This window comes from Nicotiana tomentosiformis, chromosome 6 (genome assembly GCF_000390325.3).
Source record: "Nicotiana tomentosiformis chromosome 6, ASM39032v3, whole genome shotgun sequence".
Taxonomy (NCBI): domain Eukaryota; kingdom Viridiplantae; phylum Streptophyta; class Magnoliopsida; order Solanales; family Solanaceae; genus Nicotiana; species Nicotiana tomentosiformis.
In genome coordinates, this window is record NC_090817.1 from 46,139,979 (window position 1) to 46,212,067 (window position 72,089).

Here is a 72,089-nt window from a genome sequence, read left to right on the forward strand (position 1 = left end):
ACACCATTACTGTCTCCTTGGTTTCCAGAGGGAGTAGTGCCGGACTGAAATTGGTCACGAAGTCAGCCAAGACTTGTGATTGAATTGTAGTCCTTGGTTTATATTCTATGTCGAACTCACTCATTTTGACATCCCATTTGGCCAATCTACCTGAGAGCTCGGGTTTATGGAGGATGTTCCGCAAAGAGAAAGTAGTCACCATAATTATCGGGTGTCATTGGAAGTAGGGCCTCAGCTTCCGAGCGGCGACTACGAGAGCTAAGGCCAGTTTTTCCAAATGTGGGTAGTGTGTTTCTGCTCCCGTTACAATTTTGCTAACGTAATAAATGGGAAATTGCGTACCTTCGTCCTCCCGGACTAAAATTAGACTTACCGCAACTTCTGAAACTGCGAGGTAGACTAGCAATGTTTCACCTTCTTTTGGTTTTGAGAATAATGGATGTCTTGATAAGTACTTCTTCAGGTCCCTCAGAGCCTGCTGGCACTCTGGTGTCCATTCGAAATTATTTTTTTTTTAGTAGTGTGAAGAAGCGATGACATTTTTTCGATGACTGGAAAATGAACCTGATCAAAGCTGCTACTCTTCCTGTGAGCCTTTGGACTTCTTTTAAGTTCAAAAATTACTCCGGGATATCCTCTATGGCCTTGATTTTGTCGGAGTTTACCTCTGTTCCCTTTTGTGAAATTATAAATCCCAGAAACTTACCAGAACTGACCCTGAACGCGCATTTCTCGGGATTAAGTTTCATGTTATGCTTCCTAGGATGTCGAATGTTTCTTGCAAATGCTTAAGGTGGTCACCTACATTCAAAGACTTAACGAGCATATCGTCTATATAAACTTCCATAGTCTTTCCTATTTGATTTTCAAACATCTTATTTACGAGCCGTTGATAAGTGGCTCCGTTATTTTTCAACTCGAATGGCATCACATTGTAACAATATGTACTGAAATTTGTTATAAACGAAGTCTTTTCCTGATCTTCTAGGTTCATCTTGATTTGGTTGTACCCGAAATAAGCATCGAGGAAACTCATTAACTCATGCCCGGCCATGGCATCAATCATTTGATCGATATTTGGCAGTGGGAACGAGTCTTTCGGGCATGCCTTATTAAGGTCTTTATAGTCTACACACATGCGAAATTTATTGTTCTTCTTCGGAACTACTACTACATTGGCTAGCCAGTCCGGATACCTTATCTCTCGGATTGAACCGACATTAAGCAAGCGGGTTACCTCTTCTTTGACAAATTTATTCTTGGCCTCGGCAATAGGGCATTTATTTTGTCTTACCGTAGGTACGTTAGGATCCAAACTCAGCTTGTGCACGGCTACTTCCATCAGGATACCTTTCATATCCTCGTGTGACCATGCAAAACAATCGACATTAAATTTAAGGAATTCAATAAAACCAAACCTGAGCTCCGGGTGCAGTCCTGTACCCAAATGGAATTTTCTTTCTAGGAATTCTTCTTACAATGCAACTTGCTCCAGTTCCTCCGTTGTGGACTTTGTTGCATTCGTCTCTTCTTGAACTTGGAAATATCTCGGCACCTGACAATGTTCTAACGACTATTCTCCTGGGCTAACTTCTTCTAGCTCGGGAATAGGTACCGGTTCCTGTAATTGATATGACGTGTATTCTTTCCGTTTGATACTGGAAACCTAAATTGCATTCATCTCTCTTGCTGCCGGTTGATTACCTCTTATAAGCTTGATTCCTTCGGACGTTGGAAACTTTAGCAATTGGTGATATGTTGAGGGCACAACTTTCATCTCGTATAACTATGGCCTTCCCATAATGATATTGTTTCCCATGTCACCATCTTCTACTTCGAAGAGAGTTGTTTTCATTACTCCTTCAGCGTTCGTGAGTAGCAAAATCTCTCCCCGGGTCATCACGCTCGCAAGTTTGAATCCAGCGAGGAGCTTTGTTCCCGGAATAATGCTTTCGATGAGTTTAGCTTGCTCCAATACTCTCCATTGTATGATATTAGCCGAACTTCTCGGATCCACTAGAACACGCTTAATCTTAAAATCCAACACATTTAAAGAAATTATCAGTGCATCGTTGTGTGGTAACTGCAATCCGTCTGTGTCCTCCTCCGTGAAAGTGATATCATCTTCCCGGAGTCTTTTACTATGAGTTATTGATACTTTCGTCTTCTTTGCTATCGAAAAGGTGACCCCGTTAATCTCATTCCCTCCGAAGATCATATTGATCGTTTGGCATGGGGGTTTCTTCTCCTGCTTTTGTAGGTTCCGCGTTGTCTCTGTTATGACCATAATTGTTCTTAGCTCGGTCACTCAAGAATTCTCTGAGGTGATCATTTTTCAATAGTGTTGACACCTCTTCCCAAAGGTGTCATCAGTCCCCTGTTCGGTGTCCGTTCGTCCCATGGTATTCACACCATAAGTTGGGATCCCTCTGGCCGGAATCGGATCTCATAGGTCTCGAAAATCGTGCTTCTTTAATGTTTCTCATGGCTGATGCCAACTCCACTATAGTGACGTTGAAGTTATATTGCAATACCTTGGGGTAAGAAGGATCCCGAGACCCCGAAGTCTCTTTATCCTGAAGTGATCTATTATTTAGACCACGATCGGTCCCTCTGTCAACGGTGAACTTGTTTGCTGCCCGGAAGTTTCTGCCACAGCCTTCGGTCCGCTCGTAAGTCAAAAATCGGCCCCTCGAAGTATGTTTGTCTGCGTCGTAGTCATCCTTTGATTTTTCTCTGCTCTTCTCCCATCCCTTGGTCGATGATGTAGAGACGATCTAGTCATCTTCGATCCTTATCTTTGACTTGTACTGGTTGTGGACATCTGCCCAAGTTGTTGCTCGAAACTCAAGAAGGCTCTCCTTCAGCTTCCGGGAAGTTTTTGAGCTTCTCGAATTCAATCCTTTGGTAAATGCTTCAGCTGCCCATTCATCCGGGACAGTCGGGAGAAACATTCTTTCATTCTGGAATCGGGTAACGAACTCTCGTAATAATTCAGATTCTCTTTGTGCGATCCTGAATATGTCGGCCTTCCGGGCTTAATCTTTTCTGGCCCCGGCATGAGCCTTCATGAAAGAATCTACAAGCATCTCAAAGGAATCTATGGAATACTCGGGTAATACTGAATACCACGTTAGAGCTCCCCTCGTGATAGTTTCTCCAAATTTCTTTAACAACACAGATTCAATTTCGTGAGGAGCGAAATCGTTCCATTTTACCGCCGTTATGTAGGTGGTAATATACTCTTGTGGGTCTGAAGTCCCGTTATACTTTGGCATTTCAGGCATTTTGAACCGCTTTAGGATTAGTTCTGGTACCGCACTCAGCTTATACGACAATTGAGTATACTTCTTCTAGTCCGGGCCTTTCAATATTGGTGGCGCGCCCGGGATCTGGTCCATGCGGGTGTTTACTTCCCTCATAAACCGTAAAAGTTCAATCTTGAACGGGTCATTCTCGTTGTTGAGACCGGGTTCGTTCCCCCAGCCCCCTCGGAGCCAACTTTACCCTTGGGAGTGTTGTTGTCGACTCTCTGCGTTGTTTGATTTACGGGAACACCGGGAGGAATTGGATCTCGTCTGTTTACATTATTCGAAGCCCCTGATAGCGCCTGCTTCAGCTCCGTCATAACCTTATCCTGCTGCATGAGATGGTCTAGAATGATCGTCTGTTGCTCTTGCAGGACCCTCACCGCATCCACGACATGCTCCTCATCAGCATCATCGGGAGTTGTCTCTCGAACCTGTCGATGGTTCTGCCTGCCATGCACTGGCGGGGCGTCATTTCCCTCATTGCTGGTGTCGCTGATTGAATCCTCGAAATGAGGCTGATCCCCTCGAATTCCAGGGTTGTACATGTTGTTAGCAGAGTTATCTGTCATTTTTTATGATTTTTTCTAAGACAAAATAATCAAATCACGTTAGTAAAAAAGGCAAGGATCAATTTAATTGCATGGCTGTCTAGGCCCCACGGTGGGAGCCAAACTGTTTACCCGTAAAAAGATACAGTTAAATTTATACGTAGTTTCTAGACAAGTGAACTAATTTGATCTTGAAATAATACAATAATTGAAGAAATATACAATACTTAGCCTTAAAATATAGATGAAACAGCAGAGATGACAGTTCCGGGAATAAGGTTTCTGGGAACAACAATGATGAGATCAAAAAGTGGAAAAGTATGATTGTATTAAGCTTTATATAGAATGTGGTGTATGTTTTGCCAGAGAATTTCTGTCCTTTACAATGATAACTAAGCTCACTATTTATAGCTTTGTCTAGGGAATGAGGTCTTAGGATCGTGCCCTCCTTTAATGTTAATTATGAGGGTCATTGATGAAGATGTAACGGTGAATATAAATGTCAAATTCTCTGTAACGGGCCGTCGCTCTTAATGCTGCAAAATATTCCTTATTAAATGCTACCGGGCGCAGAGTATTTAGTACACCTTTATGAACATTATCCCTTCCGGTGACAAGCGGAATGGCTGTGTTCGGTTTTCGGCCATCCCCGTCTAAGGTTCCACGTGTCTTTCCTTTAGATGACAACGTGTCATATCATATTTCACCCTATACACGTACTTAGGTAGAGTATAAAAGTTTAGAAGGAAATTTTTGTGAGATGGATTCTCATAAACTTATCTCATATCCTTCCAAACTTAATATTAAAATGATAATCTTACTGAACCGAAATATTGTGTCAATTCCAATTAAGAATTGAACTCAGCTCCTTTCTAGGAAGCCTCTTGAAGTCTGACGAGGAAGGAAGGAATGATTTAATTATTAATTTAAAACATTTAATGACAGCAAATACCTAAGAATTAATGCAACATGAATATTTTCTTTATTAGCAATACTTTTGTCCCACTAATTTAAAAACTTATAACGTGGCAATAATGAACATGCACATAAGATTATGATAATACTGACTTTTCTTTTGTAAGGTGGAGAGATGAATTATGGACCACTATTTCCAACTTTTTTCCAATTTTCCAATTTTTTAATTTACATGTGCGTAATCCTTTCGTACTTGTATATAACAGCATACACCCATTTGTTATCAACTCCAAAATGATCAAACACCTAAAGGGTTAAATGGGAAAGTGTGAGTTGTTAATGGTGATATTGTTGATGGATATAATAGTGAGTTGTTATGGTCTTCGAATGGAATACTACATGATGAGTTGCCCATTTGCAGAGGGAATAGTGAAGAACACTGTGAATAGGCATTTGCAAGCTGATCCCACTCTTGCTGCTGCCCTTGTTAGGATGCACTTCCATGATTGCTTCATTCAGGTTACTTCTAATTCTCTCTCTTTCTATATTATCATATGTATGTCTTGTTTTTGGAGAATCACTTTCACTTTTATTTTAATAAATAGAGAAAACTAACTAATTTCTCACTTTACTGTACAATAATATATATACCGTTACGTCCATGCATGAGACGTGAGATTTCTGTTCAATCTATGTAGCTAATAACAACATTTTTTACACTACTTTATCATATTAGTATTATTTTACTTAGTTATTTTATCGATCACGTAGGCTAGGCATTATCCGAAATTATTTTTCTTCTGAACACCTTTTTTTGTTCTTACATAAATTGTTTTGGTGTTTGATGGAAAATAGGGATGTGATGCATCTGTGTTGATAGATTCAACTAAGGGTGGTAATACAGCAGAAAAGGACTCGCCAGCAAATTTGAGCTTGAGAGGCTATGAAATCATTGATGAAGCCAAGGAAGAGCTCGAAGATCAATGCCCCGGCGTTGTCTCTTGTGCTGATATTCTTGCCATGGCTGCCAGGGATGCTGTCTTCTTTGTAAGATAAATATAATATTCTTAGATCTCTTACAATTCTATTGGAATATTGAATATTGTTATGATAATAGGCTGGAGGTCCAGTGTATGACATACCAAAAGGAAGAAAGGATGGAACAAGGTCAAGAATAGAAGACACAATCAATCTGCCTTCCCCTACTCTCAATAGTTCTGAGCTTATCAGAATATTTGCCCAATATGGTTTCAGTGCTCAAGAAATGGTGGCCTTATCAGGTACAATAAAATATTCTTAATGCTTTCTTCACTAATGTCATATCAGAATTTGGACATGTGGAAGTCCACCAATTTTAATAAAGTTGATTATTTGTCATGTATAGGCGCACATACACTGGGAGTGGCAAGATGCTCATCATTCAAGCACAGATTGAGTAACTTTGACTCCACACATGATATGGATCCAACTTTGGACGCACAATTTGCAAAGACTCTGTCTAAAACATGCGGTGGTGGAGACAAGTCTGAGCAGACCTTTGACACCACAAAGAACGATTTTGACAACGACTACTATAATGCACTGCAAAGGAAGAGTGGTGTCCTTTTCTCTGATCAAACCCTTTACAATAGCCCAAGGACTAGGGGGATTGTCAATGGTTATGCCTTTAATCAAGCCATGTTCTTCCTTGATTTCCAACAAGCCATGCTCAAAATGGGTTTACTTGATGTCAAACAAGGGTCCAACGGGGAAGTACGCACCAACTGCCGTATCATCAATTGATATTATTATTGGTATACATGTTCTGTTTGGTCCATTATATGTATCTTCTGTTGTTAATGTAGACAACTGAAATTTCTCTCTGGTTTAACAATATGTGGGTTTCAAAAGGAAAATTGAGTTTGTATCTCAGAGAATAAAATTAATGTGAAAGTCTTAATTAAGGAAAAAGTTCCACTATGATCACAAAACAATCTTTTCACTTTTGCCGGAAAAATAAAAAAGAAAAAAAAAAGACCAATACATGAATTCATCTGGCTCTACCGTCAACCCGAGTCTAAGCCTTGCCACTAGCAAAGTCAAACGGGTTTTAAAATCACTACTAGAAAACTGCCAAAAATCGTTCACGAAAATCGATCGAAATCGATCGGAAACATTAAAAAACCGACCGATTTTCGATCGATTTTAATTCGTCGAAATAAGGTTGGTCGGTAAATGGAAACGACCACAGTCGGTCGAAATTTCCGACCGAAATCGGTCGGTCCGTTCAACCATGAGTTGACCACTTTATCTGACACATTTTATTGAAAAATTAAATATACCAACCGAAATCGGTCGGTAATTCTTAAATTATTTTTTATTTAATTTTACAAAAACGACGGATATCGGTCGGAAATTTTATAATCAGATAATTTTACATTTATTTTTAAATTTTACTATACCGATCGATATCGGTCAGAATTGTTAAAATATAAATAAAAAAATATTATTTCCGACCAAAGTCGGTCAAAAATTTCAAATTTCTACAGATTGCACATTGAATTTACCGACCGAAGTCGGTCGGTAATTATGAATTTCTAGGTTTTTAATATGAGCATTCCGACCGAAATCGGTCGGTTTTCTGAAAAAAAATCTGACAGAATATGGCTGCTTTTAAGCTACATCACCTGCTAATTACAACCAATAATCATCCTATAATGGCAGCATTACATTGTTGCCCTTCAACCACAATTAAACGATATAACAACGCCAACAATAACAATAATTAAACAACGCCAACAAAAATAATAACAACAACAACAACAACAATTAACCAACGACGCCAACAACAAAAATATAAATGTTCAATAACAAAAGAATATCAACAATACAAAGATCATTCAAAACTATTCCAACTAAATATTCACAAGTTCAAGTCTTTGTTTAGCAATACACACCATTCAAGGAGTGTTTTGTACTGCATCATCTCCATCTCCATTACTAGAAGCTTCATCGTCAGCATGGTTCGAAGGATCACGATGAGAAGGAGTAGCATCTGGGGAAGACTCACGAGACCGGGGAATCGGAAAAGTCCTACTAGCAAGAAGATTGGCCAGTTGACCTTGAAGGGTATTAAATTGTTGGTCTCTCTTTTCTAGCTGACCTTGAGGCTATTAAATTGTTGATCTCTCTTTTCTTCTCTAGCCTTTGCCTCTTCAAGCTTTGCTGACAGCTTTGCGATCTTCTTCTCCATAGCCGAGAGAGTCGACCTATCAAGTGTCTCGCCCTAGGTGGAAGTCCCTATACCTTGCATTCCATCCCTGTATCCCCTTTTTAGAACCACCGACAACATCCAACCAAATCTTCTACGCTTATTCGTCTGAAATAGAAGGTGGGTCACCCTGCTCATTCGGTGGCAATCTCTGACTGTACTCCTCCACAGTAGTCTTATGGAGACCCTTTATTTAGAATATAGTAGATTAATATTAACTCTATAATATTATAAACACTAATTTTTATTTATAGTAGTTATGAAACTTACATAGGTAATCTTCGCCCGGTCCTCGACCCATTTACTTGGATTTGTTTGTGCCTTCTTCTTCCGGATGTGAGTCTCCATGAAAAACTCATCGAGAATCACCTTCCTCCCATATTTTTTTCCTACAAATATAATAAAATATGTTAACTAATTAAAATAAATATAGTTTGATAAAAATAGATTTAAATGCTTTAAGGAATTATCAGTAGTCTCCTCGCAATCCCCATGCTCCTTGCACCCACACAGTGCAAGGAGCCATCCTTCTCAGATGCTCGGGTCTTCTTTCCCTGCTCACTCTTCTTCTCGAAATCCTCAGTGGCCCACTGCCTCAGTAGATCCTCCCATAAACGCGGTAGAACCCATGAATGCTTCTTGTTTTTCTTCCAAGCAGAACAGAAGTAATCGGTTGGTCTCTTACGACATTTAAACTAAAACTTTGTAAGAATTGCACTGTTATGCTGGTCCTCCCATGCACACTTAGTCTACAAATGAAGTATGTAACGTTGGATGAAAATGTTGTTAATATAATGCTTGAATAGATAAGAAATGTATTAAAACCTTAAATTGGTTGAAAATTTGCTCCACGAGCTCAAGTGAAATATCACTCCAAGTCGCATACGGTGCATCATATAACCGGACAAGAGCTTTATTGATTATTTTTGTAGTCTCATGAATAGGTATGAACCTACAATATAGCAATTATATTAAATAAACAAGAATAGCTATTATAATTCAGGATAGACAAAGAAGTAATAAATAAATATTACCCATTGCCCTTAGGCCTGATGCTCATCCTATGATAATGATCATACCGCACTTCATCTGGATCATCATCCTCATGTGTATCTAAAGCATGCATAGAAGGGGAGGCATCTAGCTCAGAGCTACTATCCTGACGGCGAAGTCTAGAAATGCTAGGAGACGCACTCCGTGGAGAGGGGGACGGGGTCGTTGAGGAAGATGGATGCGGTCTAGACCCCTGCTGCGATCTGGATGGATGTAATCTAGATGGATGCGATTCAGCTGGTGGTGAAGCAAATGAAGCAGATGATGGGAGTATCACCACATGACCCTGTGACTGCTAATAAGGTGTAGCAATGTGACTATATGTAGGATTACATGGAGAAAGATGGGTATAACCCTGTGGTGGAGAATGGTAAGAATACTGCTGGGGGGTGAATGGTAGGTAGTATGATGAGTATATGGATGTGGTGAAAAATATGTGTGCCTAGAAGATTATTGTCGGTCATCTGCAGCGGAGAGATGCAAGTGTGGAGTGGAAGAAAGCGAGGGTGTAGCACTATCCTCCTGATCAATACACATATTATCCTTCTTATACCTACCTCGACCCCTACCGGTCATCTGCATAAATTAAAGAAAATGTTAGAATTGAGAATATAAATCTATATAAGCTGAGAACCCTTGAAAAAACTAACATGCTAGTAGTCTTCAAAATATCCTTCCTCGTCCGAAATTTCTTCCTCTTCACTTATTTCCTTTTCATCAGCTCATTCTTCATCCTCATTTTCTATGGTTGTTATTTCCTCTGTATCAACTTTTTCTAATATGCGTTGAGGATGCTCCAAGTCATTTTCTAACTGATCGTCCACTATTTGGTTAACACTTGAGATATTATTTTGTTAAGTAACATTTAGTACATTCTCAACTTCCACCCTACCAACAGTCTTAGTTTTGATTATAACCAACCAATCATACTTATCCTTCCGCAATAGATATGGAGCATAATATACTTGCCTAATATTTTCTGTAATTATAAAAGGATCATAGCGATCATACTCCCTCTTTTTATTAACCTCAATTATGTTGTACTACGAGTGGACATTTGTATCTCTTCTAGGTGTTAGGTCAAACCACTTGCATCAGAAAAGTATGATCTTCTTATTTGGCCAACCTGAATATGATAATTCTAGAATCTCTTTGATCACACCATAATAATCATTATTCCCATCATGATTGCCTTCACCACCTTTAACGCACACCCCACTGTTATTGCTTTTTTATTCTTGGAGCATTCCTCGGTGTGAAATTTGTAACCATTCACAAAATACTTAGACATAGTTGTAACCGTAGGTGCAGGTCTCCAAGATATATTTTTCAAAAATTAATTAACATTATTGTTTGGATTATTGACCTACATATAGTGTTTAAAAAATCACAAGTGAGAAAGTATATTCATAAGTTACTGAGTATGCATATTCACATGTGAGCAAGTATGTAAGTTGCACTTACACACTCATTAAACCATGCCTCAAATGTAGAATATGCAGCATCATGGCCAAATTGACTCGTGAAGTCACTAAGCGACACATTGAATTTTTTGTTAGTTGAATCAATTGAATTTTTTGTTAGTTGAATCAACCTTATTAAATGATAGTTCATGTAAATTAATATTAAGTCAGCACTTACTTAAGAAAGGGTTGAACTTTCGGACAATTTAGCAATACATGCATTGAAGCTGATTTGTACTCCATACTACTTAGGCCTCTTTTTTATCGATCTTTAGAACCTCGGCCTGGTTGATTGAATATGGACAATGGTAGGTATAATGGATCATTCTCAATAACGACATTGTCCCGATTGGGCCTATTTCTAGAACATGGCACATGACTCTCAAAGTAGTAAGAACAAAAATGGGCAGTTTCCTTTGCAAGATAGGCTTCGCATATAGATCCTTCAATCTTGTTCCTCTACTTAATAATTCGTTTACACTTGACGATAGTCCTACATAGTGTCATATTAGACGATAATGTTAAAGAAAATTATAAGAATGAATCAACGTTTGATCATTACCTCTCGAATGGATACATCCACCTGCATTGAACCGGCCCTCCAAGTCATGCCTCGTGTACAAGGTGAATTAGAAGGTGGTCCATCACATCAAAGAAATCACATGAAAAAAACCTTTCCAAATTATTACTGATTACAGGAATGTTTCGATTCATTTGAAATAAATTTTCTTCCCTTAATATGATAGAATATAAGTCTTTGAAGAACAAACTTATCTCTGTGATGGGTTTCCAGATTTTTTCAGGCAAACCAAAAAATGCAATAGCGATTAAAGTTTCCATGAATATATGACAGTCATGACTTTTCATATGAGTCAACTTTCTTTAACCATATCAGCACGTTTTCCCAGGTTAGAAGTATAGCCCTCAGGCATCTTTAGGTTCGTAACCCACTCACAAATATGTCGTCTCTGTTCCAAAGTGAATGTGTAGTTAGCCTTGGGCTTGAACACCTTACCATTGTTTGCTGAATGTAATTGTAATTCAGGTCGCCTGCAATATTCTTGTAAGTCTAGTCTAGCCTTCAGGTTATCTTTTGTCTTATTCTTATCATCCATCATTGTGTTGAATAAATTGTCAAAATAGTTCTTCTCAATATGCATGACATCACGATTGTGTCGGAAAAGATTATCCATCCAATATGGCAACTCCCAAAATATGCTCTATTTTGTCTAGTTATGGGTAACACTATATCCAGGGAATCTAGAAGGTGGAGCCTTGGTAACTTTAGTGAAGTTCTGAACCCTCTCCCAAATTTTCTCACCGGACAAAATTGGAGGTGGAAAATCATGTTCAATTGTATTCTTTTTTAATGCATTCCTCATCCTTATGAACTCATGATCAACTGGCAAGAACTGACGATGACAATCAAACCATGACTGCTTTCGGTCATGTCTTAAAGTGAATGCTTTATCATTTTCCATGCAGCAAGGACAAGCTAACTTTCCAGCAGTCATCAACTCTGACAACATTCCATACATAGGAAAATTATTAATAGTCCACTTTAAATTAGCACGCTGATTGAAAATTTGCTTAGTTGATATGTCATATGTCTCAACTCCATCATACCACAACTGTTTTAGCTCATAAATCAGTGGTTGTAAATATACATCAATCAAACTCTTTAGATTGTTGGGACCGGGTATAACACAATTTAAAAAAATATATGGACTAGTCATACACATTTCAGGCAGAAAATTATACAGCATAATAAAGACTAGCCAGCATGAATATGGTGTTACAGAAATAGAAAATAGCGTGAAACTATCAGCACACAAACCCAACCGAACATTCCTCGATTCACTAGCAAAATCGGGATACGTCATATTAAAATGCTTCCAAGCTTCCCCATCTGAAGGATGACACATAATGTAAAGCCCCGACAATTTGTCTAACAAGATTAAGCTGAACTCTAGCTTAAGAGAATATTTTGCGAGACCTCGAAGTGCTTGCGAACCCACACGAGGGTATCAAGATCATTAAAATACTTGGACATGAATATTATGAGGGTTGAAGGTCACTAAGTTGCATGAATAAAGGCATAGCTTGGAATGGTGGAGAAAATATGGAAGAAGGAAACCCAGCAAGCCTGCTTAGCCTACGCAGGCTACGTAGGCAAAACCAACATGGAAGTGAAGGGGAGGGTTTAAGCTGCGTAGGCTACACAAGCCTACGTAGCCAATCTGCGTACAAGCCTGCATAGCCTACGCAGGCTGCGTAGGCAAAACCAGCATGGAAGTGAAGGGGAGGGTTTAAGCTGCGTAGGCTACACAAGCCTGCGTAGCCAATCTGCTTAGGCTACGCAACCAGCCTATGCAGCTCATTTTCTATAAAATAGGGGAGGTTCGGGGAGAGAGAAAAAGATAATATTTTTGGCCAAGTTTTGGATTCTAGAGAGAAGGTGGAGCATCCTCAACCAAATACACATCAAAGGTAAGTTTTATGATATTTTTATAATGGGTTAACACTAGTTAATGGTAGTATTAACATCTACATGAATTGAAATTCATAGGAATTTTTCTAATCTTCAAGAATCATTCAAAAGGGTTCAAGTTAAGGTTTGAGCTACAAGAGGTAAATTTTCTACCCTACACTTAAATACAACTATGGATTAAGTATTTGGAATGTATTGTGAAGTAGAAAGTACTAATTGGTTGAAGAATTATGCTAGTCCTTAAAATGGGTATTGTGAGTTAGGGTTCTTGATTGGAGAAGAAGATGAATAGTGAATTTTTGAATCTTGTTAGAATGGTTGGTGATTCTAGTACTTCAATAGCTTAATAATGATTAAGTATTGAATCATATAACCTAGATTGGGGCTCAAAGGCCAAGGATGAAATCTATTAAGGATAAAAGGGATATGTTTGGGTGAATTAGGCTTGTTGAAGACTTACAGTCAACTTGTTAACCTTAAATAGGTATCGACATATATATTTGGAAAAGTTTTGATATCTTGGGATGTCTAATGTAGATATTGGCTTGTTGGCGACATTTGAGAGTTCTAAATGAATTGGAGCATCGTACTATTATTTGAAGCTTGGACTTGAGGTAAGTTGATTAAAACTTACTCTTCTTGAGGGATTTTCTCTAAAATCATATTTGAGTTATTACATGAGTTTGTTTGTAAATGTGCATCCATACTTGTGGGGACAAGCGGGAAAGGATATCACCATGTATTTTGAGTTTTGTTGCATAAAGAATGTCTTGTTATTTTACAATTGAGAAATTCTATTTTTAAAGATTTAAAGGTAAATGACGCTTAAGGAAAATATTATAATTTTTATTTAAACTTATGTATTGTAAAGAATATAAAGCATTTGAGTGATAAAGATGTATTTTATGAAAAATATTTCTTTTGAAACTTGATTAATAGATAACACTCGTCGTATCTTTGAATTATGGATGTTAAATTGCTAAAGGCTTTAACATGAAAAAGATCATATAGTTGATTGTTTTATTCAAATGGTTTAGTTTGTCCATGAGCTATGATTTGACAAAAATAGATCCTTTGAGGCTACTATGCTATGAATCTATTTTAGAGATATCAAATATTTTGGGAGTTACTAGTGGAGACCACCGAGATTGGTTCGAATGTTGAGTTCGTTGTCATGGAACTACACGTGCCGGTGTAGGGACACATTCCAAGGCTAAGCCGAGATTTGTGGGATAAAGTCCCCCATTGAGAGGGCAAACGATCATTACTTAAAGTAATGAGGTTAAGTCGACTCGTACAGCACTACGGGAAGCCGCCCAGACAAGCAGGGTCAAATACTTGTTGCTAGGTCGATCACCTAGTAGTTTTTTATTATGTCGGTGTCGGTATAGTATTCTCGGTAAAAAGTTAAGAGATAATTTTGTTATGTTTAGGCCTAAGGAGCCGAAAGTGATTTCAATGACTTAATGAAGATGAAATGGTTTCGTGTGATTTTATTAGAATCACGCATTTATATAAATATTTTAAAAGTTTGTATCATGATTTATTTTGTCTTTTAATTTAAAATGATAAAGAGCATGAATTGATATAATTGTCATCATTTTATATTGAATGTTAGTTGCATTATTTTTGTTAAGCCTTGTCCCAGAAACTTGAGTTAGAGAGAGTCTATGACACTTATTGAGTACCGTTGTGGTGTACTCACCTCTCAGGGGGCCCTCTCCAGGGTCCCGCTTAGTTTATATGTTTCAATAGGAGGTATGGTACGTGATGAGCGGATGAGCCTAGGATGACTCTCTTTCCGAGGTGCATGGTGAGGCACCACTTCTATTTCGTGGTAGTTGTCATGTTGATTCTTTACTCTCTGTTGGTCGGGATTGTCCCAAATGTTTGATTCTCATGTCATAGAGATTCCATAGACTATCAGTATTCTTTTGGGGTTGTAATTGATGGTCATTCATATATCATGAAATGAAAGAGACATTGTTATCCTTATGTATTTTCAATTATTGAAAATGCTGTATTTAAAGATTATACTTCATGTATGGTTTTAATCATTTAAAATGATTATGTTTTCAAAAGGCTTCTGCATGCATCTGTTAGTCATATAGATGGATATTCTATTATGGGTTGGTTCGCCCGGGTTAGGTAGTGTGTCGGGTGCCAGTCACGTAGTCTTGGGTTGTGACACATAATACTGGGCTGCCTTTTATTTTCATAGTGCCATCTCATATGAGGAACGGAACTCATCGACGCGTACAACCTTTTTAATTTAGGAATAAGAAGTAAATAATGCATCGACTTCACAGCAACCTTCTTCCCGCTATAAACCAGCTTAAGATGAGATTTTTCACAAAATTTATAACTTTCTAAATCTGCATCACTCTTATAATACGACCATCTTCACAACAATTGATTCTCATAGACAAGAGTCCTAAACTAGAAACTAATCTTTTTGCCTTATAGAAATCATCAGGTATGTTGAACGTTGGATTAACTAGTTCACTCATAAGGTTAATGAGAGAATCCATACCCACTTAAGAAATATTAGTATCTAATTTGATACTTAATAGTCTAACCGCAATAGACAACTGAGAGCGCGTACTCCCTTCACATAGTGGACGACTAGCGGCCTCTAACTGTTCATAAAAATATTTTGCTTCTTCGTTAGGAGCTTGTTCAACACTTTCATGGGGTTCAAACTAGGAGTGTATCCTAAAAGCATCCGCAATCATTTTATGGTATCTTGGATGTTGAACGCTATTCTCAACCGACTTACTACTTTCACCAACAACTATGTTATGAACTATACCATCACTGCCATCAACCTCTCCATGACTAATCGACACAAAATAATTATCCATAAACCTCTTTCTATAAAGATGAGTCGTAACAACTCCAAACCCAAAAAATTTAAACACTAGCACTTCATACAAGGACACCTAATCATCACTCCAATCCGAAACGGTTCAAGTGACATTGCATGCCTAATAAATTCCTTAACCCCTTCTATAAATTCGTCCCTTAAAAATCGATGATTAGGATAATTTCTATTATACATCCAACTACGATATTCCATCTACACAAAGAACAAATAAATTATATGTTATATTAATTGACTATTCAAATTAATTTATAGTTTAAGTTACATAATAAACTTTTGTTACAAAGTAGTTAATTTAAATAATTTGAGTGCATATTAATTTTAAAGTTTTCATATATCCCTAAATAAGTTCTTTTCAAATTCAATTAGACCATTAACGGGCAATATAATTGAAAGACTTGTAAGATAGCTAACACTAGCATTAATCGTAATTAGACTAACTCATTTAATTATAATTTGTTAACACATAATTAGATTAACTCATTCAATTATAATTTGTTAACACATTCAATTAGACAAATACAATTAGTTAACCCTAATTTTCTAAAAGCAATAAACACTAATAGAACAATATTAGTGTCCCCTAAATTAATCAACCCTAAATTTCTAAAAGCAATAAACACTAATAGAACAATAAAGTAAACCCTAAATTTCTAAAAGCAATAAACACTAATAGAACAATAAATTAAACCCTAAATTTAAGAATCAAAGTAACTTAAAAAAATAGGTGATTAACCTTCAGGTGGTGGAAGCAATGGCGGCTGAGCAGTGGTGAGAAAGGAGGAAGGTGGTGGAAGTGGCGGCAGCGGAGAAGTGGTGGTGGAGAAGAAAGTGAGGCAGCGGCAGCAAGAAGGTGGAAGCAGCGACGGCAGGCGGGATGAGGATGATGGGGGGCTTTGATTTTTGGGGAGAAGGGAGGTAGGAATCGATTTTGGGTGGGATTTAGGTGAAATCGCCTTAGGGTGGAGGAGAGAATGAGAGATAGAGAAAATAGAGAAATGGGGAAGGAAGCCCGTCGCTGGGGCTCTAATTTATAGATTTCCATCCGAGTTCGGTCGAAAAATGCGGTCGGTATATTTAAGTGACTATTTGACCGTTTTGACCATAAACTAACCAACCGAAATCGGTCGGTAATCTGATTTTTAAATTTTTTTTATTAACATAACCAACCGAAATCGGTCGGTATTTAGTGAAATAGTCAAAATTAATTTTAATTAAGGACTATATATATCCTAAATATTTATATATATATATATATATATATATATATATATATGTGTGTGTGTATTCCCCAATCATGTGATTTTATCGAGTATATGTTGTTGTTGCTACAACTTAAGTTTTAATATAGCACTACATCTTATAGCACTACACATTTTGTTTTAAATGTGTTATAGCGTGTTGGATGCTGATACGTAGACTCGATCCCTCCCACATTAAAACTTAATATTTAATTTGCTAAGGCCGTCAGTATGCCCGAGTATCTTGCCAGTTAAAATCAAGAATGATGCATGTTCTAGGTTAAATAAAGTGATGAAAACCATATAATAGGTTAATCGAATATAATTGAATTTCCAATTGATCCACTTATCAAGTATCCGAGCAAAGTACTAATAAGGTGATCAAGAATAAAACATCCAAGCGCGCTTTACACTACATTATCTGAGGGCCTTACATACTTACATACTCTAAGTCATTTACGCTTTGATGTTTTATTCTCGATCACCTTATTAGTACTTTGCTCGGATACTTGATCAGTGGATCAATTGAAAATTCAATTATATTCGATTAACCTATGATATGTTTTTTATCACTTTATTTAACCTAGAACATGCATCATTCTTGAATTTAACTGGCAAGACGCCCGGGCATACTAACGGCCTTAGTAAATTAAATATTGAGTTTTAATGTGGGAGCGATCGAGTTTAAGTATCGGCATCTAACACGCTATAACATATTTAAAAACAAAATGTATAGTGCTATAAGATTTAGTACTATATTAAAACTTTAAGTTGTAGCAACAACAACATATACTCGGTCAAATCACACGATTGAGGAATATATATATGTGTGTGTGTGTGTGTGTGTAATTTAGAATGTTAAATATATGTAAATTGTAAATAACAATAATCTGTAAGTGGTTGACCATTTTTTACCATTAAATACCGACCGAAATCGGTAGGTAACTTCATAATTATTTTTAAAATAATTTTTTGTTACGGAAAAAAACAATTAACACTGGGCAAGAAAAAATAAATTAAATTTTTCGACCGATTTCAGTCGATATACTTGATTTTTTTTAATTAAACATTTTTTTAGTAGATAATATGCAAATCTAACCAGATTTTGGTCAAAGATTAACCATTTTCCGACCAACATCAGTCGGATTTTCATGTGTCAGACATAACTGTATTTCTTTATTGTAGGACCACTTTTTCCGACCGATGGTGGTCGGTATCTTTATATGACATTTTTTATTTGACTTTTCCGACCAATTTCGGTCGGTTTCCTCTATTTCGGTCGGTATGCCGTAGACGGTTGGTTTTTGGCAATTTTCTAGCAGTGAATGAAAAAGATCAACTGAAGCAAAATGAATAGTGATAACTGATAATTTATGTAATCGACCAAACTGACTCGAGACCATATTAGCTTAGCTGTTTACAAACGAGAAATCCTTGTTACCACAAACTTGAATAATACATATTCCATTAACTAGCGGAGACCCTGGGTATTGGTTCTCTAATTCAGCTGTTTTGACTGTTCTTTAGTACATCGAAATCATATTTTCTGAAACTGTAACACCATATTATAACAACAGAATTGCCTCAAATGTCCCAGGTGTAGCAATACTTAATGCCCAAAGCTAGTTCTCCTCATCATCCTCATGAAGTCTTCAACATTAACCTCTCCATCACCTGCAATATTTACAGCCAAGAGTTCCTCAACATATTCCGTAACATGCAGCAAGAGATTCAGGGGAAACGGAAAAAAAAATTAGAACATCCCCTCCCTCCCTCCCGACCAAGGGGAGAGACAGAGGCTGCACACTCGCCCTAAGAGAAGGAAAGAGAAAGAGGATCACACTTCCTAAAAGAATGAGGTGAGCTAAATTCTGATAGACTCTAATATGCCAGAGCGCAACGTCATATTCCACCAAAAATGAAGTGAGCTAAATTATGAAGGACTCCAATACTCTAGAGCTCAACGTCAAGAACATCATAAACGAGAAAAGGTTATAAAGAATAATGAAGGTTGAAAACATACAAAAGACAAAAGGCTGGAGTACTACGTATACATATAAGTCATGGCATGTCGATCAACAGTACAAGAGTTGTGAGGTTCACTAATCAGCCAGTAAGATTTTACCAAGTGGAACTGCCTGGAGATAAGTAGTCCTGCAATATATTTTCAAAAACATTGACCATGTTTACTGTTATCATATAGCTATGCTATTATTGAAACGTGTGCAGATCCCTCAATCGCATCACATGCAATAGTTTATGTGATCGAAGGCATAATATCCACTGGAACCCCCATGGATTTTATCATCAACTTGATGAGTTAATTTCAAGATAGTTCATGAAACATTACATCAATCAACAATTCAACAGCTAATGAATATTTATCTCGAAAAAAATAGAGTACAATGTCCTAAGATTAGAACTTTAATGGAAAAGGGACTCTCAAAAATTACAGCATCTGTTTCGGAGTTAGTAACAGTAACATATACAAACAATATAAGATCTTAATGTATTTGTAGCTAAGAGAAACTAAGGGGAAGACAAACATTAGACAAGGTCAACAACTAAGGTTTGGAACAGATACACTTTCTTCTTAGTACGTCTATTATATTATCCTAAACAACTGGTAATATATATTAAGATGTCAATTTTTGGAATTTGGGTATAGCAGTTTTTGGATTAGCTAGGTTGTTTCAGAAGCTCCACCAGTAAAATATCTTAAATACCAACATATATTGAAACAAGTAGAAGCACTAAAGCATAAAGAGGAAAACTAGATAATAAAGCCTAACTTACGATCTTGATCTGCCGCTTCTATCATTTCCTGTATTTCTCTGTCAGTAAATCGCTCGCCCAACTCATCGGCGATTCTTTGAATGTCTGCAAAAGAGATCTTCCCCTGCATTTAAATTATCTGATGATTAGTAACCAACCGAAAAGAACAACTGAACTGTCAGGAAGACAACCAAATAAGCAGAAAGCAGGAGGGCAAGAAAAAGCAGGCACATTTTTATCTTGATCAATAACGTCAAATGCTTTCTTGAGCTCCTCTTTAGTATCCCTTTCTCCAAACTTGGCAGTCATCATGTGCACAAATTCATCAAAATCAATTGCACCACTGCCATCCTTGTCAACTTCTGCAATCATTTGATTGATCTCCTGGAATAACAAACACAGAGATCATGAGTGCACTAACACATATGAGAAAACCTGACAAGGGCAGAAAAGAAGAAGAAAAACTAAAACCAAGTTTTTAAGCCAGAAATAGACAATATGACATGATGGAAAGGCTCCAAATTAACAAAATGCGCGCACACGCATGGGAGGGAGGGAGGGAGAGAGAGAGAGAGAGAGAGTAAAAGATGAACTTATTCGCAAAATGACGCGTCAAATAACAAGTGAATGAGTAATCAAATAATATTAGAAATGTTAAAATAGTGATACAGGCACCTATGGTCCAAATCTTCTCGATGCATCTTCGAGATTTTGCCAATGGGATCAGCCAACATGTTATAGGCTAGGAATACAGAGCAAACAAAAAAACAAAATGAAAAAGAAAAATAGAAAATCCTTTTCAATAATCTATAGATTCCTTTATTTCCCTGGATCAAAACAATAAGCTGCACATCCTTCAGTGCAACTAACTAAGGTTCTTTGGCATCACTTCAGCACAGATAAACACAAAATAATGCAACTCAATTTATGTTTCAAGATCAAAATCACTCTGAAATTTGTAACCAGGCTGTCTACTTTGACAATCATTATGTACAAAGTGGAAGAGCTGCTAAACAGTCACTAGTAATACATTATTTGATAGCCACACAAGACATATACTAAGAATCCGGCTTAGTGTAGCAATGGAAAGAGCACACCCTTAAAACAAGCTCAACGTGTCCAAACAGAAAAAAAATAATGAAAGATGAAAGAAATTTATGTTAATCATTGCAGGGTATGCAAATCTTTTTCGATAAGTAAAGAGTAGCTTTTACTGAAATATCAGCAAAAAGATAATGCTGGGGAAAGTTACAAATCAAAACATAGAGGCCACTACATGCAGGGTATAGGAGCGTCGACGGCAAAAGGGGAAACAAAAAAAACCTTGCATAAATCTGCAACTCAAATATGAAAAACCGAAAGAACCAAACACAAATTCCAAAATCAGAGAATCTTTCAGTCGGCAATCATAAAGCAAGGAAACTGCTATCTATAATAGGACGAAAAGTAAAGTATTGAATCTCATAAATTCAAACTATACGCTTCAGAAACAAGTACAGATATTGTTGTCATTCCATATCTTTTAGACTTCTACTGTATGAAATATGCTGTTAAACAGAACGATACAGTTGAATATAGAACTAGCATATAAATACCTCTTCAGTTGCTTCAAAACCCAGGGCCCTGTAAAAAAGAACATATTAGTTTTATTTATCAATAAAATGAAGCAGGAAAGATACCACAGACCGTGAGAATGTGGGAGAAAGTAGAATTATCAAAAAGTCAAAGAAGGTTATTTAATAGATATCGAGGATGTTGTAAGCAAAGCAAGAAATTATCACAAACCTCATAGCAACATTGAGCTCTTTGGCATCAATGGTTCCTAAATAAGTTGCAAAAGATTAACACAGTCAGAAAGAAATTTAAATATCAATAACCACATCTAGTATGGATCTCCTTGAGGTTTATTTTACTACCAGAGTTGTCTGTATCAAAAAGCTCAAAAGCCTCTCTTATTTCTTGCCTTTTCTGTTGAGTTAACCCCTGATTACGTCCTCTGGGTTTCTCTCTCCGTGATGCACCTCTGTAAAGGCTTGCCTGCAGGATGACATAATTCAGGTGAGTGATACAGACTAAGATCAGAGATGGAGTAGTATCAAGCACATATCCAATATCACAAAGTGTCCAGCCAGCCATCTTTCTATAGCATATTTCTTTCTCGATATATCTATTTAATTCTTTTCTTTTTGTGATGAAAGTGGTATCTGGGCTAGCTTGCGCATACCTCGACTATTCCATTAGGTACCTGCTACCTCCTACCATCACAATTACCAAGTAACTCTACCCGCAATGGCTCAGGTATGGGAAGAAAATCACCTAGTGTTTTTTGCCTCCATGAAAATCTGAACCCGAAATCTCATGACTTTCCTCTCAGACCACTAATCCACCCTTGGATGCAATTCAAATCTCTCATAGAATTAGGCCGATAGTGGTAAAGGATGACATAAAAAATATGAAGATTCGCAAAGCTTGTGGTCCAGATAGCATCTATATAGAATCTATATAGAGGTCTGGAAGTGCCTTGTAGAGGTCGGAGTAGAATGGCTCACATTCACAAAGCTATTTAATGCTATACTAAGAAGTAGTAGGATGCCCAAAAACTGGAGAAAGAGTAACATGATACCAATTTATAAGAATAAAGGAGATATTCAAAGTTGTGCGAACTATATGGCATTAAACTCATAACTCATATGATGAAAATCTGGGAAAGAGTGATAAAGCGTGGACTTATAAATACGACAAGAGTGACAGAGAACCAGTTTGGATTTATGCCCGGTAAATCTATAACGGAAGCCATATTCTTGCTAAGAAAATTGATGAAAATTTATCACGAAAGGAAGAAAGATCTACACTTGGTATTTATTGATCTAGAGAAAGCATATGATAAAGTACCACGGAAAGTCCTTTGGTGCGGGAAGGAGAAGAAAGGAATTCATATTAACCAAGTCAGTCCTTTACGAGGGGATTCGTTTGACATGTTTTAATTGAGGGAGAAGGGTCGGGCGGCTAAGTTGCTCGACTTCGGGTGCGGGTATCCGATACAGGGACGGATCCGAGTATTGGATTCGGCAAAATCTAAATTTTAAGATTCGGGGGTGCGGATCCGGATATGGAATACGGGTGCGGGAATTCGGCTAATAAAAAATAGAGTTATAAAAACATTGTAAATTTTGAGAGATATTCTGCGAAAACTTACATGAATATTGTAGAATTCAATTTTTCATTCTCCAAGATGGACATTATTCTTTCATTCTCCTAAATCTGTTATATTTTTGATTTTGAGAAATCAAAATCTCAATTTTTCTCCCAAATTTGTCGATGGACTCCGGTCAAAGTTTCCGAAGCCAGTTGACCGAATCCAGGACGTATCCCGCTCCCGCTCACGTCCCCGTCTCGTATCGGGACGGGGACGGCACCAAAATCGAAGAGCCCGCGCAACTTAGTCGAGCGGGTTATGGGCAGTGTTTAAAAAAGTGCCCGTTTCCTCGCTTTAAGCGAGAAGCTAGGCGAAGCGTGAAGGGCAGCGCTTCAGCAAGGTGAAGCGACTCAGGTCAGTAAAAGAGACCGCTTCTTTGTAAAAAGCGAGAAACAGGGAAAGCGAAGCGAAGCGAAGAAGCATCCGCTTCTCTGTTTTAAAATACCCAACCCTATTTTATTAAAAACGAGTTTTTTGGGTTAAACACTGGTCTGGACTTCTTCAACAGCAGCGACTAGGGTTCTTCAACTTCCAACAGCAACGACTTCTTCTTCTTCATCTACTTCTGATTTCTGAAAGAATCTCAAAGCATCAACTAGGGTTGTTCTTCTTCTTCTTCTTCTTCTTCAAGTTCAAGACTTCAAGACTTCAACAGGTATGTTCTGAACTTCTAAGATTTTCCTTCTTCTTTTTCTTCTTCTTCTTCTTCTTCTTTCTGAACGTCCAAAAAGCGGCGAAATGCTGGCGAATTTTTTCCAGAAAATTACTGCCCAATTTTTTCAGTTTTTAACAAAGAATTCCTCTAATTTTTTATATCCTTTATTCTTAGTTCTTATTGCCTTTCTTATGTGTTATGTAGTTGTTCTTTTAATGGCGCCAAAAGAAGATAGTAAAGACCCGGCTTGGGCTTACTTTGAAAGAGTTAGCTAGACCAACAAGATGGTCATTAGATGTCTTTTTTATGATAAGATTTCAAATGGGGGAATCTATCGTCAAAAAGCGCATCTAATCGGTGGTGATCCAAATGTCGCATCTTGTCCTAAAGTTTCGTCGCATGTAAAGGAAGAATTGAAAGCATTCCTTCAAAACAGTATTTATTTTAATTTTTTTTTTAAATTCCGCTTCACTTCAAAAAAGCGAGCGCTTCGCTTCTCGCTTCTCGTGAAATGGAGGTTGTCACTTTTCCTCGCTTTACGCTCTTCACAACACTGGTTATGGGTAACCGAGTCTGGATGGGTTTTCTTAATGATGGGTTGGTTCTTTCACTCAGACAACGACATGTGTCATGTCCTTTAAAACAGGGGCAAATGTAGAACTTTGATGGATGGTAGGGGTATATATGATCTGAAGTATAACGAGAGACACGATTGAACAATAAAAAAAGTAGAGGGGTATGTCCGACCCTTTTCTGTTATATAAATGTCATAAAGGATATGTATCAAAGAGCCATCACTAGCATGAGAACAGTAGTAGGAGATACAGAAGGTTCGGCATTGAGCCCCTACTTGTTTACCCTAGTTTTATGGATGAGCTAACCAACACAATACAAGATGAGGTCTCATAGTGTATCTTATTTGTTGATGACATTGTGTTAATTGACAAAACTAGTGAGGGTGTCAACCAAAAGCTTGAGATATGGAGAAGCGCCTCGGAGACTAAGCTATAGAATAAATAGAAGTAAGACTGAATACATGCACTGTAAGTTTAGTCAGCATGAGAAGAACGAAGTTAAGGTAAGACTAGATGGGATTGTGGTGCCAAAATTCAAATAATTTAAATACCTAGGTTCGTTGTTTCTAGAGAATGGAATGATAGATGAAGATGTTGCCTATAGGATGAAATGGAAAAGTACTAATAGAGTGTAGTGTGATAGAAGAATGCCTACCAAAGAGAAAGGTAAGTACTATAGAAGAGTTATAAAATCGGCAATTTGATATGATAGTGAATATTAGGCTGCTAAAGTCTAACATATTCATAAGATAGTGTTGCGGAGATACGAATGCTAAGATGGATGTACGACCATACAAGATTAGAAAAGATAAAAAATGACCACATTCGCCAAAAGGTTCAAGTATCACACATTGAGGATAAAATGAGAGAAAGTGGCTTGAGATGGTTTGATCATATCTTGCGCCGCCTTACAGAGGCACTGGTGCGTAGGTGTGAAACTATTGTAAGTGAAGGTATTAGAAAGGGACGAGGTAGACCTAAAATCACATGTAAGGAAGTTGTCAAGAAAGATCTACAAATCCTTGGAATTAGTACACACTTAGCTAAAGATTTGGCGAAAGAAAAAGATTCATATATGTAATACTTACTAGTTAGGAATAGGCTTAAATATTACAATGTTTCTTATTATTATTATTAATATATATATATATATATATATATAAAACTTATTTTCATTTTATTTTGGCATGATGATGATATGAGCTAAGCTTAAGGAAAAAAGTGAGGATTCATCTCGCCGACCCCAACATTGTTTGGGACTGAGGCGTAATTAATGTTGTTTGTATCATGTCGTTCTCCTGGAATACTAAGCTAGATATCTGAATTGTCTGCATTTAGACACCACATCCCATCTAACCACACTTTATTCTTTTTAGATCAGGTTGTTTTGTTTTTCAATCTCATTCTTCTAAAGAAAAGGTATAGAAAACTTACAGTTTTAATTTACTTTCCCAAGTATTTAACGCAATGCATAAGAAAACACAAGAGGAGAGGCTATATAAGTCGCAGCATTTAGAAATTGTTGGTTCAACAAAATGTTTTTTAGCACCATATACTGCCATCATAGAGGATTTTCTTTTTGACAAGGGTAAATTTTATAAATGGAAAGGCCAGCACTAAGAAAGTGACCATTTCATAGCCGACATTTGCTGTTAGAGAGGACAAAAGGGAGAGACATTTGGAGAAGGATGATGAAGATAAGGGATGAGAATCAGAGAGTTGGAAGCAAGTTCTTATGTGTCATCAGAGGATCATCGGCGGCTATGTTTGAAGTGCTAAGTGGAGATAAAAAGTGGAGTGCATTTAGAGCATCCAATGAGTTCAAATCTAAAGTACTTCAGTCAACTACTCAAAAGACTTGCTCCATGCTTAGATTAATGTGTTGTCAACAACTTATATTGCTCTCTAGACCATGGTGTTTGATTAATATTTAACACCCACTTGACTAGCTTTGCAGCACGTCATACTACAGATTTTTCGAAAAGAGAAATAACCAGATGGAGAGGCACGGCATCAGAGCTTGGGTTTTCTTGAGATATATGAAAATTTTCACATAGCACAAGATTCTCAAGAAAGAAGAAAGAAGAAAAAAGAGGTCTGAAGACCTATTGCAAAACTATCTGATTGAAACCTCAATGTAATAAGATAGCTTACTTTTTTTAAAGTACCCATACAACTTAGAGAGTAACAGCACGTCGAAAAACATAAACATGAAGGGAAACAAACACAAGAAAATGAAGTAGCTGAGTAAGACCACCTTCCAGCACAAACTATATTTCCCATTTTTAATCTTGTATTTTTGTTCCCTTTTAGTTGACAAATCATAAGTCGGACATGTTTCTTTTCCTAGTGACATAATTTGATTTTCCAATCAGATCAACAGCTCAAAAGAGCTCTATGCTTATATCACAAATGAAAAAAACCACAGGTCAGGATGTTTTCATATAGATTGCAGTTACGGGAGAAAGTAAAAAGGGAAATAACAGCAGCGTTTCACCCCTTGTGAAAGCTCTTCATGTATTTTCACCACATTATAAGCTGAAACAAACTTTCTTTTTCTTTTCTTCTCAAGTGCTAGACCACCCCCCCCCCCCCTCTCTTCCCACCTTCGTCTCCGGGTTCTTTCAGGGGAGGAGCTAGAAACCCGAACGAGTTCGACTGAACCCAGTAATTGTATTTTTGTGTTAAAAAATTCATTAAGGGTCTATTGAAAAGCCGTGCATAATTATTACTAGGGTCGTAATTGTACACCCCGGTAAATATGTACAAACATTAAATTTAGAACTCAATTACTAATACTTGAAGTTATCTTCTAAATTTCAGAAACTCATAAAGTTGAAATCATAGCTCAGCCTTTGGGTCCTTTCCAACAACAATCTATTTCCTTTTACCTCAAACAAAGAAAGCTACCAACAAAAGATCAACACCTTCACATAAACATAAATAAAAATATTTAAAGAAAAGGACATTCAAAAAGACTAGAATCATTACCGTTGATCTTTCTTCTAAATAAGTCTGCAAAAAAAATCAAAAGGAAGAAAAGAAGGATTAATAGCATCCAAGCAGTATTAAAGAACTCCAAAAGGGTATTAGCAGAAATTGTATTAAACAGGAAACTGAGGCAAGTTTCTCCATGCGTTATAGTAATTCTTGAACTTGTGAAAAAGGTAAAGCAAAACGAAGAGAATCTTATGAAATTGAAGAAAGAAGCTAGTACCATTTTGATAAAGACTTAGAATGATGAGAGGGAGATCTAGGAGATGGTCGTCTGGGTAGAGTTGTACTGCTTCTTCTAGGAGGAGGAAACGCGTTGGACTATTTCTGAAACTGCAAAGGATTTTCAATTTCAATTTCAATTTCAACTCACGGGTAATTTCACTTAGACCCGTGAAGTTTAGACTCTTACCTCTACTGGCTGCCCCAAGAGCAAGGCTGGAAAAAAAAAAAGATAAGCATAAAAGAGGGTATCTTTACTTGGACCCCTGAAGTTTTAAATTCTGAAAGTTTCACCTCAAATAGTAGTAGTAGTGACGACCTCAGTAACTATACCTGGGATTTCAGGTATTATTTGGAAGGATTTATGAATTATGATCCGGTAAATATTTGGATCAACAAATTTGGAAAAAAATTGATGAATAATGTGAAGACATTATATGAGAAATGGTACCATATGATGATATTGTAGATTTTGGAATTAATACAAGATTTTTTGGAAAAAGGTTTTGTTTACCCTTAAAACGGATAATAATTAAATTTGTACGCGATTTTAAAGATATGTGGATTGATTCAACACAAATAATCAAGAATATTAGATAAACGAGTTAAAGAGAAAATGAATAATCAAACCAATTGTAATATCACGGCCCAGCTCGAACTTAGGTTGAACAGTAGTTTTGCCCTCGATCGGACCCTTGGTTCGAATCCAATTGTGAATACAAATAGTAAAGTAAGAACTTTGCAATAGCTAGAAAGCAGAAAAATGAATTTGTATTGCCTTGGTTTGCGCATTAAAAATGTGTCTCTCAAAAGTAAAAGCCTCCCTTTTATATAGTAGGAGAGTTTCATCCCTAGTACAAGTCTAAAAAAGCTAAAACTCTTCCTTTCCTGTTAATTACTGATCCATAATCAACATCGAGCGAGATCCACGCCATGATATCCGGTCAAGTACGAATATCACGGCCCTCTATCCGTCGTATGTAACAGTTTACCGTATTTTTCGAGGTTTTAGAATTCGTTCTAGGTCCGGGGAGCGTCGCTTTAATGTGCCCGGTGATGAAGACATCGTTCTTCTTTCGTGGGTCTCGATATGAAAGGTTCCCGACCTCGATTTCAGTATCGTGCGTCTGTACCCTTCTTTCGTTTTCTTCACCAGGAAATCGGGATATGCTCAATCCCCGATTTTACCCGTATACAGATAGTCCCCTCATTTTTCGTAGAGTAGGTTTGCCGAAACGATGGGAAACGATAGATGAACCCCGGTTTCTTCCCTTGTACGCTATAACAGAGATGACATGTAAATCGAAACGTCCTATCAGTCATGTCGTTATGACTTCAGACACGTGTCAGTCATCGGCTGGCCGTCTTCGAATGTGAAACGTCGCGCATTGATTGCCTTCTCCCCTATAAAAGCTTTAACCCTCTTCACTTCTTTCACTTTCCGATTCTAGACTTCACCTTCGAACATTCTACCGGCTTTTAATCTTTTCATATCTTCATACATTGTTCATTGAGCATTCATATATTCATCTTCATACTTCTTCTTTGAACCTTTATCCCAGACCTTCTTACCTTCATTCCATCTTCAAATCTTCATATTTTTCATTCAGACTTATATTTTCCATATTATAATGGCTAAAACTTCCAAGTCAGTGCTTCAGCAGGCTGTCCTTTCATCTTCCCACTTGGTCGCAGATGCTGAGGTGGCTGTTCTTGAGGTGGCTTATGAGTCCCCCATGAAGAGCTTCATACCCAAGGTTTGCTCTATTGAGGATGACTTCAAGGTTGAGAAGGCTTCCAGCCAACAAGAGTGAGGTGAGGGGGCATGGAAATATATATGCTCCATCATCGAAGAAACCCTACCCATAGTCTGAGCGGACTGTAAATTGAAGGGTAAGGACGTTGTCGTTCCCAGGCCCAATGATGATATTACTACTCACGTGAAGGGGTATCTAATTGTTTACACTTATCCCTTCACGCTCTCCCCTGTGGACCCCATAATTCTTGCTTTCTATAAGAGTTACGAGGTGTGCCTTGGGCAAATCCACACGTCCTTCTGGAGGATTGTGATCCTCTTGTGCCATTTTGTGAATTACACCGAATCTCCTCGGTTCACCCTCGACCACCTAATCCGCCTATACAGTCCCCGAATCTTTTGAGGGGGACTGATCAAGCTTGTTCATCGAGCAATCAAGGCTTCTTTCTCGAGCATTGACGAGGACCGAGACTGAGGCTGGCATGGGAGGTTCGTTCGATTAAAAACTAAAAACCTGATCCCCCCAATTTTCTGTCATTCCCTGCGGAGTGGAACGCATCCCGTAAGTATTGTCTTTCTTGGGTATTTCTTTCTTTTTATTCTTTCTCTCATCGCCTATGTTTTTGGTTGTACAACTATTGCCCAAGTTCCCGATGCAATCCCCCGATGTCGTACTCCAAGCGCGCATGACGCAATCTTTCGAAGGAAAATGGGAGGCTCGTTCTCATGGTGAGGTTCTTCCCTGAGTAGTTACCATCATGCTCTTAACTTACATTGCTAACCCTTTCTTTTTTCTTACAAGTCTGCCTAAGACCACTGAACTTAGGTCGTTGGATAGGGACAAGGATCTGTCCTTGCTTGCCGACCCCTCAATTTCGGGACAGCCCAGGGCTATCGCGAAGAAGGAGAAGAAGAAGAAAAAGAGAAAAGTCCTCGGGTTCCTCGGATCCCTAGGCGAAGAGGAAGAAGAGGGCGACAACCCGGGTTCGGAAGCCCAAGAAGAAAACCAAGTCAAGGGTACCGGACCCTGACTTTCTCTGTCGGCTTAGGGATGAGCCCGAAGAAGACGACATCTTCATCGCTCATGGGTCGACCCCTACCGAGGAGCATGTGACGACCAAGAAAGAGGACCACGAGGTCGATCCCCTTCTGACTCAGGAACCTGAGGGGGAGATAGAGGCTGCGGCCTCCCAGGAAGAGGCCCAAGCGGGTAAAGAAAAGTTAAGTGAGGGAGCGCGGGGTTTAGATGATCCCCTCAACTCCTTTTTTGACGGCATGGACATGGCCACATTAGAGGATTTTTCCGGGCTGGGTCACCTGGAGATCCCGAAGAAGGACGTGCCCTCGGGAGCTGGCGGGCCGAGTTCGAGCACAAAACTAGTGAAGGAATTTCCCGCGCTGAGTGTGGACCCCGGGCGCAAGAGAATGGTTGAGTGTGGACCCCGGGCGCAACATCTCAAAGGGACCAATGAACCTGGAGGATGTTCGGGTCCTGTCTACTCCGGTGGGTGTAGCCAGCTACCTCCGATACCTGGTGACCGAAGAGGACGAGACAAAGATGAACGAGGTAGGCACGTCAAGTCTTTTCAATAAGGCACAGTAGGCGCTGAACCTGGTAAGGCGTTAACACTTTTGTACGCCTTCATGAATCCTACTTAGGTTTCTCTATGATGTCTCTTACTAATTTTATCATTTTACAGGGTTCAGTGCTTCACCATGAAAGCTTCCTCCGGTACCACTTGGAAATTAGCCAGCTCGAGTTCGAGCTCAAAGAGCAGGTCCGAAAGAAGGACATGTACAAGGCTCTTAGTGAGCAACAGGACGAGGCCCTTAAAGACCTCCCAATTCTCCAGGCCGAGCTGGAAAATTCTCAGAAGGAAGCCTCGACCCTGAAGCGGGAATACGCCGACTTGGTTGAGAAGGTAAAGATCTTTGAAGCTAAAAAAGAGCAGCTAGTTGTGGTGACTAATAACACAACTTCGCAGGTCCAATAGAAAGATAGACTTGATCGACCAGTTGCGAGCCGAGATGGACGAGGTCAAGGCCACGACCAAAGTGTGGAAGGGCAGGATGGACCGGCTAGCCTCGGAGAAAGAAGTCGCGAAGGTGGAGCTGGCATCGATCGAGAACCAACTTCGCATAGCGAAGGACAAAGCCGATAAGTGGTCTCGATTGAAAGATGATCCCCGGACACAACTGAGCTCGATCGTCATAGAACGGGATTCTCTCGGAAGAGAATATGCGGCACTGAGGTCCAAATTGGATACAACCTCTGCTAATGCCGAGGAAATAGTGGCCCAGTACAAGGCCGATATGGAGGCAGCCGAGACTCGCTTAAAGAAAAAGACTGAATACATAAAGCGGTTGTCCCAAAGAGAGACCCTCGAAGAGATCCACGCCCGAGGTTTTGACCTATCGGCCGAGATCGAGAAATCTAGGAGGCTCGAGGCCGAGGCAAAGGAGCTATACGAACCTGAGGGTGCCAAAGGCTCCGAGGGCTTCGACGATTCTGGCGATGAGTCGGGCCCTGGTGAGTCGTTCTATCGGGCCATGTAAATATATTTTGGAATGTATATAAAAATCTTCCCTTTATGGCAATATCGTGTCTTTACTTTTCCAGCATCTTCTTGCAATTTCTATTTGTGTATTGTTTTTGATGCCTTAGCATAGAATCAGATGTAGTTCTAGGACATTCATTTTTTGGAGGTTCGAACGAAGCCCTACTTTAATGTAACTTTGTTTGCTCGTGGCTTCGAACCCTCGGTGAGACCGGAGGTTTCCACAATTCTTAAGTGTTTTTAGACGATGTTTTTGTCAAGGGTAACCTTTTAGTAGGTTTTGAATTTTGTTAAAGGCCTTACTTTTTGGTTACGGACTTCAGACGTCTCCGAACTATTTTTTAGGGTGGCTGTAGCCTTTTATGTCTGGGCACCGCCTAAAAGGTTTGGTGCCTCCGGGATTTAGTAGCCCTGGCCGTCCGAATTTTCTTCAGGCAACAGTCCCTGGGTAGGGGTAGCCTGTGGGCTCGATAGTCCCCAAGTAGGGGTAGTCCGTGGAACTTTCTTTCATTTCTTAATATGCAAGGTACACGATTGAAAGCGTATAAAAACTTGTGTCATGGCTAGAGAGAACTATGTGGGCACGGTTCATACGAACGTTTGGCCCTTAAAATGAATCCTAATCACCAAGCCTTAGAATTTAACACACAAAGTTTTCTTTTTCTCTTGCTATAGACCTTAATCCGAGGGTAATGGCCCCCAGTATTCAAGGTCGAACTCGTGAGGGCTTACATACTGTTGACTTGAAGCGAATGGTCGTTGACTCCAGTCTTCGAATCTAAGTTAGCACATTTTACTATTGCCTCGTTAAAAACCTTGCCGAAAAACCCACTTTGGGATAAAATCGGTTCAAGGAAAAAAGAGTGCAACGCATGCTTTCGGACCTAATAGCCACATCCGTCCTTGGCCGTTTACCTGCAAATGTTAGTCCGATTTATAACACTATTAAAAAGTAATTGAGTTTGTACCTCAGCATTAGTACCACGTTAAGTGTGCCACATTCCAGTTGTTCAATAATTGTACTCCGTTTCCCGCTTCGAGTTTATAATAGCCTTTGCCGGTTATTCCGACAACTCGATATGGTCCTTCCCAGTTCGGTCCCAGTTTCCGTTCGTTCGGGTTCCTGGTGTGTAATGTCACTTTCCTCAACACTAAGCCCCCGACTTGAAAGTGTTAGAGGTTGGCTCTTCAGTTGTAGTACCTTTCTATTCGCTGTTTCTAGGTAGCCAACTGGACCAGGGCAGCCTCCCGCCTTTCATCCAATAGTTCTAGGCTCGTGATCATGGCCTCGCTGTTTGGCTCTTCTATTGCATATTGGAATCTGAGGCTCGGTTCTTCCACCTCGACTGGTATTAAGGCTTTGGCTCCGTAGACCAACGAAAATGGGGTGGCCCCGGTACTAGATTTTGAAGTCATACGGTATGCCTACAGGATTTCAGGTAGGATCTTCTTCCATTTCCCTTTCACACTAGTCAACTTCTTTTTCAGGTTTTGAAGTATGGTCTTGTTTATTGATTCTGCTTGCTCGTTCCCACTGGGGTGATAAGGTATTGATAGTATCTTCTTGATATTGTGATCTTCGAAAAACTTATTTACCTTGCTGCCGACGAATTGTTTTCCATTATCGCAAACGGCCTCGGCCGGTATCCCAAATTGACATATTATGTGGTCCCAGATGAAGTCAATGACTTCTTTCTCCCAGACCTTTTCAAATGCTTGAGCCTCGACCCATTTGGAAAAATAATCGATCATGAATAATATCAATTGAGCTTTACCGGTTGCCCATGGTAAGGGACCAACGATGTCCATTCTCCACTTCATAAATGGCCACGGGGACAAAACTGAGTGGATCATTTCTCTCGATTGATGGATCATCGGGGCATGTCTTTGGTAGTCGTCGTATTTTCGTACGAAGTCCTTCGCATATTTCTCTATTTCGGTCCAATAATAGCCGGCCCCGATTAGTTTCCGAACCAAAGATTCTGCCCCAATGGTTCCCGCAAGTGCTTTCGTGAACTTCTCTCAAGGCGTATTCGGTCTCTCTCGGTCCCAAGCATCTGGCTAGAGGGTCGTCAAAGGTTCTCCTAAACAATGCCCCTTCGACCAAGTTAAATCTGGTAGCCTTGGTACGCAGGGCTCTCGATTCTTTGGGATCCGACGATAATTTTCATGTCTTCAAGTAGTCTATGTACTTGTTCCTCCAATCCCAAGTTAAACTCGTTGAGTTTACTTCGGCGTGTCCTTCTTCTATTACCGACTTCATGAGGTACACTACGGTTCTCATACTGAATTCATCGACATCGACCGATGACCCCAAGTTAGCCAGAGCATTGGCCTCGCTATTCTGATCTCGGGGTACGTGCTGCAGGGTTTATTCCCTGAATTGATGCAGCATTACCTGTAATTTTTCTAAGTACCTTCGCATCCGTTATTCTTTTACTTTGAATGTCCTGTTAACTTGATTTACCACGAGGAGGGAGTCGCATTTAGCTTCGATCACCTCGGCTCCAAGGCTTTTAGCCAATTCTATACCTACAATCATGGCCTCATACTCGGCCTCATTGTTAGTCGATTTTACAGTTCTGATAGATTGCCTAATTACATTTCCCATAGGCAGTTTTAATACGATACCGAGCCCGGACCCCTTCGCGTTTGAGGTACCGTCCATAAAAAGGGTCTAGATTTGCCAAAGTGGTCCCCAAGGTTAACAATAATTCCCTTTCGACTTCGGGTATTAAGGCCGGCGTAAAGTCAGCCACGAAGTCTAGCAAAATCAGAGATTTTATGGCGGTTGGGTGTCGATACTCGATATCGTACCCGCTGATTTTGACAGCCCATTTGGCCAACCGACCCAAGAGCTCCGGTTTGTGCATGATGTTCCTCAGTAGGTACGAGGTCATGACACATATGTGGTGGCATTGAAAGTACGGCTTTAGCTTTCTGGAAGCGCTTAGCAAAGCGAGCGCCAATTTTTCCATATGAGGATACCTTGTTTCGGCCACACCTAGAGTTCTACTGACATAGTAAATAGGAAATTTCATACCTTCCTCCTCCTAGACTAAGACTCCACTTACCTTCACCTCGTAAATCGCCAAGTAAAGGTACAGCTGTTCGTCTGCCTTCAGAGTGTGCAGCAGGGGCGGACTCGATAGGTGCCGTTTGAGTTCTTCCAAAGCTTGCTAGCATTCTAGGGTCCAGGAAAAGTTATTCTTCTTTTTTAACAGTGAGAAGAATTGATGGCTTTTGTCCGAGGACCTCGATATGAACCAGCCCAGGGCGACTATACGCCCGGTTAGCCTTTGAATGGCCTTGACGTTGTCCACCACAGTGATGTCCTCTATGGCTTTGATTTTTTCTAGGTTGATCTCGATCCCTCAATTGGATACCATAAACCCAAGGAATTTTCTCGATCCGACCCCAAATGCGTACTTCTATGAGTTCAGCTTCATATTGTATTTCTTTAGTATGTCGAAGGTCTCCTACAAATGTTTCAAATGGTCCTATGCTCGCAGGGACTTGACAAACATGTCGTCAATATAAACTTTTATTGATTTTCCTATATGTTCTTCGAATATCCGGTTTACTAGGCGTTGATAGGTGGCACCAATGTTCTATAATCCGAAAGGCATTACATTATAACAGTAGGTGCCAAATTTAGAGATGAAAGAAGTCTTTTCTTGATCGTCTGGGTCCATCCGAATTTGGTTGTACCCGGAATAGGCATCGAGAAAGCTGAGTATCTCATGCCCGACCGTCGTGTCGATCATTCAATCGATGTTAGGCAAAAGGAAAGAATCCTTGGGGCATGCCTTGTTTAGATCTTTGTAATCTACACACATTCTTAGCTTATTCCCTTTTTTAGGCACTACCACTACGTTAGCTAACCAGTCGGGTATTTAACTTCCCGAATAGACCCTATTTTAAGGAGTTTGGATACCTCGTATTTGATGAACGCATGCTTGACCTCAGACTGCGGTCTCCTCCTCCTTGTCAGGAGCTATGAACGATCTCAGAACTCCGTAATCATCCCCCTCATCTGCACCTTATTCCTCCGGTTCGGTAGAGACCAGCATCGATGATTGCTATTTAATTTCTTCCTTTCTGGTCAGCTCCGTGTTTCTTGATGTCAAAATCGCGGGCACCGGGGTTACCTCATCTACTGCAAACATTTTCTTTGCGGCCGGTTGCTCTCCGTAGACCGTCTTGACTCCTGCGGGCGTAGGGAGCTTCAATGCCTGGTGCAAGGTCTAGGGTGCCACCCTCATGTTGTAAACCGACGGCCTTCCGAATAGGGCATTGTACCTCATGTCCCCTTCGATCACGTAGAACTTTGTCTCTTGGATCATCCTGGCGGAGTTCACCAGCAGGGTTATCTCCCCTTTAGTGGTTTTGCATGCCATGTTAAATTCGTTCAACACCCGCACTGCCGACACTATTTGGTCATGTAACCCCAATTGCTCTAGGGACCTTGATCTAATAATGTTGGATGAGCTACCTGGATTAATCAACACACGTTTAAATCAAGATTTATTAAGTACGGATATTACTAGTGCATCATTGTGAGGTTGTATGATGCCCTCTGCATCCTTGTCGCTGAACGAAATGGTTTCCTCCGGGACATAATCTCGGGTGCGTTTCCCCCTTTCTAATAGATACTTTAGTGCGCTTTATCATTGGCCCTTGGGGGACAACGACTCCTCCAATGATCATGTTGATGACATGCTGAGGCTCCTCTTATTCCACCTGTTTGTTGACGTCCCTGTTCCTGAAGTGGTTTTTGGCTCGATCACTTAGAAATTCTCGGAGGTGCCTGTTATTGAACAACTGGCAACTTCTTTTTATTGTCGGCAATCCTCGGTCTTGTGACCATGAGTGCCATGATACTTACACATCATGTTAGGATCTCTTTAGTGTCAGACCGCAATGGTCGAGGCCACTTGGTTTCCTTGATGCACCCGATGGCTGATACGGTGCTGGCAGCATCAACGTTGAAGTTATACTCTGATAATATTGGTGCTTCTCTACCCCTGAGCGGCCTGTCAAAACCATTTTTACTCATCAGACCTCGGCTATTGGGCCCTCGATCGCCTCTCTTTTTATTTCTTGTGGGGTGACGCCCGGACCCATTTACCCTTCGGTCCACGCTGTATAGTTGGTACCGATCCCGGACCGGCCTTGGCTCATGAACGACGACTCTCTTAGACCTGTCGTCGGCCCTGATGGGATAGATAGACCCAAAAGGGGCTCTGAGTTGGTCTTCCTCGACTCTGATCTTTGTCTGGTATTGTTGTGTACGTCGGCCTAAGTTACCGCCGGGTACTTTACCAAATTTTGTTTTTATTGCTATGAAGCCAAGGTTCTTCGGGGGTTAAGTCCTTGAGTAAATGCCTGAATGGCCCAATCATCTGCGATCGGAGACAGGTCCATCCGTTCCATCTGGAACCTCGACACGAATTCCCTGGGCATCTCGTTGTCTCTTTGTTTAACCTTGAAAAGGTCCGACTTTCTGGTTTCGACCTTGATGGGTCCAACATGGGCCTTCACAAAAGCATCTGCAAGCATAGAAAATGAGTCAATGGAATTTGGGGCTAAGTTGTGATACCATATCATTGCTCATTTGGACAATGTTTCCCCAAACTTCTTCAGTAACACCGACTCGATCTCATCATCTTCCAAGTCGTTCCCTTTGATTGCGCATGTATAAGAGGTCACATGCTCATTCAGATCCATTGTTCTATTATATTTTGGGATATCAGGCATACAAAACCTCTTTGGGATCATCTTCCATGCCACGCTCGGAGGAAAAGGTTTATGGATAAACTTCTTGGAATCCGGCCCTTTCAATATCGGGGGTGCTCCCGCGATTTGATCGACCCTGGAATTGTATGTTTCCACCTTTTTGTCATTGGCCTCAATTTTCTTTTCACCTAACTCCACCCGCTTCTTTAATGCTTCGAGCATTCTCATTATTTCGGGATTGACCCCGGGCTCAGCTTCACCTGGTCTCTCGGTGATCTGCATATTTCTTCGGATGTTTTCCCGGGACTGTTCGGGCTCAACTATGTTGGGGGCGTGGCTTTGATTCTATAGCTGTGCTATCGCCGCCTGTTGAGCCTGCAAAATTTCGAAGATTAACCGTAGTCGTCTTACCCCATTGCCTTTGCCTTCGGGCGCTTATCGAGCTATTGATCGGGGTCCCCCGTGAATGCTGTTTTCGGGATCAGTTGGTAGGTTGACGATGATGGCCACCTATGAGTTAGCATCGACCAGATCAGCAACTGGGAGTCCGTTGGGATCAACAGGAGGTACCTCGTTGCTAGGCACCAGATTGTTGCTTTTGCCATGATGGCCAGACTCAGCGTCAACATTCAAGTGGACGTACTGAGAATTTGACATTTTTAAACTGACATGAAACTAAGACTTTAAAGAACAAGCGTAAAATAGAGTGTGTTATGGAGATTTGTATCAAATCACCACTATTATCCTTAGCCCCACGGTGGGCGCCAAACTATTTACCCTTAAAATGGATAACAATTAAATTTGAACGCGGTTTTAAGGATATGTGGATTAATTCAACAAAAATAATCAAGAATATTAGATAAACGAGTTAAAGACAAAATGAATAATCAAACCAATTGTAATATCACGGCCCAACTCGAACTTAGGTTGAATAGTAGTTTTGCCCTCGATCGGACCCTTAGTTCGAAGCCAATTGTGAATGAAGAACAAATAGTAAAGTAAGAACTTTGCAATAGTTAGAAAGCAGAAAAATAAATTTGTATTGCCTTGGTTTGCGTGTTAAAAATGTGTCTCTCTAAAGTAAAAGCCTCCCCTTTATATAGTAGAGGAGTTTCATCCCTAGTACAAGTCTAAAAAAGGTAAAAACTTCCTTTCCCGTTAATTACTGATCTGTAACCGACATCGAGGGAGATCCTCGCCATGATATCTGGTCAGGTACGAATATCACGGCCCTCTATCCGTTGTGTGTAACCATTTACCGTATTTTCCGAGGTTTTAAAATTCGTTCTGGGTCCGGGGAGCGTTGATTTAACGTGCCCGACAGTGGTGTAACCACATGCATTGAAGGGTGGTCAACCGAACACCCTTCATTGAAAAATTATATTGTGTATATAAACATATATATTGTGTAAATATGTCAAAAAATATTTTTTATATGCGTATATTTAATTTTGAACATCCTTAACGAAATTCCTGGCTTCGCCATTGGTGCCCGGTGATGAACACATCGTTCTTCTTTCGTGGGTCTCGATACGAAAGTTTCCCGACCTCTTTTTAAGTCTCGTGCGTCCGTACCCTTCTTCCGTTTTCTTCACCGGGAAATCGGGGTATGCTCATGTCACGACCCAAAAACCTAACCCGTCATGATGGCGCCTATCATGATACTAGGCAAGCCGACATTTCCAAAACACTTTCAACATCTAATAGAAATGAATTAAGACATTTAAAATAACCAGAGTTTTCATAAAAATGGGGTAAAAACCCAAAGCATAAGTGTGGAAAAATAGCCCGACATCGGGGTGTCACTGAGTACATGAGCATCTATACCAGGAGCAGTCTAATACAACATCTAAGGAATAAGAACTGAAATGCGAATAAGATAATGAAGGAGAGCCAAGGCTTGTGAACGCCATGCAGCTACCTCGATAGTCTCCGGAATCAGCCGCTCAAATATCAACACCCGCTACGACCGGGAACACCTGGATCTGCACACGATGTGCAGGGTATAGCGTGAGTACAACCAACTCAGTAAGTAACAAAAATAAATAAAGAACTGAGAAGGTAGTGACGAGCTATACAAATATAGTTCATATTCAATAATTCCAGCAAAGAATAGATATGCTTTCAAATCCGGCAGTTTAAGTCAAATCAATTTTATACAGTTAAAGTGCAGGTAATACGGATATAGAATCTTTCATAAATTTCACAACAATGACAGATAGCAACTAAGTGCATCATCAAATGAAAAATAAGTACAGCCTCCCAGGGCAACAATCACTCAACTCGTCACAACAGCTCAATCACTCGGCTCTCAACCCTCAGTACTCACACTTAATAGGTACCTGCGCGCACTGGGGGTGTGCAGACTCCGGAGGGGCTCCTTTCAGCCCAAGCGCTATATCGTTGTGGCGTGTAGCCCGACCCAATCATATAAGTAGCCATAAGGCTCATTGTGGCGTACAACCCGATCCACAGTCCATAAATAACCATAAGGCTCGTTGCGGCGTGTAACCCAATCCATATACCCTCACATAGCTCACAACTCGGCACTCAGGCCCTATCTCAGTCACTAACCTCTCCAGCCTTCTCGGGGGTTCAGAAATCATACAAATCATCCAAAAGAGTTAATAACAAGTATCAATAAGAAATCAAAAAGAAATGGAGATATGACTCGCAAGTAGCACTGTGACTGAGTTCAAGACAACAAATAGCAGTTAATCAACAAGTACTTGAACGTTGTGGGTCCCAACAGTGATAACATATGACCTAAGCATGGTTTTTAACATGAATGGCAGTCAAATTTCTAGAAGACAGAGGGAACATGTAATTAACAATAAGCTATTCGACTTTACAATCTCACGGGACGGACCAAGTCCCAATCCCCCACGGTGCACGCCCACACGCCCGTCACCTAGCATGTGTGTCACCTCTAAAATAATCACATCATACCAAAATCCGGGCTTTCATATCCTTAGGACCAGATTTTAAACTGTTACTTATCTCAAACTGCGCAAAATCCAACTCCGCAATGCCTTTGCCCCTCGAATCAATCTCCAAACGCCCCGTCTAGCCACAAGCAGTACGATACAATTAATATAGGCTAAAAGAATCAATTCCAACATAAAAACACGAAATTATAAGCCAAAATCCGAAATAGACTCAAACCGGCCCCCTTGGACCCACATCTCGAAATCTGACAAAAGTCACAAAATACGAACACCCATCCACTCACAAGTCCAACCATACAAGAATTACTCGAATCCAACCTCAAATCACCTTCCAAAACTCAAAATTTTAGCCTATGAAGTTTCTACCATTTTCCCCTAAATTTACAACTCAAATCCCTAATTAGATGATGAAAATAGTAATAGATTCATGAAATATAGTCCAATCCGAGTTATAATCACTTACCCCAACAATCTTCTCGAAGAAACCTCGAAACATCGCCTCACACCGAACTCTCAAAGTCCCAAAATCGAAATGGGAATCAAACCCTCAAAATCCTATTTTCTGCCCAGTTCTTCCGCATCTGCGGACATACTGTCGTACCTGCGACGCTGCACCTGCGGAATTTCCCTCGCAGGTGCGGAAATGACTTAAGGGACTGGGTCCGCATCTGCGAGCAAGTGGTCGCATATGCATGTGCGCACCTGCGGACAAAGGTCCGCTTCTGCGATCTTCTCCTCCATCTCACTCTCCGCATATGCGGAAATATCCTCGAACCTGCGACCCCTGGCCTTCTTCTCAACTACTGCTTCTACTCTCTTTCATCCGCACGTGCAAGTACGCACCTGCGGTCTCCCCACCGCAGGTGCGAAACCACCAGATATTAGAAAACTTCATCCATTTGCCTAAGACCAAATTCAAATCGTTAAGCATCCGAAACACCCCCGAGGCCCCCAGGACCTCAACCAAATCTACCAACAAGTCCTAAAACACCATACAAACTTAGTCGAGCCCTCAAAACACGTCAAACAACAACAAAAACACGAATCACCCTCCCATTCAAACTTAATGAACTTCGAAATTTCCAAATTCTACAAACGATGCCGAATCATACCAAACCACGTCCGATTGACCTCAAATTTTGCACACAAGTCATATTCAACATTACAGACCTACTCCAACTTCTAGAATCGGAATCCGACCCCGATATCAAAAAGTCAACCCCCGGTCAAACTTCCCAAAAATTTGACTTTTGCCATTTCAAGCCTAAACTAGCTACAGACCTCAGATTCACAGTCCGAACACGCTCATAAGTCCAAAATCACCCAACGGAGCTAACGGAACCGACGAAATGCCATTTCGGATTCGTCTTCACACAATTCCGACTACGGTCAAAATCCTAAGACTTAAGCTTTCATTTTAGGGACTAAGTGTCCCAAAACCCTCTGAAACCAAAAACAAGACCTCTCGGCAAGTCATATAAGCAGAAACAGATACAGGAAAAGCAGTAAATAGGGGATCATGGATAATACACTCAAAATAATCGACCGGGTCGTTACATCCTCCCCCTCTTAAAATAATCGTTCGTCCTCGAACTAGCATAGAGATATACCTGAAGTGGTGAAAAGATGAGGATAACGGTTGCGCATATCATGCTCGGTCTCCCAAGTCGTCTCCTCGACCGGCTGACCCCTCCACTGAACCTTCACAGAAGAAATATTCTTTGACCTCAGCTTTCTAACCTGCCTATATAAGATCGCCACTGGCTCCTCAACATATGATAAATCCTAGTCCAACTGGATTGAGCTGAAATCCAACACATGAGACGGATCGCCGTGATACTTTCGGAGAATAGAAACATGGAATACTGGGTGAGCTCCCGCTAGACTGGGAGGTAAGGCAAGCTCATAAGAAACCTCCCAACTCGCCGCAACATCTCAAAGGGACCAATGAACCTTGGACTTAGCTTGCCCTTCTTCTCGAACCTCATAACGCCCTTCATAGGCGAAACCCGGAGCAAGACCCGCTCCCCAACCATGAATGCAACATCGCAAACCTTTTGATTTGTATAACTCTTATGTCTGGACTGGGCTATGCGTAGTCTATCCTGAATCACCTTAACCTTCTTCAGAGCATCCTGAACCAAGACTATACCCAATAATCTAGCCTCATCCGGCTCAAACCAACCCACCGAAGACCTACACTGCCTACCATACAGAGCTTCATACAGTGCCATCTGGATTCTCGACTGGTAACTATTGTTGTAATAGAACTCTGCTAGAGGAAAGAACTGATCCCACGAATGCCTAAACTCCATCACACACGCATGGAGCATATCCTCTAACATCTGAATAGTGTGCTCGGACTGTCCGTCCATTTGAGGTTGAAATGTTGTGCTCAACTCCACTCGAGTCCCCAACTCATGTTGTACGGCCCTCTAGAACCGTGATGTAAACTGTGTACCCCAGTCTGAGATGATAGATACTGGTATGTGATGATGCCTGTTGTTCTCGCGGATATACACTCGAGCCAGCTGCTCGAAAAAATAGGTAGTCATCACAGGAATGAAATGAGCTGACTTGGTCACCCTATCCACAATCACCCAAACTGCATCAAACTTCCGCTGAGTCCGTGGAAGCCCAACAACGAAATCCATAGTGACCCGCTCTCATTTCCACTCCGGAATCTCTAACTTCTGAAGTAACCCACCTGGTCGCTGATGCTCATACTTCACCAGTTGGCAATTTAGGCACCGAGCTACATACTCCACTATGTCCTTCTTCATTCTCCTCCACCAGTAATGCTGTCTCAAGTATTGATACATCTTCATGGCACCCGAGTGAATAGAATACCGCGAACTGTGAGCCTCCTGAAGAATCAACTCATGCAAACCATCCACGTTGGGCACACATAGCCTGCCCTATATTCTCAATGCACCATCATCCCGAATAGTAACCTCTTTAGCATCACCGTGCTGGATCGTGTCCTTAAGGACAAGTAGATGGGGGTCATCATACTGACGCTCCCTGATACGATCATAAAAAGAAGACCGAGAGACCACACAAGCCAATACTCGACTTAGTTCAGAAATATCCAATCTAACAAACTGGCTGGCCAAGGCGTGAACATCCAATGCCAATGGCCTCTCTGCTGCTGGAAGATACGCTAAGCTCCCCAAACTCTCAGTCCGGCGACTCAAGGCATCAGCCACTACATTGGCCTTCCCGGGATGGTACAAAATGGTGATATCATAATCCTTAAGAAGCTCCAACCACCTCCGCTGATGCAAGTTGAGATCCTTCTGTTTGAAAAGATGCTGCAAACTCCGATGATCAGTGTAAATCTCACAATGGACCCCGTACAAATAGTGCCGCCAAATCTTCAAGGCATGAACAATAGTTGCTAACTCAAGATCATGGATAAGATAATTCTTCTCATGAGGCTTCAACTGGCGCAAAGCTTAAGTAATCACTCTACACTCCTGCATCAGAACACACCCAATACCGATCCGCGAGGCATCACAATACACTGTGTAAGAACCAGAAGCTGATAGTAGAACTAGATCTGGAGCCGTGGTCAAAGCAGTCTTGAGCTTCTGAAAGCTCTCCTCACACTCCTCCGACCACTTGAAAGGAGCACCCTTTTGGGTCAATTTAGTCAAGGGCGATGCAATAGATGATAAGCCCTCCACAAAATGGCGGTAATAACTAGCCAAACCGAGAAAACTCTGAATCTCCATGACTGATGACGGTCTGGGCCAACTCTGAACTGCCTCTACCTTCTTCAGGTCTACCTGAGTACCCTCACTGGACACCACATGTCCCAAGAATACCACTGAACAGAGCTAAAACTCACACTTGGAGAACTTTGCATAAAGCTTCTCCTCCCTCAACTGCTGTAACACAATCCTCAGATGTTGGGCATGCTCCTCCTGGATATGAGAGTACACCAGGATGTCATCAATGAATACAATAACGAACGAGTCAAGATAAGGCAGAAACACACTGTTCATCAGATGCATGAACGCTGCTGGGGCGTTGGTCAGCCCAAAAGACATCACAAGGAACTCATAATGGCTATATCGGGTTCTGAAAGATGTCTTAAGAATATCTGAGTCCCGAATCTTTAGCTGGTGATACCCTGACCTCAAATCAATCTTGGAGAACACCCTCACTCCCTAAAGCTGGTCAAACAAATTATCAATACGCGACAATGGATACTTGTTCTTGATTGTGACCTTGTTCAACTGCCTGTAATCAATGCACATTCTCATAGTACCATCCTTCTTCTTTACAAATAGAACTGGTGCACCCCAAGGTGACATACTAGGCCGAATATACCCCTTATCAAGGAGTTCCTGAAGTTGCTCCTTCAATTCCTTCAACTCCACCGGTGCTATACGATATGGTGGAATAGAAATGGGCTGAGTGCCCGACACCAAATCAATACCGAAATCAATATCCCTGTCGGGCGGCATGCCCTGCAGGTCTGTAGGAAACACATCCGGAAAATCTCGCACCACTAAAATAGAATCAGTAGTAGGGGTATCTGCACTAACATCCCTTACGAAGCAAGATAATATAGGCAACCCTTCTCAACTATCAACTGAGCCTTCAAGTATGAAATCACTCTACTGGGAACATAGTTTATAAAGCTGCTCCACTCAACCCTCAGCAACCCCGACATCGCCAACGTCACGGTCTTAGCGTGACAATCTAGAACAGCATGACATGGAGACAACCAATCCATACCCAATATTACGTCAAAATCAACCATACTAAGCAACAAGAGATTTACTCTGGTCTCCAAACTCCCAATAGTCACCACACATGACCGATATACACGGTCCACAACGACAGTATCGTCCACCGGCGTAGACACATGAACAAGTGAAACTTGAGACTCACGGGGCATATCCAGATAATGAGCGAAATACGAGGACACATACGAATAAGTGGAACTAGGGTCAAATAATACAGAGGCATCTCTATGTAAAACTGAGACAATACTTGTAATCACAGCATCCGAATAATGGCATCTGGTATGGCAGGAAGAGCATAGAAATGGGCCTGGCCGCCCCCTAATCGGCCTCCCCCTCTCGGGCAGCCCCTAGCTAACTTGGCTCCACCCTGAGCTGGTTGAGCGAGTGGTGAAGAAACTGGTGCTGATATCATAGACTAGCTCCTCTACTGAGCTGGACCTCCCACTAGGCGGGGACACTACCTCCTTATGTGACCAAACTCTCCACACTTATAGCAACTCCCCGGTGCTGGTGTTGGGTTCTAAAGGGAGCCCCGGGCACCGGGATAACTGGTAGAAGGACTTGGCATAGATGAGCCTTGACTCGATGGAGCACGGGACAAACTCTGAGCTGGGAGAGCACTGAGAGATGAATGGCCCTACTGATAACTGTATGAACCATGGCCAGATGATGCACCACGGTGAACTGGGCGAGCCGTCTGAGCATGTCTGAAAGGACAACTTCTACCGTGGTAGAATTGACCCCTAGAAGGAACACCGCTAAATCCACCCTAACCATGAGGCCTCTTGGCCTCCCTCTCGACCCGCTCCTGGCTGCGAACCATCTCAATCTGATGAGCAATGTTGACAACCTCATCAAAAGTAGCACCAGTCACTCTCTCTCTAGTCATAAGCAACCGCAGCTGAAAAATAAGGCCATCTATGAACCTTCTAATTCCTTCCTGTCTGTGGGAACTAACTAGATAGCATAACGGGCCAACTCTGAAAATCTCATCTCATACTGCGTCACTGACATATCACCCTGACGAAGCTACTCGAACTGCCTGCGCAGCTCCTCTCTGCAGGACTGCGGTACGAACTTCTCTAGGAATAGACCGGAGAACTGCTGCCATGTAAGGGGTGCTGCGCCGACCGACCTACTGCTCTCGTAATCCTCCCACCAACTGAAGGCAGCCCCAGAGAACTGAAAAGTAGTGAACGAGACCCCACTGGCCTCTAGAATACCTAATGTACGGAGTATCCTCTGGCACCTATCCAAGAAGCCATGTGCATCCTCTCCCTCGGCACCACTAAAAGATGGAGGCTGGAGTCTCCCAAACCTCTCCAATCAATGCTGCTCATCATCAGGCATGCTAGGAACCACATAGTCCTGAGCAGCTACAACCGGCTGGGCTGGTGGTGCCCCCGATGTCTGGAATCCCTGTACCACCATGCTCTGGTGTGCGAGCGGCGGGCGTCTGAGTACCTCCCTCGGCCTGAGAAGTGGCTGCTACGGCCTGAATAGAGACCGCCTGAGCAAGACTGGTATACGCAGTCAGAATCTGAGCTAAGGCCTCCTGAAGGACTGGAATCACAATGGGCATGGGTGGTGCCTGAGCTGGTCCCACAGGCTCATCCACAATTGGAGCCTTCTCCTGAACTGGGGCAGCTGGCGGATCTGCAGGTGCTGCCCTAGCTGCGGTGCGAGCTGCACCTCTGCCCCTACCGCGCCCTCTACTACGACCTCGGCCTCTCGCGACCCTATGTTGCCGGTGGCTGTCCATCCTTCCCATAGTACGTGTCCTCACCATCTGTGAGAGAATTAGAACAGTAGAAATTTAGTTACCAGAATCAAAAGATTCGCACGACAAGAATTCAAGAATGTGAAATTTCCTAAGGGTTTAGCAGCCTCTCGAAGATAAGTGCAGACGTCTCCGTACCGATCCGCAAGACTCTACTAAACCTGCTCATGACTCGTGAGACCTATGTAACCTAGGCTCTAATATCAACTTGTCATGACCCGAAAACCTAGCCCGTTGTGATGGCGCCTATCGTGATACTAGGCAAGCCGACATTTACAAAACACTTTCAACATCTAACAGAAATGAATTAAGACATTTAAAATAATAGGAGTTTTTCATAAAAAAGGGGTAAAAACCCAAAGCATAATTGCAAAAAAATAGCTCGGCATCGGGGTATCACTGAGTACATGAGCATCTATACTAGGAGCAGTCTAATACAACATCTAAGGAATAAGAACTAAAATGCGAATAAGATAATGATGGAGAGCCAAGGCTTGCGAACACCATGCAACTACCTCAATAGTCTCCGGAATCAGCCGCTCAAATATCAACACTCGCTACGACTGGGAACAACTGGATCTGCACACGAAGTGCAGGGTGTAGCGTAAGTACAACTAACTCAGTAAGTAACAAAAATAAATAAGGAACTGAGAAGGTAGTGACGAGCTATACAAATACAGTTCATTTTGAATAATTACAGAAAAGAATAGACATGCTTTCAAATCCGGTAGTTTAATTCAAATAAGTTTTATATAGTTAAAGTAAAGGTAATCCGGATATAGAATCTTTCAGAAATTTCACAACAATGACAGATAGCAACTAAGTGCATCAACAAATGAAAAACAAGTACAGCCTCCCAGGGCAACAGTCACTCAACTCGTCACAACAACTCAATCACTCGGCTCTCAGCCCTCAGTACTCACACTCAATAGGTACATGCGTTCACTAGGGGTGTGCAGACTCCGGAGGGGCTCATTTCAGCCCAAGCGCTAGATCGCTACAACGTGCGGCCCGACCCAATCATTTAAGTAGTCATAAGGCTCGTTGCGACGTGCAACCCGATCCACAGTCCATAAATAGTCATAAGGCTCGTTACGGTGTGCAACCCGATCCATATACACTCACATAGCTCACAACTCGGCACTCAGGCCCTATCTCAGTCACTAACCTCTCCAGCCCTCTCAGGCTTTCAGAAATCATACAAATCAGCCAAAAGAGTTAATAACAAGTATCAACAAGAAATCAAAAAGAAATGGAGATACGACTCGCAAGTAGCACTGTGACTGAGTTCAAGACATCAAATAATAGTTAATCAATAACTGCTCGACCGCTGCAGGTCCTAATAGTGATAACATATGGTCTAAGCATGGTTTCTAACATGAATGGCAGTCAAATTTCTAGAAAACATAGGGAACATGTAATTAACAATAAGATATTTAACTTTACAGTCTCACGGGATGGACCAAATCCCAATCCCCCATGGTGAACGCCTACACGCCCGTCACCAAGCATGTGCATCACCTCCAAAATAATCAAATCATACCAAAATCCGGGGTTTTATACCCTTAGGACCAGATTTCAAACTGTTACTTATCTCAAACCGCGCAAAATTCTACTCCGCAATGCCTTTGCCCCTTGAATTAATCTCCAAACGCCCCAAATCTAGCCACAAGTAGTACGATACAATTAATATAGGCTAAAAGAATCAATTCCACCACAAAAACACGAAATTATAAGCCAAAATCCGAAATAGACTCAAACCCCTGAGCCCCCGTCTCGAAATCCGACAAAAGTCACAAAATACGAACACCCATCCACTCACGAGTCCAACCATACAAGAATTAATCGAATCCAACCTCAAATCACCTTCCAAAACTCGTAATTTTAGCCTATGAAGTTTCTACCATTTCCCCCCAAATTTATAACTCAAATCCCTAATTAGATGATGAAAATAGTAATAGATTCATGAAATATAGTCCAATCCGAGTTAGAATCACTTACCCTAACAATCTTCTCGAAGAAACCTCGAAAAATTGCCTCACACCGAGCTCTCAAAGTCCCAAAAATCGAAACGGGAATCAAACCCTCGAAATCCCATTTTCTGCCCAGTTCTTCCGCATCTGCGAACATGCTGTCGCACCTGCGATGTCGCACATGCGATGCCGCACCTGCGGAATTTCCTTCGCAGGTACGGAAATGACCTAAGGGACTGGGTCCGCATCTATGAGCAAGTGGTCGCACCTGCGTGTGCGCACCTGCGGACAAAGGTCCGCTTTTGCGATCTTCCCCTCCATCTCACTCTCTGCATATGCGGAGCTTCGAGCGCATCTGCGGGCTCACAGATGCGGAAATGTCCTCGAACCTGCAACCCATGGCAATCTCCTCAACTCCCGCTTCTTCTCTCATTCATCCGCACGTGTGAGTACGCACCTACGATCTCCCCACCGCAGGTGCGAAACCACAAGATATCAGAATACTTCAGCCATTTGCCTAAGTCCAAATTCAAACCGTTAAGCATTTGAAATACCCCCGAGGCCCCCGGGACCTCAACCAAATATACCAAAAAGTCCTAAAACTCCATACAAACTTAGTCGAGTCCTCAAAACACGTCAAATAATAACAAAAACACGAATCACCCTCCAATCCAAACTTAATGAACTTCAAAATTTCCAAATTCTACAAATGATGCCGAATCATACCAAACCATGTACGATTGACCTAAAATTTTGCACACAAGCCATATTCAACATTATGGACCTACTCAAACTTTTGGAATCGAAATCCGACGCCGATATCAAAAAGTCAACTCCCCGGTCAAACTTCCCAAAAATTCGACTTTTGCCATTTCAAGCCTAAATTAGCTACAGACCTTAGATTCATAGTGCGAGCACGCTCCCAAGTCCAAAACCACCCAACGGATCTAACGGAACCGACAGAACTCCATTCCGGAGTCGTCTTCACACAATTTTGACTACGGTCAAAATCCTAAGACTTAAGCTTCTTTTTAGGGACTAAGTGTCCCAAAATACTCCGAAACCAAAAACAAGACCTCCCGACAAGTTACATAAGAAGAAACAGATATGGAGAAAGCGATAAATAGGGGATCAGGGCTAATACACTTAAAACGACCGGCCGTGTCGTTACAGCTTAATCCCCGATTTACCCGTATACAAGTTTTATTAATGAGAGAGATCAAACAATTAGTTTGCTAAAAGTATGATCATATACCTCAAACGTTAGAATTCATGATGAGTGACTATGTATTCTTATGAGGGTCACGTCATGAGGTTTAGAAATAAAAGAACTTTAAAGGGCATCACAAGGTTTAGAAAAAAAAGGTTAAGCCCTTGGTACACTGGTCCTTTTCAAATTCTCAGTTGACAAGTGCGTATTGTGGTGCAATGGTTGGCTCTTCCATCCGAGTTATATGTGGATTGTGGTGCATTTTGTGTTTCACTTACCTATGTTAAGGAAGTAATTGTGTGATTAGTCACATGTACTTATGGCATATCTTATACACTTGGATGAGAACTTGACCTCTATAACTGTCATTGACGAATAGATGATGAAGATTTGTTGTCTTAATAAATACGATATGAAAGTATTATTCAAGAGAAAAAAGTAACATCAGAAGCAGAAGAAGCAATGAAAGCCAAGTACCCATCACGACCCCAATCTCAATCACGGGGTCGTGATGGCGCCTAGCACTGCTTACTAGTCAAGCAAACACTCAACAATAGTAACATATATAAAACTAATATAAAACCAAATGATATCACCATAAAGTGTAAAACTCAGAAATACATAAAGAGTCTAAGAAAATACATCCGGCTAATAACCTTCCAGAACTAGTGTCACGGAGTACATAAGCTCCTAAAGATTTACTAAATACAGCATTTGAAATGATAAATATCATTGTTTGATACAAATAAATAGTAAAATGACTAATAAATAGGTTACTTCAAGGCCAGTAGACGAGAGTGAAGCACTACCTGGAGTCTCCTCAATGTTTCAAGCTAGTCAGTCCTCTGCACACTATTGGGACCGATGCCAAAATCTGCACAAGAAGTGTAGAAGTGTAGTATGAGTACAACCGACCCAATGTAATTAGTAAGTGTCGAGCCTAATTCCGACAAGGTAGTGACGAAGCTAAGATAAGACACCTACTATAATAACCTGTGTAGTTATGGGAAATATAACGAGAAATATAACAATTAATATAATAAAGGAAAATGTCAAGTAAGATAGCAAAATATATAAACAAGTGAGGTAGCAAGTGTAATAGAAAGAAGAAGTGGTACGAGGAATAATGAAAGGAACAACGAAGGAAAATAACGACTATACTTTCTCAAATAACACCAAACAAGCCTTTCACAACAAATCAAGTCCAAGAAAATGACAAGACAACTATGAAACAACATAGCCAAATCCTCAATCCGCATAATAAAAGCAAGAAATAAGAGATATCATATCAAATGATATGGCAACACCCTTTGTGCATTTACTCACATTCTCACATATACGGAAATACCCTTTGTGCATATTCACTCTTCTTCACAAGAACGAACACCCTTCGTGCAATAGTAATAATATATAAAGGAGCACGAAAACACCTTTCGTACATAATCACTCTTCCTTACAAGAACAAAAATACCCTTCATACAATCCACTCTTCCTCGCCAAGCATAAACATATCAAATAATGTCAAGCAAAACGGGAAGCACAAACAACATCAAGAAGACTGATTGTAGATAACACACCATATAGAAGATAACCATCAATTTTGCACCAATAACCAAGTCAACGTTTCAATAATCTTTACACCCAATACCTTAACAAGCTCAACCTATAAATTAACATGAATAAAAATAATCAAAGAGTTTCACAATCAATTTAAAGCATGGAAGACATGATACATAAAGCAACAAGACATGAATAAGGCTAGTTTTACCGGTATGCTTGACCCATAACAAATGCATGCACTTATCATATTGCATATACACTACCCCAACACATATAGCATATATCAAATAGACCTAATTACATCCTAATTCCATCAAATTAAGGTTAACCAAGATACTTACCTCTATCCGATATAAATTAACAATCCAGCATCATTTTTCCTTTAGCACAAACCTCCAAACCACTCGAATCCAGCCAATTAATACTCAAATAAGTCAAAATAAGTTTTAGAAACTATCCTAGTCTCAAAAATATTCGATCGTTATCATATTTTGAAAAGTCAACAAAAAGTCAACTCGAGCTTGATAACGTACAAATCAAGTCCTGAAAGAGTAAGTATACACGGTAGCATGCAATATAATTTACCAACAATGAGTCGAATTCCACAAGGAATAATATTTAGGCGATTAGCCAAGTAAAGACATTATCATTTTTTATGCTAAGCCAAACGCTAACATGGGTTTTGAGAAAATATTATATCTAAATGTTAAAATATAAACAGTCCAAATCGAAAGGCCGCGACGGACACCCGAGTCTTACTTTCCGAGCACCAACGTAACGTATCTTAACCATACTATCATGCATAAATGGTCCAGAAGGGTCGTCATGAGATAACCAGAATAAAATATAAGGAAATACTGGACATAGGACAACCCCAAAATGATATACATGAGATACACGGGCCTACAAGGCCGAACAAAATATCTATACACCTCACATCTGTGTACAAGCCTCTAAGGAGTACATAAACAATATAAGGACGGGACATGGCCTCGCCATAACCATAATCATATGTACATAAGTATACTAACTCGAAAGGCAACTCCGAGACAAGTGGAGTACAACAGCACTTCATGCAAAATAGGTAGCCTACTGGGAGGACCGTCAACCTGTCTATCCAGACCTGCAGCATGACATGCAACGTCCACAAATAAAAGAGATGCCAGTACAAATAAAGTACTGAGTATGTAAGGCAAAAAAGCATAAATAAGAACAATAATATAAAGAGCGATAGAGAAGATACAACATGTAACATCTGAGTGCCTCTGAGGGCGACTGACATGAAATGCATGATACATACATACATACATACATACATATATATGCCTATATGTATATATGCCTATACATATATATATATATATATATATATATATATATATATATATATATATATATATATATATACACACACACATATACACACAAAAACATACGCCTATGTGGGCATCATCATCATCATATTGTACCCAGCCTCGAAGTGGACTCGGTGAAAACGTACCCGGCCATCATAAGGCTCGGTAGAATTGTACCCGGCCACGTGGAGATCGGTAAAACCCAACTGATCAGTGGTTGCACAATAGGTGCCGTACCCGGCCGACTATAGCATTGCTCGGTAGAGTAAAATAGGTACATATATATAATGCATGCTGGACTCATGGGAATCATATTCTGAAACTCTCAGAGTGATGTAAGGTCGGTAACCTCCGTATACATTATTAGAGCTAACTCGTCATCATGAATCTTATAAGAATCAGGAAATACCAACAACATTTGATAACATAAGAACAAGAGAAGCGACATCAACATCAACCATTTCATAAGAAGGGAAACAATGTAAGTACTGCTAGTCTCTAAGAGTGTATCTTTGGAAGCTCGTTCATTTATATTGTACAATCAAAGTCATGTAATAGAAAGAAATGGATAGCCTCACATACCTTGTATATACTTCCCAACCTTAAGCTATGCAAATTGTAACACCCCGGAATATTTTGAAGTACTTAAGTGGTAAGCCCGGTAAATTTTGCAAAGAAAACAATGTTTTATGGTGTCGGACTAGGCTTACGTGTTTGAGGATTGAAGAAATGCTTCGCGGCGAGCTTGCTTACCACGGCTCGAACTTTTTGGGTTGAACAATGCACCGAAAAGTAAAGGAAAATATATGGCGGAAAAGTGCATTTCTACGGTCCATAATGGCCGTAGAGTGAGGCAGTTAATTAGGTCAGTTGGAAGCAATTATGCGGTCGACTATGCGACCGCATAATGGTTATGCGGTACATTATGCGATCGCATAATAGTTATACAGACCGCATAGTGACCGCATACACAGACAGTTCTGTATATCGGTTATGCGATCGCATACCATGTTCCGGAGCTCCATTTTTGGGTTTTTAAAACCCAACCCTATTTCGTTAAATACACTCTTTGGGTCATTTTTAAGTTATTATCTGACATTCTAGAGTGAGAGAGGGTGCCTTAGAGTGAGAAGGTGTTCTCTAATATTTGTCCTTCAATTCTTGCCCAAGTTTTGGAAGATTAAGAAGGGAAAGTCACTAGGTCTTCATCCTAGAGGTAAGATTCTACACCCTAACTCTTAATTTTGAATTTTGTGTAGAAATGGTTAATAAGCAAGATAATTTCTGGGCAAGATGATTGGTTATTTTACATGCATGTGTTATCAAAGGATGTAGGAAGATTGTTGAGCTAAAATGGTAAAGATTGGGTTGTGGGATGATGTAATCTTCCATAAAAAGGGTCTTGAAATCATAATGCACACCATAATCTTACATAATGCTCAAATGCGCTAGAACCATAATCATCTTCCTAATTGTGGTTCAATTTGTTATATTTCTAAAATAGATTGAAGTTGCTAAGAATTCCGGAACGTTTTAGAGTTTAAGGAAGCTCTATTGAGGTATGTTGGCTAAACTCTTCTTTAAGAATTGGAATTCCCATTATCCTTGTAAGTTCCGAGATGTTGATAATAAATCGAGTATTCCGATAAGCTTTGTGATGAAGATATATGTTCAATTCGTATTTCAAATGCTCTTATCATATTGCATTATAAATTGAGGATGTGTCCCAAACTATTGATTACGTATCCACATGTTATAATTTTTGGTCGTGATTTATGTGAAAGTTATTATGCCATGTTGTGTAGAGATTGGGATTGTGATACACCTCCACCCGCATACATTGGGGTGAGGCGGCATGACCGCTTTGTGTAGGGATTATGATATTGTGGGACTGCACCTCCACCCACTTACATTGGGGTGAGGCGGTATGACCGCTTTGTGTATGGTTTTGGTATTGTTGTGGCACCACCACCCGCATACATTGGGGTGAGGCGGCATAACCGCTTTGTGTTGGTATTGGTATCGTTGATGCATTTACACCAGCATACATTAGGGTGAGGCGGCATAGCTACTTTGCATAGGTTCTTGGTACTGTGGTTATACATCCACCCACGTACATTGAGGTGAGGCAGCAAGGCCGCGTGATTTGAGTTGTGGTATTGTACGTATACCTCCACCTGCATACATGGGGTGAGGCGGCGGGGCCGCTTTGTGTGAAGATAGTTATAGAGGATCTCATCCTAAATCCTATAAATGTTGTTGATAGCTTTTAATAAGCTTGCTATGGTTGAGACGGTTATCTATATTATTCTATCGCCGCACTGGTTCATCATAATTATCTTGTATTTCTAAATTCTTAAATTGGTTTTTAGTTTTCATACTAGTACTATTCGACGGTACTAACGTCCCTTTTGCCGGGGGCACTACATCTTTAAATGGATGCAGGTGGTTCCACAGCAGGAGACATTGATCAGTGATAGCAGTACACCTTCTTCCCAGCTGAGTTGGTGAACCCCACTTCATCCCGGGGTCATGTATCTTTTGTTCTTTATGTATTATGGTTGAGGTATAGCCGGGGCCTTATTGTCGGCATTATTATTGTACTCTTCTTTCTCTATAGAGGCTCCGTAGACATAGTGTGGGTTGTATTTTGGTGCTGGGGAAAGACAGGCTATGTTATGTTGTGGATGTATTACTTGTCCATTTGAGACTTTAAAAATGATGAAACTATTGGAGATGAACTGATATTGTAGACATGAACACATTTTTGTCTAATTAATGATAATATGTATTATCTCTATTCATGTATGAGTTTGGGTAAAATGAAATCTAACAGGCTTGCTCGGTCGGGTTCACTCGATTGAGCGCCGGTCGCGCTCCTCGGTTTTGGGGCATGACAAACTTGGTATCAGAGCCTAAGGTTTTAAAGTGTCCTAGGATGTCTCGGAGCCGTGTCTAGTAGAGTCCTTATTATTGGTGTGTTGTCGACCACATCTATAATTAGGATGCTACATGGGAATTTATGAATAATACCCTTCTTTCATGTTCTTTCTCATGCGATAAAGCTGGTTGTAAGATTGTTCCTCCTTTAACTCATGCGTTGCTCTAATATTCAGTACATGGCACCTAAGAAGAAGGCAAGAACTGACCAAAGAGCCAATGTCACCCCAGGAGTGACAGTTGACCCTATAATTGATGATGCGGGTGAGCACCCGAGGAGTAAGAATATTCCTCCAGTTACTACACTGCCTGACTCTACTACAACTGATCAAACCACACCTGTCCCTATACCTACAGAAGGTGCAACAGTTCCTCCAACTGATATTCCAGTTCCACCTCTAGCTCCAGCTTCCGATTCTGGTGTGTCTGATATTGATATTAGGGGAGCCATACAGATGTTGATACAGATAGTGGCTTCTCAGGCCCAAAGATCGAGTGTTGGGCCTACTTCTTCCAATCATACAGGGGAATCTGCTAGTTCCAGGGTGAACAAGTTTCTTCAGTTAGATCCTCCAGTGTTTATGGGTACTGATCCCGAGGAGGACCCCCAAGACTTCATTGATGACATGCACAAAACTCTCCGCGTTATGCATGCTACAGAGACGGAGGGAGTAGAGTTGGCCTCTTACCGCCTGAAAGGGATGGCCTATTCTTGGTTTGAGTTGTGGGATGAATCACGTGAGGAGGGAAGCCCTCCGATAAGGTGGGGTGAGTTCACAGATGCCTTGATAAATCATTTCTTACCTGCCGAACTAAGGCAGCTCGTGCCGCTGAGTTTTTAAGCCTGAAGCATCGTAGTATGAATGTGTGGGAGTACCATAAGGAGTTTGCGTGCCTGTCCAAGTATGTTATTCACATGTTGCCCACTGTGGAGGCTAAAGTGCGCTGGTTTGTATAGGGCCTTAGCCCCTTGGTTATAAATGAGGCCTCTATAACTGCCTTAACTTTCGATATGAACTATGGTAAGATGGTGGCATTTGCTCAAGCCATAGAGACCTGCAAATTGAAGAACATAATGGAGCGTCAGAGTAGCAGCAAGGCTCGGTCCGCGGGCAACTTTGGTGGTTCTTCCAGTGGTGGTGGTGGTAGGTCGGCATTCAGGGGAGGGTCATCAGGACCATCCCAATCATTCGCCCAGTCTTCTATGGGTGCATAGTCATCTGGACTCAGTCAGGGTAACAGGGGACCCCACCAGCAGGGTCGACCCGATAGAAGGTTTCAGCAGCGGAGGCTTCCATGCCCTAAGTGTGGGAGGATGCATTTTGGGTTCTGTTTCATGGACCTACCAGTATGCTATGGGTGTGGTTTGCGGGGTCATATTCAGAGAGATCGCCGCTCGTCCCGCCAAAATATGGGCAGAGGCACGGCACAACCAGCTAATTCTGCAACTACTACATCTACAACACCTCCAGCTCGAGGCACCCCAGTGCCCGTAGGGTGTGGTGCAGCTAGGGGTGGTGCACAGAACTCGGGAGGACCCAACAAATTTTATGCTATGCGGAGATGTCGGGAATCAGAGGCTTCTCCTGATGTTGTCACAGGTATATTGATTGTCCAATATCATGATGTATATGCTCTTATTGATCCCGGTTCCGCTTTGTCATATGTCACTCCTTATGTTGCTATGGAAATTGGGATAGAACCAGAACAACTTTATGAGCCGTTCTCTGTATCTACTCCGATTGGTGAGTCTATTTTGGCCGTGCGGGTTTATAGGGATTGTGTTGTCACATTACGTGGTCGAGACACCGTGGCCGATCTTATTGAATTGACTATGGTCGATTTCGATGTGATAATGGGGATGGATTGGCTTTATTCTTGTTTTGCCAAGCTTGATTGCCGAAACAGGATTGTTAGGTTCGAATTTTCAAATGAGCCAGTTATTGAGTGGAAGGGTGATGATGTAGTGCCAAAGGGTAGGTTTATTTCCTACCTAAAGTCCACGAAAATGATCAACAAGGGATGTATTTACCATTTGGTCCGGGTTACAGCCACTGATGCTGAGGCACCTGCACTTGAGTCTGTGGCTGTTGTGAATGCATTTTCGGGAGTCTTTCCGGATGAACTCCCTGGGATCCCACCAGACAGGGAGATTGATTTTGGGATTGATGTGATGCTAGATACGCATCCTATATCTATTCCACCCTACAGAATGGCACTGGCAGAATTGAAGGAGCTAAAGGAACAATTGAGAGACTTGTTAGAAAAAGGTTTTATCCGGCCAAGTGTGTCGCCTTGGGGCGCACAAGTCCTTTTTGTAAGAAAGAAAAATGGGTCATAGAGAATGTGTATTGACTATCGGTAGCTTAATAAGGTAACAGTTAAAAATAAGTATCCACTGCCAAGGATAGATGACTTGTTTGATCAATTGCAAGGTGCCAGGTACTTCTCCAAAATCGATTTACGATCCGAGTATCACCAATTGAATATCAGGGAGCGGGATATTCCGAAAATAACTTTTAGAACCCGGTATGGGAATTTTGAGTTTCTAGTAATGTCTTTTGGGCTAACAAATGCTCCAGCAACCTTCATGGATCTTATGAATCGCGTTTTTCAGCCATTCCTCGACTCCTTTGTGATAATGTTCATTGACGATATTCTTGTATATTCACGAAGCCGAGAAGACCAAGCCGATCATCTCAGGGTAGTTCTGCAAATCCTACATCAACACAAGTTATATGCGAAGTTTTCAAAGTATGAATTTTGTCTTGAATCAGTCATATTCTTGGGTCATATAGTTTCTAGTGAGGGAATTAAGGTTGATCCTCAGAAAATTTCAGCGGTGAAGAATTGGCCGAGGCCTACAACTCCAATAGAGATTCGCAGTTTCTTAGGCTTAGCTGGATATTACAGAAAGTTTGTGGAGGGGTTTTCTACTCTTGCTTCTCCATTGAGTAAATTGACGCTGAAGGCAATTAAGTTCCAATGGTCAGATGCTTGTGAAAAGAGTTTCCAGGAATTAAAAGCAAGACTGACTACGACGCCGGTGTTGACTCTACCAGAGGGTATGGATGGATTTGTGGTATATTGTGATGCTTCAAGAATCGGGCTTGGGTGTGTATTAATGCAACATGGGAAGGTGATAGATTATTCTTCTAGGCAACTAAAGAATCATGAAAAGAACTATCCAACACATGATTTAAAACTTGGGGTAGTGGTATTTACATTAAAAATTTGGCATCATTATTTATATGGGGTCCATGTTAATATATTCGTGGACCATAAGAGCCTTCAATACATTTTCAAGCAGAAGAAATTGAATCTGAGGTAGAGAAGATGGCTTGAGTTACTCAAGGACTACGACATCGATATTCTATATCATCCCGGAAAGGCCAATGTTGTGGCTGATGCTCTTAGCCGGAAATCTATGGGTAGTTTGGCTCACTTTGAGGCATATCAGTTTCCATTAGCCAAGGAAGTTCACCGATTGGCTAGTTTGGGAGTTCATCTTACAGACTCTAGTGAATGAGGGGTAGTTGTGCAAAATAGAGCTGAATCATCGCTTGTTGTGAAAGTTAAAGAGAAGCAATACAACGATCCATTGTTGGTGCAATTGAAAGAGGGGATTCATAAACATAAGTCCATGGCCTTTTATCTTGGCATGGATGATGGTACACTAAGGTACCAAGGGCGACTATGTGTTCCAAATATGGATGGTCTCCGTGAAAGAATTTTGACTGAAGCTCACACTTCTACGTATTCTGTGCACCCCAGGTTCTACAAAATGTATCATGATCTTAAGGAAGTCTATTGGTGGAATGATATGAAGAGGAATATGGAGGACTTTGTAGCAAGATGTCCGAACTGTCAGTAAGTGAAGGCCGAACACCAAAGGCCCGATGGGTTAGCAAAGAACATTGAAATTCCAATATGGAAGTGGGAAATGATTAATATGGATTTTGTGGTAGGATTACCGCGCACTCCGCGCAAGTTTGACTCAATTTGGGTGATTGTGGATCGACTCACGAAATCAGCACACTTTTTGCCGGTTAAGTCTACCGACACAGTGGAGCAGTATGCTTAGTTGTATATCAAAGAAATACTCAGGTTGCATGGCACCCCAGTTTCCATCATTTCTGATCGGGGAGCACAATTCACTGCTAATTTTTGGAAGAAATTTCAGCAAAGTTTGGGGTACTCAAGTGAATCTTAGTACAACCTTTCACCCGCAAACTGACGGGCAGGCAGAGTGGACCATTCAAACGCTTGAGGATATGTTGCGCGCTTGTGTCCTAGATTTCAAAGGTAGCTGGGATGATAATTTACCACTCATAGAATTTACATATAATAACTGCTATCATGCTAGCATTCAGATGGCACCATTCGAGGCTTTATGTGGTAGGAGATGTAGATCTCCCATTGGGTGGTTCGAAATTGGGGAAGCAGAGTTGATAGGGCCAGACCTCGTGCATCAGGCTATGGAAAAAGTTAAAATCATTAAGGAGCGGTTGAAGACTGCTTAGAGTCGTCAGAAATCCTATTCGGATGTTCATCGTAGGGATTTGGAGTTCAAAGAAGATGATTGAGTATTCTTGAAAGTTTCCCCCATGAAGGGTGTAATGCGATTTGATAAGAAAGGGAAATTGAGTCCGAGGTATGTCGGACCATACAAAATCATTCAGAGGATCGGTGAGGTAGCATACAAGCTTGAGCTACCACCTGAGATGTCATTAGTACACTTGATGTTTCACGTGTCTATGTTAAATAAAGTAGTTGGCGACCCGACAGTCATTGTTACGGTTGAGACTATTGAGGTAAATGAAGAATTGACATATGAAGAAATTCTAGTTTCTATTATTGATCGGCAAGTCCGAAAGTTGAGAAACAAAGAAATTGCATCCGTGAAAGTGCTATGGCGAAACCAACAGGTTGAAGAGGCTACTTAGGAGGCCGAAGAAGAAATGAAGAAACAGTATCCTTATTTATATGAATAACCATGTAATTATGAGTTGTGCCTTATGAAAATGATAAGGGATATTCCTATGAAATATGTATGACTTGTACATTTGGTGTTAAGGGTGTTCCGTTCTGGTAATATAATTACTTGTGAGGCCACAATTGGTGTTGTTTTGTATTATGTTACGTTGTTGGATTATGTATATGCTGTTAGGATGTGTTTCTGGGGCTCTCTGACAGGTGGATAGGCCTAATTACAAGGGAAACTCTAGCGAAATATTTGGAAATTTAGGGAGTTAGTCAAATTTGGGGCTGCTAGTTTGTGGTATAAAACAAACTAAGTTGCATAAGATGCTAATGACGGATTTTTACCCTTATTCGAGGATGAATGATCCTAAGCGGGGGAGAATGTAACACCCCGGAATATTTCGAAGTACTTAAGTGGTAAGCCCGGTAAATTTTGCAAAGAAAATAATGTTTCATGGTGTCAGACTAGGCTTACGTGTGTGAGGATTGTAGAAATTCTTCGCGGTGAGCTTGCTCGCCGCGGCTCGTACTTTTTGGGTTGAACAATGCACAGGAAAGTAAAGGAAATTTTTTGGCGGAAAAGTGCATTTCTACGGTCCATTATGCGACCGTAGAACCACTCTGCAGACCGCAAAATGGTCGCAGACTGAGGCAGTTAATTGGGTCAGTTGGAAGAAACTATACGATCGACTATGCGACTGCATAACGGTTATGCGGTGCATTATGCGACCGCATAATAGTTATCCTGACTGCATAGTGACCGCATACACAGACAGTTCTTTTGGCTATTTTGTAACCAACTATGCGACCGATATGCGGTCCGCATATCGGTTATGCGATCGCATACCATGTTCCGGAGCTACATTTTGGGTTTTTAAAACCCGACCCTATTTCGTTAAATACACTCTTTGGGTCATTTTTGAGTTATTATCTGACATTCTAGAGTGAGAGAGGGTGCCCTAGAGTGAGAAGGTGTTCTCCAATATATGTCTGTCAATTCTTGCGCAAGTTTTGGAAGATTAAGAAGGAAAACTCACTAGGACTTCATCCTAGAGGTAAGATTCTACACCCTAACTCTTAATTTTGAATTTTGTGTAGAAATGGATAATAAGCAAGATAAATTCTGGGCAAGAGGATTGGTTATTTTACATGCATGTGTTATCAAAGGATGTAGGAAGATTGTTGAGCTAAAAATGGTAAAGATTGGGTTGTGGGATGATGGAATCCTCCATAAAAAGGGTCTTGAAACCATAATGCACACCTAGTATTTGATAAAATACTCAAATGAGCTAGAACCATAATCATCTTCCTAATTGTGGTTCAATTTGTTATATTTCTAAAATAGATTTAAGTTGCTAAGAATTCCTTAACGTTTTAGAGTTTAAGGAAGCTCAATTGAGGTATGTTGGCTAAACTATTCTTTAAGAATTAAAATTCCCATTATCCTTGTAAGTTCCAAGATGTTGATTATAAATCGAGTATTCCGATAAGTTTTGTGATGAAGATATATGTTCAATTCGTGTTTCAAATGCTCTTATCATATTGCATTATAAATTGAGGATGTGCCCCAAACTATGGATTACGTATCCACATGTTATAATTTCTACTCGTGATTTATGTGAAAGTTATTATGCCAAGTTGTGTAGAGATTGCGATTGTGATACACCTACACCCACATACATTGGGGTGAGGCAGCATGACCGCTTTGTGTTGGGATTATGATATTGTGGGACTACACCTCCACCCGCTTACATTGGGGTGAGGCGGTACGACCGCTTTGTGTATGGTTTTGGTATTGTTGTGGCACCACTACCCGCATACGTTAGGGTGGGGCAGCATAGCCGCTTTGTGTTGGTATTGGTATTGTTGATGCATTTCCACCCGCATACATTGGGGTGAGGCAGCATAGCCGCTTTGCATAGGTTCTTGGTACTGTGGTTATACATCCACCCGCATACATTGAGGTGAGGCGGCAGGGCCGCTTGATTTGAGTAGTGGTATTGTACGTACACCTCCACCTGCATACATCGGGTGAGGCGGCAGGGCCACTTTGTGTGAAGATGGTTATAAAGGATCTAATCTTAAATCCTATAAATGTTGTTGATAGCTTTTAATAAGCTTGCTATGGTTGAGACGGTTATCTATATTATTTTATTGCCGTACTGGTTCATCATAATTATCTTGTATTTCTAAATTCTTAAATTGGTGTTTAATTTTCATACTAGTACTATTCGACGGTACTAACGTCCCTTTTGCCGGGGGCGCTGCATCTTTAAATGGATGCAGGTGGTTCCACAACAGGAGACATTGATCAGTGATAGCAGTACACCTTCTTCCCAGCTGACTTGGTGAGCCCCACTTCATCCCGGGGTCATGTGTCTTTTGTTATTTATGTATTATGGTTGAGGTATAGCCTGGGCCTTGTTGCCGGCATTATCATTGTACTCTTCTTTATCTATAGAGGCTCCACATACATAGTGTGGGTTATGTATTGGTGCTGGGGAAAGAAAAACTATGTTATGTTGTGGATGTATTACTTGTCCATTTGAGACTTTAAAAATGATGAAACTATTGGAGATGAATTGGTATTGTAGACATGAACACATTTTCGTCTAATTAATGATAATATGTATTATCTCTATTCATGGATGAGTTTGGGTAGAATGAAATCTAACAGGCTTGCTCGGTCGGGTTCACTCGGTTGAGCGCCGGTCGCGCTCCTCGATTTTGGGGCGTGACACAAATGTCATGACTCCTTAGTCTACAATAAGAGAAATGATATTATCTTTATCGTTTAAGCGTCGTAACTATTATATATTGACCACAACCTATTTTACGATTAAACGGGCATCACCTCTCTTATTTATATGACTTTCCACAAGTTACAACTATCACCAAACATCCCAAACCACATCAATAATAATCATATCAAGCTTCCAAACAGTCCACCAATCAACAACATTACTAACAAGCCTTTCAATAGATATCTCACAAGTTCTAGCTTCAACGACATAGCCACAACTCGGATAAGCTCAAATACATGTAGAGTAAGAGGTTCCTTACCTTTAAATGGATAGAACAACTCCAATTTTAGATTACTTCACCACGGAGTATCCTTTTAACACAGCCACAAGAACAAGGAAGCAAAACTAGCAAGCCCTAGAATCAGCAACCACTTAAAACAACCCCCACACGAGCTTAAGGTTAACCAAGATACTTACCTCTATCCGATATAGATTAACAATCCAACATCGTTTTTCCGTTAGCACAAACCTCCAAACTACTCAAATCCAGCCAATTAATACTCAAATAAGTCAAAATAAGTTTTAGAAACTATCCTAGTATCAAAAATATTCGATCGTTATCATATTTTGAAAAGTCAACAAAAAGTTAACTCGAGCTTGATAACGTACAACTCAAGTCCTAAAAGAGTAAGTATACACGGTCGCATGCAATATAATTTACCAACAATGGGTCAGGGTCGAATCCCACAAGGGATAATATGTAGGCGATTAGCCAAGTAAAAACATTATCATTTTTTATGCTAAGCCAAACGCTAACATGGGTTTTGAGAAAATATTATATCTAAATGTGAAAATATGAACAGTCATGACCCAAATCGGAAGGCCGCGACGGACACCCGGGTCTTACTTGCCGAGCACCAACGTAACGTATCTTAACCATACTATCATGCATAAAAGGGCCAGAAAGGTCGTCATGAGATAACTAGAATAAAACATAAGGAAATACTGGACATAGGACAACCCCAAAATGATATACATGAGATACACGGGCCTACAAGGCCGAACAAAATATCTATACACCTGACATCTGTCTACAAGCCTCTAAGGAGTACATAAACAATATAAGGTAGGGACATGGCCCCGCCATAACCATAATCATATGTACATAAGTATACTGACTTGAAAGGCAACTCCGAGACAAGTGGAGTACAACAACACTTCATGCTGAACAGGTAGCCTACTGGGAGGACCGTCAACCTGTCTATCCAGACCTGCAGCATGACATGCAGCGTCCACAAATAAAAGAGACGTCAATACGAATAAAGTACTGAGTATGTAAGGCAGAAAAACATAAATAAGAACAATAATATAAAGAGCAATAGAGAAGATACAACATGTAACATCTGAGTGCCTCTGAGGGCGACTGACATGAAATTCATAATACATACATACATACATACATACATACATAAATGCATATATATATATATATATACTTTTAAAAACATACGCCTATGTGGGCATCATGATCATCATATTGTACCCGGCCTCGAAGAGGACTCGGTAAAAACGTACTCGGCCATCATAAGGCTCAGTAGAATCGTACCCGGCCACGTGGAGATCGGTAAAACCCAAATAATTAGTGGTTGCACAATAGGTGCCATACCCGGCCGACTATAGTGTTGCTCGGTAGAGTAAAATAGGTATATATATATATATATATATATATATATATATATATATATATATATAAAATGCATGCTGGACTCATGTGAATCATATTCTGAACCTTTCAGAGTGATGTAAGGTCAGTAACCTCCGTATACGTTATTAGAGATAACTTGTCATCATGAATCTTATAAGAATCAGGAAATACCAACAACATTTGATAACATAAGAACAAGAGAAGTGACATCAACATCAACCATTCCATAAGAAGGGAAACAATATAAGTACTGCTAGTTTCTAAGAGTGTATCTTTGGAAGCTCGTTCATTTATATTGTACAATCGGAGTCATGTAAAAGAAAGAAATGGATAGCCTCACATACCTTGTATATACTTCCCAACCTTAAGCTATGCAAATGTCACGGCTCCTTAGTCTACAATAAGAGAAATGATATTATCTTTATCGTTTAAGCATCGTAACTATTATATATCGATCACAACCTATTTTACAATTAAACGAAAATTACCTCCCCTATTTATATGACTTTACACAAGTTACAACTATCACCAAACATCCCAAACAACATCAATAATAATCATATCAAGCCTTCCAAATAGTCCACCAATCAACAACATTACTAACAAGCCTTTCAATAGATATCTCACAAGTTCTAACTTCAACGACATAGCCACAACTCGGATAAGCTCAAATACATGTAGAGTAAGAGGTTGCTTACCTTTAAATGGATAGAACAACTCCAATTTTAGATTACTTAACCACGGAGTATCCTTCTAATGCAGCCACAAGAACAAGGAAGCAAAACTAGCAAGCCCTAGAATCAGCAACCATTTAAAACAACCCCCACTCGACCCTAGAATCATTTTGGAAGACTTGAAATAATATAGGTTGATATGAAAACCTTGGGATAGTATTTTACAGAACATAAACCACTTAAAACAACCCCCACACGATCTTAAACCACACCAAAATCAGCAACCATAAAAGAACACTAAACTCACTAGCGCCTCGGGATTTCCGACACTTGATTTGTGTTGTTTGTCCTTTGTTTGGGTCTTGGATCATGAGAGAACTTCTAGAGAAGGTTTTTTGGTGTCTAGAGTCTGAATAGAGTGAAAAAGAATGAGTGAAAATGGGCTGTATACGTCACATATATATCAAGATATCTCAACCACCTAAGTGGGTCCCACATAGAGCTATAGGTGTATCCCAAGAGAAATATGGCCAAAAGAATGGGCGAGCTGGAATTATACCAGCACTCATCCTCACTGGGAAAGAGTCCGAGAAGCAGCAAAAGAATACCAGACCCCATACAAAGTCATCCGAGAAAAAAAATCACTCTTGACATAGCCAGATTAAAGTTACGTATTACATCTCACAATCCGAAGGAGAAGGAACACATCGAAGCACGATCATCAAGCTTTGGGCGTTACTACATGAGATCTTTGTCACATGAATCAAAGCCAGAGAATCAACGCAAGATAATCAAGAGTATTTGAATCTAAATCCATGCTAATCTCACCTTAATCCCACATTACCTACCAAAAAATCCTAAAACATCATCTACCCCTACCAAGACAAAATTCCACATACCTCTATACTATTCGGGCCTCACCTTCACATTCTTCCACATGCTTTGTCACATGAATCACCTTACTTTAATATGCTTTCACACGCTCCCACATACTTCCACATGCTGTACCATGTATATTGCACCTCTTTCACACGTTTTTAGTAACTTTTAGTGTATATTAGTCGCTTGGCCTAAGGTCCTTCACATGTTAAAAGGGGACCCACTTGTAGATAAGTTTGCCACGTAAGATGGGTTTATTTTATAATACAAGTTTGTCTTGTAATAACCTCCTAGACCTATATAAATGAGGCAATGTAGTAGTTGTCAGATCATCTGGTAACCTTTGTAAATATTTGTGATATATTACGTATGAGTTCCTTCTAAATTTCTCTCTTGTTCTTTCTTTTCAATGGATGGAAAGTCTGGTCCTTGTATGAAAATAGAGTAGGAAGACTCTAAGAAAGTTAGCTTGTTGTAGTACGAAAGTTTTCTGAGTTATAACAGCTAAAGTTGGTATAGTACAAAAGTTTTTTGAGTTGTGTAGCTTGGCAAGCCATCCCTGAAGGGTTGTGAAGCAAGCCCCCTTGTAGGAAAACTTTTGCGACTATAAGCAAATTAACTGTTTGTGTAGCTTGGCAAGCCATCCCTAACGGGTTGTTGAAGCCAGCCCCTATTTGGCAAGCCATCCCTAACGGCTAGTTGAAGCCATCTTGGCAAGCCATCCCTAACGGGTTGTTGAAGCCATCTTGGCAAGCCATCCCTAACGGGTTGCGAAGCCATCCCTTTTGTAGGGAAACTTTCGTATCTATAATTAAGTTTGCTTTCTTGGTAGTCTCTTACTCCGTTCTTATCTTGAGGATTTTTGGAGCATGGCTGACACCTTCTTTTTCAAAAGGTTGAAGTTAAGGAAAACCTTGGGTATGATAGGAACTTGAAGGGCTAAGCATGAATATTAGTGATTGTGTGGAATTTCAGGTATTTTAAGTTGATGATGTTTTAGGTTTAGGTGGCTTTTTGGACTCTGGGGTATGAGGTGATGGTGGTTTGGGTGTTGTTTCACTATCTCCCCAGCTTGGAGTGAATTTTTCTGGTAATTTTGGCCATTCCTTGGGTTTGTAACTGACAAAAAATTCATATTTACCTAGACGGCTTAGTAAGCCAATTGAAGGATATTTATTTTCATAACTGACTCGAAATTATTTTTCAATGGTTTTTCCTTTCTTCTTGGGTCTTGGCTTAGTCTTGTTGAGGCCAAATCTTTTCCAATGATGCAGGAGGTGCTCATCATATTCCCCAATTAGATCTTCAAAATAGTCTTGATAGTCGCAACCAAGTTCCCATGAACATTGTGCCATAAAGGGGCATTTGAGCCACCAAGCTCCTTTACCTTCTTTGTCGAAATATTTGATCCAGTCATGTTCTTCCATGGGTGTTTGTATATTCCAAAAGGGTTCTCTTTCAGGGTCAGGGTCTCTATATTTGGATTGAAATATTTGGAAGGAAAAGATGGTCTTATTGGGTTTTTAAATATGGGAATGGGCAAACCTTATGGAAATGGTTTTGTCATTTCTTTTGGTAAAAGTTGGCTCACCAGATAGCAGAGATTCCTCTGTTTCCCTTAACTTTTCATAATTTGTGATCCATGAATCAGGAAGGATTTTGACGAGCTCTTATCAAGAAATTTGTCTGGGTATTTGGGTGCACATAGTGTTTCCTTTCGTAGCTTCAATATTTAAGAGTAAAGCATTTTCTCCTCCGGGAAGGCAAAGATCCATGGCATGATTTTGGACCCGCCAAACCATTTGAGGATGAAGAGTGGCATGGATAACTTCTTTTTCCTGTGGGGCTCCCTGGATTTGGACTTGGAAATTTTAATGGTTTGGTTAAGTATGGAGAGGTTCAAGGATAAGTGGAAACCAAAAAAGCGACGTACCTAAAGCTAGTGAAAAGTGTAGACAAGGAGGAGAAGAGGGCGAATAGGGAGCAATATAAGTTAGCTAAGAAAGAGGCAAAGCTAGCAGTTACGGCGGCCAAGACTGCAACTTTTATTCATTTGTATGAGGAACTCGAGGGCCGAGGTAGGGATAAGAGGTTGTTCAGGTTATACAATGTGCGATAAAGGAAGGCTCGTGACTTGGACCAAATGAAGTGCATCAAGGATGAAGAAGGTAGAGTTTTGTTGGATGAGGGGCTTATCCGTCGGAGATGGCATACCTACTTCCATAGTCTCTTGAACGAGGAGGGGGACATGAGCATTGTACTGGGTGATTTGGAACTTTATGGGAGTCGTTGTGACTTTGGTTATTATAGGCGGATTAGAGTTGATGAAGTGGAAGGGGCTATGTGTAAGATGAGCAGGGGCAAAGTGACCGGGCTGGATGAAATCCCGATGGAGTTTTGGAAGAGTGCGGGCAAGGCAGGCTTGGAGTGGCTCACTAGGATATTTAATGTCATTTTTAGAATGAATAAGGTGCCCGAAGAGTGGAGGTGGAGCACTATGGTTACTGTATACAAGAACAAGGGGGATATCCAAAATTGCAATAACTATCGGGGTATCAAGATGCTTAGCCAAACTATGAAAGTTTGGGAGAGAGTGGTAGAGCTAAGGGTGAGGAAGAGTGTGTCTATTTTTGAGAACTAGTTTGAGTTTTTGCCTGGCCGTTCGACTACAAAAGCCATCCACCTTGTTAGGAGATTGATGGAGCAGTATAGGGAGAGGAAAGACTTGCATATGGAGTTTATCGACATAGAAAAGGCGTACGATAAAGTTTCGAGAGAGGTTTTGTGGATATGTTTGGAGGCTAGAGGTGTACCTGTTGCCTACGTTAGGGTGATTAAGGACATGTATGATGGAGCAAAGACCCGAGTAAGGACGGTTGGTGGGGACTTGGACCATTCTCCGGTTATGATGGGGTTGCATCAGAGGTTGGCACTCAACCCTTTTTTTCCCTGGCGATGGATGTACTGACGCGCCACATCCAAGGGGAGGTGCCGTTATGCATGCTATTTGCGTATTATATTATATTGATTGAAAAGACGTGAGGCGGTGTGAATGCGCAGTTAGATGTTTGTAGGCAGACCCTAGAGTCTAAAGGTTTCAAGTTGAGCAGGACCAAGACAGAATACTTAGAGTGTAAGTTCAGTGGTGAGACTCAAGGAGGGGAAGGGGAGGTGAGGCTAGACTCACAGGTCATCCCTAGGAGAGGAAGTTTTAAGTACCTTGGGTCTATTATTCAGGGGGATGGGGAGATTAATGAAGATATCACACATCATATCGGGATGGGATGGATGAAATGGAGACTCACTTCCGCTGTTTTGTGTGACAAGAAGGTGCCACCGAAACTTAAAGGTAAGTTCTACAGAGTGGTGGTCAGACCGACGATGTTGTATGAGGTTGAGTGTTGGTTAGTCAAAATCGCTCATGTCCAGAAGATGAAGGTAGCAGTGATGAGGATGTTGATATGGATGTGCGGGCACACCAGGTTAGATAGGATTAGAAATGAGGTTATTCGCGACAAGGTGGGTGTTGCCCCTATTGAGGAAAATATGCGGGAAGCACGGCTTAGGTAGTTTGGTCATGTGAGGAGGAGGAGCATAGATTCCCAGGTGCGAAGGTGTGATAGGTTGACATTATAGGGCCTACGGAGAGGTAGAGGTAGGCCAAAGAAGAGGTGGGTAGAGGTGATTAGGCAAGACACGGCGCAACTTTGGCTGACCGAGGACATGACCCTTGATAGGAAGGTATGGAGGTCGAGAATTAGGATAGTAGATTAGGTAGTCTAGAGTGTCCATAACAGTAGTATTGGCACGTAGTCTTGCTTTCTATTGGTAGTAGGTTTTTATGACTAAGCGTTGTTTTCTTTCATTGTTGATTACCTTGCTATCTTGTTGTCTATATTCTGCTTTTATATGGCTTTTGGTGCTGTCCCTTCTTGTCTATATTTTCATTAATGTGTTGCTTATTCTTTCTTGAGCTGAGGGTCTATTGGAAATAACCTCTCTATCCTCACAAGGTAGGGGTAAGGTCGCGTATACACAACCCTCCTCAGACCCCTTAGTGTGAGATAATGCTGGGTATGTTATTGTTGTTATTGTTGTTAAGTATGGATCATAAAGGGACATGTTGAAATTTGGAAAGATGGTTATAAAGACCATCCCAACATTTAAGGTAACTTCTGCAGTACCCAAATTTGCATGTTGGTACAAATAGTATCTCGTATCCAGAAGAGAAAGGCGAGAAACAACATGTTGACAATTTCTTCCGCGATATGTCAAAGTTATTCGGATAGCACCAAAATGTATATGGGTAAAACCATGATTTCTCCATTGTCTGGGAAAATCATCTTGGATTTGAAGGATGATGAATTGTTCTTCTCTAGTTGCAAGAATAAGATGTTGGTCAAGTTTTGAGGCATCAACATATTCCTTTACTCCTTTTGGTCTGTGTTGGACTAAAGAATGAATTTGGGACCATGGGGCAAACGAGTTTTTGGCAAAAGCTGAGTAAGGGTTTATGAGGGGTAATTCAGTAGAGGTTACTTTTTGTTCATCGGGTAAAATATCTACTTCATATAGGTAATCATATTTTTTGGATAAGGTTTTATATAGAGTAGGGGATATATTCATCTTTGCAAGGGAAGAAGATGATGGAAATAACTCAGACATATTTAGTAAACTGTTCCTCCCTCCGAAAGGATGGGCAGGCTCTAATATCACAGTATAAGAACAATGTAAGAGACTCCAAAGAAAGAAAACTCAATTATAGTTACGAAAGTTTCCCTACAAAAGGGATGGCTTCGCAACCTGTTAGAGATGGCTTGCCAAATAGGGGCTGGCTTCGACAACCCGTTAGGGATGGCTTTCCAAGCTACACAAACAGTTAATTTGATTATAGTCACAAAAGTTTTCCTACAAGGGGGATGGCTTCACAACCCTTCAGGGATGGCTTGACA

General features: G+C 40.7%; 3 protein-coding genes and 1 long non-coding RNA gene across 5 annotated transcripts; 2 read left to right on the top strand and 2 right to left on the bottom strand.

Annotated features, from left to right (window-relative positions):
* Nucleotides 1-5,036: 5,036 nt before the first annotated feature.
* Nucleotides 5,037-6,724, top strand: LOC104108537 (peroxidase 47). The gene is made up of 4 exons (XM_009617602.4): nucleotides 5,037-5,293; nucleotides 5,630-5,821; nucleotides 5,892-6,054; nucleotides 6,159-6,724. Exons 1-4 carry the CDS (start codon nucleotides 5,093-5,095, stop codon nucleotides 6,554-6,556), a joined length of 954 nt encoding a protein of 317 aa, XP_009615897.1. The 5' UTR covers nucleotides 5,037-5,092; the 3' UTR covers nucleotides 6,557-6,724.
* Nucleotides 6,725-7,608: 884 nt separating this feature from the next.
* Nucleotides 7,609-8,970, bottom strand: LOC104108538 (uncharacterized). Its single transcript, XR_689031.4, has 3 exons — nucleotides 8,850-8,970; nucleotides 8,295-8,773; nucleotides 7,609-8,211 (listed from the first exon to the last, which is right to left on the bottom strand). It is a non-coding gene; the product is annotated as an uncharacterized lncRNA (long non-coding RNA).
* Nucleotides 8,971-18,496: 9,526 nt separating this feature from the next.
* On the bottom strand, nucleotides 18,497-27,756 carry LOC104108539 (caltractin-like). Of its 2 annotated transcripts, XM_009617604.4 has the most exons (9): nucleotides 27,575-27,756; nucleotides 27,349-27,372; nucleotides 21,848-21,968; nucleotides 21,717-21,753; nucleotides 21,527-21,554; nucleotides 20,163-20,315; nucleotides 19,953-20,055; nucleotides 19,180-19,310; nucleotides 18,497-18,830 (listed from the first exon to the last, which is right to left on the bottom strand). In XM_009617604.4, exons 1-8 carry the CDS (start codon nucleotides 27,575-27,577, stop codon nucleotides 19,201-19,203), a joined length of 579 nt encoding a protein of 192 aa, XP_009615899.1. In that variant the 5' UTR covers nucleotides 27,578-27,756; the 3' UTR covers nucleotides 18,497-18,830; nucleotides 19,180-19,200. The 2 variants fall into 2 exon arrangements, with proteins under 2 accessions (XP_009615899.1, XP_009615900.1); XM_009617605.4 differs by lacking the exon at nucleotides 19,180-19,310.
* Nucleotides 27,757-69,835: 42,079 nt separating this feature from the next.
* LOC138893924 (uncharacterized) lies at nucleotides 69,836-70,707 on the top strand. Its single transcript, XM_070178593.1, has 2 exons — nucleotides 69,836-70,012; nucleotides 70,375-70,707. Exons 1-2 carry the CDS (start codon nucleotides 69,836-69,838, stop codon nucleotides 70,705-70,707), a joined length of 510 nt encoding a protein of 169 aa, XP_070034694.1.
* Nucleotides 70,708-72,089: the final 1,382 nt, after the last annotated feature.

Excerpts from the sequence above, each read along its gene's own strand:
- LOC104108537 (XM_009617602.4), top strand. The coding sequence starts at position 5,093 with ATGGGAAAGTGTGAGTTGTTAATGGTGATATTGTTGATGGATATAATA. Across the intron at positions 5,294-5,629 it reads TCCATGATTGCTTCATTCAG|GGATGTGATGCATCTGTGTT; the intron begins GTTACTTCTAAT and ends GATGGAAAATAG. Across the intron at positions 5,822-5,891 it reads CCAGGGATGCTGTCTTCTTT|GCTGGAGGTCCAGTGTATGA; the intron begins GTAAGATAAATA and ends TTATGATAATAG.
- LOC104108539 (XM_009617604.4), bottom strand. Across the intron at positions 21,754-21,847 it reads TTTTGATACAGACAACTCTG|GAACCATTGATGCCAAAGAG; the intron begins GTAGTAAAATAA and ends CAACTTATTTAG. Across the intron at positions 20,316-21,526 it reads GTTTTGAAGCAACTGAAGAG|GAGATCAATCAAATGATTGC; the intron begins GTATTTATATGC and ends TTGTTATTCCAG.
- LOC138893924 (XM_070178593.1), top strand. The coding sequence starts at position 69,836 with ATGGAGCAGTATAGGGAGAGGAAAGACTTGCATATGGAGTTTATCGAC. Across the intron at positions 70,013-70,374 it reads CAAAGACCCGAGTAAGGACG|GGGGATGGGGAGATTAATGA; the intron begins GTTGGTGGGGAC and ends TCTATTATTCAG.